The following is a 72,089-nucleotide window of genomic DNA, read 5'->3' as shown; positions in this document are numbered from 1 at the left end:
AGTGTTCAATGAGCTCTGCCAACTACAAAATTGTTCCTGATAATCAACAAAGGCATCTTTACTGCTTTTACCATTTTTCACATATTCATCTGGACGTATGCTGCACAGCTAGCCAGTCAAAATTGCATCCTCGTGGGTGTTCACATATGTGAAAGAACTTATATGCTGTACATATATTTTGTATATGTGTCCCCAAGGCTTGTTTTTGGCTTATAACCCCTTAAAAGGGTTGGCCCATCTGGGACCTTGTTGGCATATCAGTCGAATATGCCATCACTGGCAGATATGTGCTTCTATGTCTAGCACGGATCCCCTGAAGTAAACGTAATCATACAGTGCATGCCCAGTTTCAAAAACAGCGAGCGCACTCAGGTATTTTTGGGAGTTCCACAGCGGTGAATAGAGAGCACACCGCACAAGAACGGCCACTGCTCCATTCACTGCTATGCAATTTATGGAAATGGCTGAGCCAGTGCTTGAGTATTTTCAAAACTCCCATGAAATGTGGCCACATATGCATGGTGCACTCTCCTTTCACTTCATGACCCTTTTCTGGAGATAGGATCTGAGACCTGCACCTATCTGACATTGATGGCAAATGTCACGACCATGGTCATGGTCGTGACTCCTGTAACCGCAGGCAGTTGCCTGCGGTCTTGGTTGCCGCTGGCAACATTTTTATGTGGCAGCTTGCTGTTTGTGTATGCGGTTGCACCTGGCTCCCCACCATTTCTTCGCCATTGCCTGTTTTGGTGTCCCCTTATTTTTATTCCCTCACTGTGGTTCGTTTGGTGTGTGGTTGCACACCTTCGGAAGAGGGTGCAGCATGCAGCGCCATCTGCTTTTGGCCTGCCTGCGCGTTCTCCGGAGGGAGAGCGTTTTGGGGATCACCGCTAACGGCGCGGTTGGTGGCTTATTCCCCGCCACCTTACCTTCCGTGTCAGTGTTGGTGATCCCTCGTCCCTCTCCATGTTCCTATCTCTAGTTGTCTGCTGGCAGCATTCCGTTAGTGGTCCAGCTGCGTGCTGGTTAGGCGTGTCTGCTGGCAGCAACTGGAGTGGGGACGTTAATAGAGAGTGGACGCAGTGTCAGTGCGCTCTCCCCGGGCTGTTTCTTTGCTGGTCTCCGGTCCCTGTGTGTCGCTCCAGAGCCTGGCAGTCGGCTCCTGGTTCCTGTGTGTTGCTCAAGGGGCCGGCAGCAGTCCTGGGGAGACGCGCATAATATGACGCTGATTCCCCTTCTCCTATCCGCTTGATGGGTCCCTCACTAGTTATCCCTTTTTTTGGTGGGGGGGCTTTGAGGGGTGGGAGTGTCACGACCATGGTCATGGTCGTGACTCCTGTAACCGCATGCAGTTGCCTGCGGTCTTGGTTGCCGCTGGCAACATTTTTCTGTGGCAGCTTGTTCTTTGTGTATGCGGTTGCACCTGGCTACCTGTCTTTGTAGGTGTGCCTTTTATGTGTTTGGTGTGCATGAGGTTTAGGTGTGTGCACTGTGACACTTCCCTTCACTGGTGGCTGCCCGTGGCAACGTGTTCTATATTGTACATGTGGTGGCAGTGTCTCGGCCTTTTGGCTGACTCCCAGGACATGGTTGCCACGCATGTCGTTGCCGGCGGTAACAGCTCCAGGTGTTGGAAGGGTTAATTCCCTTTCCTGTGTGTGTGTCTGTGTGGGTGTGGCCACTTTGGGCTATAAAGCCTCTTTGGAGACCTGAAGCTGGGGGGTTCTTCAGCCATGCTTTTCTGGAGACATCCTCCTGGTAATGCACCATCTGCCAGCGGGGGCCACCCTTGTGGTCATAAGTTATGTCACACATGATGTAATGTAGGTGTGTTTTTGGTATGCTCGTTTATTTCAGCTTATGATCCTGTGTTCCTGTGTGTTGTGTGGTGTGTGCTTGTCTGTGTGTGTTCTCTGGACAGCAGCGCGTCTGCATGGGTTCCAGGCTTTGTGTCTGTGGCAGGTAGGTGCTAAACTTGTTGCATTTACCAGCCATTGCGATTAGTTGTTTGTTTCCCCTTTATTGTAGCCTGGCCTGTGAGATTCCTGTTCCTCCGTGCCTAGGAGGAACAGGTCGTCTTACCCTGCTCCTAGTTGAGGGCAACCCTGAGGGCTAGTAGGGACTTCAAGGTTCCGGAGTATGAGCCCTCCTACCATCAGGGTCGGCTCATACAGCTAGGAGTCAGGGTAAGAGTTAGAGATATGATAGGAGGTGACTTGCTCCCTGATCTCTGTCCTGGCCTTGTAGCGACTCCATCTTCTGGCATCGCATGGCTGAGGGTTTTCCCCATCCTCAGCCGTGCAGCAAACCTCTTTAACATAGCAAGAGTTTTCATGCCACTAGCAAACAAAAATGTAAAAATTGTGCTTGAAGATCTACAGTAATTGTCCTTTCCATCAGTTCCATTTGTTATGCACATCAGTACTTTGCTAATTATTCCTGCCCACTGTTGTTGATTATCATTATAATTAGAGATGAGCGAATAAAAAAAAAAATCGATTATGCCGGTTTGCCAAATTTTTCAGAAAAATTAGCTTCCATCCGAATTTATTTGTGGCGAATTGCATAAAAAATGGCTATTTCCAGGCTGCAAAGAGCCTTTATAGGGGTGTAGAACACTGTGCCTTGCAGTAACACGCATAGGGAGTCTGCTGTGGTAGTGAAACAATAATGTTGAGTCAGTATGACAAGCACATGACAGGTGTCGCTATTAGAATCACGGCATACTTTACTTATTTGGGCAGTCACGGGGCCAAAATTGACCAAATAACTCATGCATCAACTCAGCCTTACAGGTTGATGTTTTCCGTCAAGAAGAAGCACACTCCTTTTACACTGTCATCAGCTGATTCCACATAGATGTCTACAGAACCTGTTATATTAAACGTTTATAAGTAAAGCCCCCCGGACATAGTGGAGTGGGTGTCAGCAGTAAGTTTGTGTTTACGTCACTGATTATTAAGCCCTTCCTCTGATCCGTCACAACAATAACCCCTCAAAAAACGGATCCAGTCTGTTGAGCATTTGCCTTCACTCGGTCAGCATTTTGTCAGTAATCTATCAGTATTGCTAATGGCAAAAAAACAGGAGTGGATCTAAAACAGAGATGACACGTGAACCGAATATTTGCATGTCTTCTGTGTTTTCTACCCACTCCTGCTTTTGGCTACCAATTCATAAGGCAATTCTGATGGGACAGTACAGGCCTTACAGCTGCTACACAGACAGGATCCATTGTGAATCTCATTTTCCTTCCTTCTGACAGATCAGAAGTAATGTAAAATAATGATGATGTCAGCCAGGCCGAAAGCCAAAATAGTGGAGCAGTCATGAAATGGGGAAGGGTGGGAACAGCATGAGAAGTCCACAGAGTGGACCTATGACATAGTTGTGAGGTGGAAGAAGCATGAGGATACCACAGAGTGGCCCAAAGACAGGATCTGGAGGTGGAAGCAGTATGAGGAGGCCACCGAGTGTCACAATGACAGAGTCTGTAGGCGGCGGCAGCAACAGCTGCTTTAGGAGAAGGCCACCAAGTGGCACAATGACAGAGTCTGGAGGTGGCGGCAGTATGAGGAGGCCACCGAGTGGCACACTGACCGAGTCTGGAGTTGGCAGCAGTATTAAAAAAGGCCTCTGAGTGGCACAATGACCGAGTCTGGAGGTGGCAGCAGCATGAGTAGGCCACAGAGTCAGACAACGACAGAGTCTGGAGGTAGCAACATCAGGAGTAGGCCACAGGATGGCACAATGACCGAGTCTGGAGGTGGCACAATGACAGAGTCTGGAGGTGGCAGCAGTATGAGTAGGCCACAGAGTGGCAAAATGACAAAGTCTGGGAGTGGCAGCAGCAGCATCAGAAGGAGATCACAGAGCAGCACAATTACAGAGTGTGGAGGTGGCAGCAGCATGAGGAAGCCATAGAATGGCACAATAACAGAGTGTCGATCGACCAAGATACTTCTGGGGGAACCTGCCTGGCATGAACAGGCCTCTAGTAGCTACAGACAATGACAAGACAAAGTGTCAAGATAGCTTTGAGCCCGGAAGAGTCGCAAAGTTCATAAAGATACGTCACTAAAGATTTTACCGCATATAACCGCAGCGCTGACCACTGAATTTGTTTTGTTTTTCAACCGACATACTTCAATAAAGATTTTACCACATATTACTAGAGCGCTGAACGCTGATTAAAATTAGTTTTTCCACCGAAATACATCACAAGAGATTTTACTGCATATTACTACAGCGCTGAACGCTGAAAAAGATTTGTTTTTCCACCAAAATACGTCACTAAAGATTTTACCACATAGAACTGCAGCGCTGAACACTGAATAAAATTTGTTTTTCCACTGAAATAAGTCACAAAAGATTTTACCGCATATAATTGAGCACGGAGATGGAGAGGGTCTTCAGATTCCCCTGCACTATACGGACGTCTCAGAAATGAACTGCTGCTCCGGACAGCAGCTCCTGGGAAGGTGATGGAGCATCCTGTTCATCCGGCATCTATTCGCTCCACTGAAGAATGATTTTGAAAGTGTGTAGAAGCCACATGGGGCCCCCACGCTGCAGATTTATCATGGAGACATCATGGAGATTTTGCCGCATATAACTACAGCGATGAACCCTGAAATAGATTTGTATTTCAACCTCAATACGTCAATAAAGATTTAACTGCATATATCCACAGCGCTGACCACTGAATTAATTTAGTTTTTTGACCGACATACTTCAATAAAGATTTTACCACATATTACTGCAGCACTGAACGCTGATTAAAATTTGTTTTTCCACCGAAATACATCACAAAAGATTTTACTGCATATTACTACAGTGCTGAACGTTGAATAAGATTTGTTTTTCCACCAAAATATGTCACAAAAGATATAACCACATATAACTGCAGCGCTGAACGCTGAATACAATTTGTTATTCCACCGAAATACGTCCCAAAAGGTTTTACCACATATAACTGCGACCAAAATACCTCAATTAAGATTTTACCACATATAACGGAGCACGGAAATGGAGAGGGTGTTCGGATTCCCTCCGCACTATACGGAAGTCTCAGAAATGAACTGCTGCTCCCGATAGCAGCTCCTGGGAAGGTCATGGAGTGTCCCGGTCATCCGGCATCTATTTGTTCCACTGAAAGATGATTTTGAAAGTGTGTAGAAGCCACATGGGGCCCCCACTCTGAAGACTTATCATGGAGACATCATGGAGATTTTACCGCATAAAACTGCAAATAATTTTTTTTTTTAGACCGAAATACTTTACTTTTTTTTTACCACATATAACTGCCGTACTGACTGACTGATACTGCTGCTACTTTTGTGAACCCCTTGACCACTACTTCCCGGGTAGGTAGGCTGCTGTGAAGCAGGTGCTCTACCCCAGGTACGTTTGGCTCATGACCTCCCACTGCTGCCACCCTGCTGACTCCCAGCCATGCTTTCAACACATATAACCACTGAGGTGAACTGAGAATGTATTTTTCTTTTTGTACTGAAATAGGCCACTAAACACTTTTAACACATATTACCGCCGTCGACGTGAACTGAGAATGTATTTTTCTGTTTGTACTGAAATAGGCCAGCCACAAAACGCTTTCAAGACATAAAACCGCTAGTGTTGAGCACGAATATTAGAAAAACGAATTTTAGCACGAATATCGCCACTTCAAGAATTTTCGAATATTTAGAATATAGTGCTATATATTCGTTATATCGTATATTCATCATTTTTTCCATCTGAACACATGATTCCTCCCTGCGTCTTGCTTGTGGGCCAATGAGTCATTGGCCCACAAGCAATTTAAGCAGGGAAGAATCATGACTTCCGATGGAAAAAAAATATGAATATTCTAAAAAATGAATATATATAGCACTATATTCAATATAGTGTTATATATTAGTTTTTTAAAATATTCGTCATATTTTTCCATCTGAAATGAACAGTGTTCACTTCTGATGGAAAAAAATTAAGAATATTCTAAAAAACGAATATATAGCACTATATTCTAAAGTACTATATATTCGTTTTTGACCCATGCCTGTATTGAGCGTGCAATATTCGCATATTATGCGATCATTGACTTGCCGATTTTTGCAGAAAAAAAAAAAAGTAGAATATCAGAACTGAGAATGTATTTTTCTTTTTGTACTGAAATAGGCCACTAAACGCTTTCAAGACATATTACCGCTGCCGACGTTAACTGAGAATGTATTTTTATTTTTTTACTGAAATACAAAATAACACATATAGCCGCTGCACTGACTGACTGCTACCGCTGCTACTTCCGAGATCCCCTGCACCACTACTTTCCGGGTAGGTAGGCTGCTGCGAAGCAGGTGCTCTACCCCGGGCACGTTTTGCTCCCGACCTTCCACTGCTGCCACCCATGACTCCCAGCCATGCTTTCAACACATATAATCGCGGACGTGAACTGAGAATATATTTTTCTTTTTGTACTGAAATAGGACAGTAAATGATTTCAGCAGAAATAAATGCACCAGTGAAGTGCGTATATATTTTTCTTTCTGTACTGAAATTGGCGACTAAACCCTTTTGCCACAAATAAGTGCACCAGTGAAGTGTGTATATATTTTTCTTTTTTTACTGTAATACGCCCCTAAACGCTTTCAACAGAAATAACTGCAGAAGTGAACTGAGAATATATTTTTCTTGTTGGACTGACATACGACCCTATATGCTTTGACCAGAAAAACTTAAAGAGTGAAGTGAGTAGATATTTTTCTTGTAGCACTGAAATACGCCCCTATACACTTTTACCAGAAATAACTGCAACAGTGCAGAGCGTATATATTTTCTGTTTTTACTGTGATACGCCCCTATATGCTTTCAACAGAAATAACTGTAGACGTGAACTGAGAATATATTTTTCTTGTTGGACTGAAAAAGGCCACTATATGCTTTCACCAGAATTAACTGCAGAAATGCAGTAAGAATATATTTTTCTTGTTGTACTGGAATACGCTCATATACGCTGCTTTGACCAGAAAAAAAATTAAAGAGTGCAGTGCGTATATATGTTTTTTTTTATGAAATACACCCCTATACGCTTTCACCAGAAATAACTGCAGAAATGAAATGCGTATATATTGTTCTTGTAGTACTGATATAAGATACTAAAGATACTAAGATATAAGCCACTAAAGGCTTTTCAACATAACACTTGCAGCCCAATAATAAATAGCTGGAATGACAGAGCTGTCTAATGGCTATTTGGATCTCCAAATATTTGTTCCCTGCACTTGTAAATGTCTTTCCTATCAATGCCCCTAGCGCCTTCTGACATCTCTCCCTGCACTAAAATGCTGTGAAATGATTCCTCCCTATCCTTTCCCTGCACTTACTGAATAAAAAACTTCCACAATGAGGTTTTGGCAATTGCTGTCCCTAGCACCTTCACACGTCTGTCTCTACATTCTGAACGCTGGAAAATGGCAGAATCTAAAATGGCTGCCGTATTTATAGGGCTGTGACATCACAGGGCTGGCTGGCTGCTGATTGGCTGCATGCAGGCATGTTAATCTGGGTGATCCTGCCTTTCCAGAGTTCATTGCCCCATGTCCTCAGTCCTAACACATGTAGCCGACATTTTAGGAAAAATGTGTTTCGTTACCACGAAGCGCAAGGAAATTCGCATTCATTGCAAATAAAATTTTTCAGCTTCGATTCACTCATCTCTAAATATGATCATTTAGAAAACGTTCTTGTCCTAAGGGAGTAATTAATAATAATAATAATTAGTGTTGAGAGAACTGAATGTTTGATCTGAATATCAGGATTCATTCGATTCACCACAAAGTCGAATTCCCTAGTGTTTTGTGGCAGCGAATCTATTTTACCTGAAATAGTGTGACAAAAATAAATAAATCATACAGGCCAACGTGATGATATCATCACGGGCTGCTTGAGATTTTGTGCCAGATCTTTAATCAAATGGAAGAGTTAAGTATGATTTTTTTTTATTTATTTAACACTGTTATTACTATCAGATGCCATGATCAGCTATGAACACAGCATCTGAGGGGTACAAAGATGGCGAGCCGTGCAATCGCTGCTTCCTCTCATTGCACTCACAACTTACAAAGAAATGTGCTTTGTGACAAAGTCGAAGCAGCCAAATCGAATTTTTGAATACTTTGCTAATCTCTAATAACAATGATAGTAATAATTATAAAAATAATATTATATTTAACAACATAATTAAAAGATGTATGTATGTTTGCATAATTTTTCTACTATGCCATAAGAGAATTGATAGAATGGTGTAAAACTATGAGTAAAACCAATGCAGAAATATTAAACACTGAGTACAATAAACCACAAAAATCCCCAATCAAGCCAGGAGTTAATAGGCAAATTAAACATTGAGATGAGATCAGATATATCCACTGGTTCTAGCCAATTTGTTTTGCCTGCCTATTAATATTGCAGTCAATCAGCTGTAGATACGTACACATTTACTTTTTAATTGATGGAATAATGGTGCTCCCTATAAAAGTTGTTACAGTCCAGTGGTCCCAGTTTGATTTATTTAACTTAATAGTTTGAACACTGCAGACTAATCCCTCAGAGGCTTTCAGACTCTTAGAGAGCTGATAGGTATGATGTGCTTTTAACAAGTGATCCTGTGTACAGATGTCAAGTGTAAGTTCCATATAAACGCAACTCAGAATTTTGAGAGTTATCTTGGGATTAAAATATAAAGTCCTTCAAAAGAACATGAAAAGTCAAAGAAAACATTTCCTTAGGCAGACGTATGAAATCACTTTTCATTTCACAGTACAAAGCAAATTAAATGGATTTATTGGAAAATCAACTCCATGTAGAGTAAACAAAGCAGAAATGATTACCAGGAAAAGATTTATAAAACAGTTTTCAAAACAATTATTCATGTTTAATTATAGGGCCCTGCTAAATATTTCAAATCAGAAAAATAAGGGTTTTACACTCAGCATAAGAGGCACATGATTATGTACCTGTGGGTACGAGCATCAGACACTAAGTGATGGAGGTGGATTACAGTACATGCACTGTAAAATGGTGCTGTAGCCTTGAAGGGGTTTGCAGCCTTTAAACATTACAGTTGAGTCACATTATTATGACCCCTTCCTACTTTCGATGTTGGCAGCACATTGTTAGCAGTTCATGAAGGAAGTCACGTGTCATGAGCTGGGTTGGGGGGGAGTATATGAGGTGTGTGATAGGCTGTCTGTACACAAATATGCCTTGTTGCTGTCAGGGGAGAATTATCAGAGTTGCATAAAGCAATGATTACTGAAATTGTGCAATTTGTAAAGTTGCTGAATGGACAACCAGGAGGCTACCAGATGTGTGTCTAAAACAACACTTCAGTGACCCTACAGCAGTGGAAAAAAAGGCTGCAATTTTTATGGCAGTATCATAATTGAACCTCCGCTGATTGTCAAAAATCTGCCTTCTACTATGATTCACATTTTCTGCTTAATTGAACGGATGGACGTGGATGTGTCAGGTGAGGAACATCAGAGAACAAACATCCTTCAACCATTGCTGGAAGAACTCAGGCTGGTTGTAACAGCGGTTGCAGATTGCCGCTGTTCGTCTACTCACCACCACGGTCCCAGGCTCTGTGCTCAGGTGAGCACTGCCCTCCCTTGCTGCATCACCTCCTGTGAGTGTTTTGCACATGTGACCTGTGCGACCAATTCCAGCAACCCTGCACCTATTTCCCAGGTGCCTGGGCGTTAAAGATCCTTATGTTCAGCAAAGGTAGCTGTTATCTGTGTTTGTTTTCATGTATACATGACCCGTGCTTCTGTTTCTGGACTCCGCTACCTTTTTGATCCTTACCTGCTTTGCCTTGACTATCCTGTTGCTGACCCCGATTGCCTGACCTGTATCTGTGCCGACTGCCCTGACCCATTGCTTGTTTGGCTTTGCCTTCGGTCCTGCACTGTTGCTTCTGGTTATGACTTGGCCTGCAGTCTACCACTGTACCTCTGGTACCTTGCATTGGTACCCCCTGGTCCTCCTGGACTAGCTGCCTTGTGTGCCAATTCTCCTCAAGCGGTAGTGACCTAATGTTCCCCATGGGAAAGTCTATCCCCACTATCAGGGGTACTACGAAGAATGAGAGGTTCACTTTGACAACCTTAGAGAAGGTTGGTAACAGTGCACAATGGGTTTACACCCGCTGGTTTGTGATACTGGTAATAGCAGCTTTATGGTCTAGTAAATGTTTTTGTGGCATTCCCTGGGCCCACTCATCCATGTGGAAGCTACTCTCAACTGATACATGTACACCTATGCATGTTGATTGTCTTCCCTGGGGCGCATGGGATCTTCCAGCTTCCAGCAAAGCAATGCAACATGTCACACAGCTAGAAATGTCTAACATTGGGTAGAAGAGTATGACAAAGACTTCCAAGTTCTACCCTGGCCCCTAATTCCCCAGACATGAACCTAATTGAGCATCTATGGGACCACCTCGATCATTGTGTTCACGATATGAATCCTTCCCAATACACCCTCCACCAGTCAGCATGGCTCTAGATACCTGTGACAATCTACCAGTACCTTATTGAGTCATTCCCAATAAGTAAGCTTCTGTATATGGATTTTTATTTTTTTTATTTCAAGAAATAAACCATGGATTGTATTGGACTATTTCTGGTGATTTGTCTTGCTACAGTTCTGAATGTCACAGAAGTTCCTATGTTAATACGACTTAGGTGCAAAAAGAGTTTACTAAACTATGGTAAAAGATATACTGTATTAACAAAGATATACAAAGATAAAGTAAAGTAACAGTCATTGAAAGTCGTCAAACAAATGAGCCAGCTCCTATCGACCAGTGCCCAACATGGCACTCAGCGGACGCCCATATGATAGAAAAAGAGGTGATGGTACCAAGACACATCTTACCCTGATGATGTCTTCAATGGAGCTGGGTTCTTTGTTCCATAGCTAAGTTTTATGACCCCTCCTAGCCCCACCTAAATGTCTGTACACAGGTACAGTTACTTCATACTGCAGGAATGCAGCCAGGTATCAGACATCTCTAAACATTTACATTACAGGGAATTAAAGGGGAAGAGCCAATTAAAAGCTTGCTATACAAGCTTTAAATCAAAAAGGTACAGTGCTTACAAAAATATAAAAAGAAAACAAAATAATATGACACACACTGAGGGTGAGAGGAGCAATTGCTTCACATTCAGAGTTAACGGACCTCAAACCACACTGATTTATTGTACCTTCATCCTTTGTTCCAGGTGTCAGAATTTCCTATTAACTTATTAGTTAACAGCGTGGATTATTACTTCACAGTAGGTAATTGGGGTAAGAAGATCCTGGAGTATTAAATTAATAATTGTCCTGTAACTCTTCCACTGTAGTAGATGGGGGAATTTACTTTGCACGTGCAAAAGTATTTTTGCTATTCAATGAAGGCAAAAGGAAACCAGACTTGGGTGTCACATCTCACATTTTGCAGTTCCACCATTCTGGTAACAAGGTCCAGCACATGCACAAAGTTTTGTTGATTTTCTTCAGAATTGAATCCTTTTATGGCCAGTGATGTACAGTCACGTCATTTTGTCATCACACCGTTTTTAACCTGTCCACCCATTCCCTTAATTTCTGTCTGGATGTCTGAGAAGTGTATGGTGAATGCATAGTATCCAGACAGAATCTTGACCCATTCTATAGGTCTTTATACATGAGGTTAGTTTTTCATGCATCTTTATGTTCAGGAAAAATTGCAGCATGTTCTATATTGTGTGTTTTTCATGCAGCTCTGGTTCCATAGAAATTAACGCGGCTTGCATGAAAAACAGAATACATTCGTATGCAATGCGTTTTTTACTGATCGTTGCTAGATGTAGATTGTTATTCAGTTTTTTTTCACGCATGCAATCTGGATGCAATCAGGATGGAAAAATTGCACACACTGAACGCAGACAAAACTATTTGAACTTGTGTGCAAAAACATCCGTTTTTTTTCCTGAACAGATCCAGACACAATCTGTATTGCTTGTGTGAAATAGGCCTTAGGGCTCATGCACATGACTGAATGTATTTTGCAGTCCGAAAAACATGGATCCGCAAAAAATACAGATGACGTCTGTGTGCATTCTATATTTTACAGAACGGAACAGCTGGCCCCTAATAGTACAGTCCTATGCTTGCCCATTATGTCGACAATAATAGGACATGTAAAAAAAAATTGTGGAACGGACATGCAGACAGACTTTTTGCATTCAAAATATTAGGAGGTTAAAATGGAGTTTTAGTACATTATATAACCTTGTTTATTATAATAAAAGAATAGGACAGTGTGGTTGTTATAAAACACTGGACTGTAGTCTCGATATATTTGTTATACTTGTTCCCTATTTCAGGGAAACCCTCCTGTGTATCCCTGTGTAGATGGTCCACGTGGATATCAGTGCTCTACCCCCTGTATGGGGTAAGATCGTATTGCTATGCTGAGCACTGTCTCCACTTAGAACATCACCCCAGTGATAATAACAGAGGATGATTGTAATGTAATAACAATAAAACTAACAATAGTATGCAATATAACACAAATAAAAATAAAAATGACAATAACATTTTTATATTTGCATAATAAAAATCTGCAGCGCAAAACAGATGTCTGTCATCTCAGTATTCAATTCACTACTTATTTCTATGCCTTTTTCACACTATGGATTTTTTATTTTATTTTATTATATTATATTGATCCTATAACATTATTTAGGACATATTAGAGTTACCAAGTGTACAGTTATCTTTACACTTATCAAATATACGGTCACCTTTTAATTAATTATTCATATCAGGGGTATAGCATTTTTATGTATGAAATTCCTCCACAGTTTACACCATATAAAATAAGGAAATTAGGGACAGGATTAGTCCCATAGTAACATTAATTTATTATCTTGTACTACTTTTTACTACTTTTTACTATGTTTTACTATTTTAGGGTGCAATATATGAAGTAAAGGGATTGATATTTATATATTAATCTATTTGTTTAGCCATTTATTTATTATACATCTTGAATTATATGACCATGATAGCGGATGATCATCCTTGAATCACAGACAGCACAGTAAAGATCCCTGCATACGTGGAATGCCACGTGGGACGCCGACCGGAGCGCATACTATTGATACAACTGTGAGACATCTACAAGCTGGCACTATCCTACCAAGTCCATCGGAGGGTAACGTAGCCCTTGTGGCAAACATATAGATTAAGAGATCTATTGGTTCATGTGGCATTGTCTGCTGACTAATTACTATATCTAAAACGGCATTCCTCATAATTTGACTGCGGTAATACACAGGAAGACCGCAAGAGAGGTCTGGACATTATATCTATTAACCCCGTTAATGCAGCAAACTAAGAGGTATTTGTCTGTGAACAATTAAGGACCACCGATCGTTATCCTTACTGAAGGGGGCTAATGTACTGAATTCTAGGAGGATTTTAATTCTATTGATTTTAATTCTATTGTTTTTTGGAGAACTATTATATCACATTTCAGCAGGACCCGGCATCTATCCGATTATTTGGAGTAATCCTGAATAGACATCTGTTTTGTGCTGCTGCTTTTTATTCTGCAAAAATACAATTTTTATTGTCATTTTTATTTGAATTTGTGTTATATTGCATGCCACTGTTAGTTTTATTGTTATTACATTACATTCATCCTCTGTTATTATCACTGGGGTGATGTTCTAGGTGGAGCATAGCATTACGATCTTACCCCGTACAGGGGGTAGAGCACTGATATCCACTTGGATCATCTACACAGGGATACACAGGAGAGTTTCCCTGAAATAGAGAACAAGTATAACAATTATATTGAGACTCCAGTCCAGTGTTTTATAACGACCACATTGTCCTATTGTTTCATAATAATAAACAAGGTTACATAATGTACTAAAACTCTATTTGACCTTCTGATATTTTGAGTGCCCTCCAATCTTCATTTTTATCTGTTTCATACACTTTTACGGGCTTGGGGTGTTGCCCTTGGAGTGAGCACCATCCTCACAGTAGCACATGCAGGTGAGCCACTGACTCTTATTGTTTTTTTTTGCAGACCCATTGAAATGAATAGTTCCACATACAGTGTGCAAAAAAAAACAGAACGGTAGGAAAATATGTTCATGTGCATGAGCCCTTACATTGGCTACTCTCCTCTACCACCTTCTCTATTTCCACTATTTCCTTCCTATTTATAATTGTTTTCAGCAACACTGTCCCTAGCGTATGAGCACTTGCCACGTCTCTCCCTATACTCAGCTCACAGGACAATGGCGGAGACCGCACGGGATGAGGGTTTTATAGTGCTGTGACATCACAGGGAATGATGCGGATTTGCATGGCATTATGGGGGATTTTGTGTTCCCAGGCTTCTTACTTTCACTTTGTAATACATGCAGCCACCATTTTAGAAAATACAGATTTGTTACAATGAAGCGCAAGGAAATTTGTATTAGTTGCGAATTAGTTTTCCTAAACTTCGGACAGAATTTTGCTTCTAATGCTTTGTTTTGCTAAACACTAGTGGTATGCTTTCCATTGTTTTACTATTTAAAGCATAATTGTGTATTTTTCTTGGCACAAGTGACATGATCTTACTTTTAATCCACATTGAACTTCATTTGCCATTTTTCTGCCTGTTTTCAGTTCCTCCAAATCTCTTTGCAATATTGCAATATTATTATATTGTCTTTTTCTCTGTTGATAACATTTCAGAGGTTAGTATCATCTGCAAACATTGAAATTATACTCTGTAACCCCTCAACAAGAAGAGGACCTAACAATGATCTTGGCGACACCCCACTGGTGACAATTACCCAATTTGATACCGTATCATTAATAACTACCTCAGTTTCCTATCAGTAAGACAGTTGTAATCCATGTACCAAACTAGCAAAGGTTAATCCAGCATTGATAGTAGAGGATAAAATCTACTTTACTGAAAATTGATTTAAAACTAGAATAACATCAATCCAAAATTCCTGCTAAAGTGTTTCTGGCACATCATGCATCCTTAAAGGCTATGTATACCTTTGGAGGCAATTTTTGTTTATGACTGCATTTTTGGCTATAAATCATATTTTCAATTGGCCTTTATTAAAAAATATTGAGCCATTCTGTCAGAAAGGGTTGACTGTTTTTCTAACTGTGTGACTGGTACTTTCACTTTGTGATGGTCATCAAATTACCCTTATCTATAAATTACTAAGAGGTCATAAACACAGTATTCAAGCCACATTCTTATCAGTAACATAGTTTGTAATGCTGAAAAAAGACATCTGTCCATCCAGTTCAGCCTGTTATCCTGGAAGTTGATCTAGAGGAAGGCAAAAAACAAATGTGAGGTAGAAGCTAATTTTTCACATTTTAGGGGGATAAATTCCTTTCCGACTCCAATCAGACAATCAGAATAACTCCCTGGATCAACTACCCTTTTCCAGAAATCTAGTAACTATAACTTGTAATATTATTACACTCCAGAAATACATCCAGACCCCACTTGAACTCTTTTAGTGGGTTCACCATCACCATCAGCTATGGAAGAGAGTTACATAGTCTCACTGCTCTTACCGTAAAGAATCCTCCTCTATGTTTGTGTACAAACCTTCTTTCCTCCAGACGTAGAGGATGTCCCCTTGTCATGTTCACTTTCCTTGTTATAAAAAGATTATGGGAGAGATCTCTGTACTGACCCTGATATATTTATATATATTTATTAGATCTTCCCTTAGTCGTCTTTTTTCTAAACTAAATAACCCTAATTATGATAATATTTCTGGGTACTGTAGTCCACCCATTCCAGTTATTACTTCATTTGCCCTTCTCTGAACCCTCTCTAGCTCAGCTATGTCTTTCTTGTGCATAGGTGCCGAGAACTGTACACAGTACTCCATGTGTGGTCTGACTAGTGATTTGTAAAGTGGCAGGACTATGTTCTTATCACATGCCCTTTTTGTAACTAATATATAGCTAATTACTATACAGGTTATATAATGTGGTTCAAAATATACATATAGTATGTCCATCAAGTACAGCCAAGGAATGGAGGAGAATGGCGATGAAGAGTATGGCTAAAGATTTTTTTTTTTCTGTTATTGATCCAAAGGAAGATGAAAACTTGTAAAGCATGAACCAATCTGGCCAAAAATGAAAATGTCCCTTCTGATAGAGTGCTTATTTGACTTTATCAATATTCAAAACAAGAATAATAGTATATACATTCCATAAATATTGATGTTATTTTGTTCTACAAAAATATCGAAACTTTTTTTTAAAGTCATCACCAGTTGATACTGGAACCAGGTACTGAGGTCGATTATAACTAGCTCTTGGGTTTCTAGATCAATAATATACAGTAAAGCAGGACTTCTAAGGTATGCTTTTTCATGGAAGGGCCTATAAAGCAAGGTATTGTGCATACTATACGTAATGTATGATATTGGTGGCAGGGAAGTCAAAAGCCTAGTTTAACTCCAAAATCAGAGCCATCAAGGTTTCCTTGCAGGCTTGCAGCTGGACGTGAGATTAACATTTTGAAGCATCAAACTGGCTGAAGGTTACAAGTTCACTAATATAGATTTGAAGTCACATCAAGTCAGATTTGATGTCTCGAAGACAGATTGCTGGTCACAATTTCAAAATGAATATAAAAAACAGAGGGTCATATTTAGCATACAATTTTTTAGAAGAACTTACAGTTCTCTTATGAAAAATACAGTTTGGGTTTTCATTCTCTAAGCACCTATCAATCCTCCATTTCCACAAACATTTCTTACTACATCTTGGTGCCCCACTACCACCGCTAGGGAGTCCAATCCATTTGTACGTTGTCTCCTATTGACCTCAACAGGAGAAATATACATGGTATATTAATTGATACCTCTTCCAGCAGTCTGCCTAGATTTTGGGACTATAGTAAGTGTTTGGGGTATGTATGACTGATGCTCAGTGGTAAAGAAACAAAGCACCGACCCATGATTAAGTATAATGACAAAAATCTCAAAATAATATATCATGATGCTTCCTTTAACATAAAAATATAACAGGAGGTACAGTTTAATGTCACCCCATGGACTTTCATGTCCCAGATACCTACACGTACCATAGTTTATTCACAGATAACCCGAACTGATGAGCATTTTCTGCAAGATGTGAATGTCCCATTTAGTTGATAGCTATAAATAAAAATGTGTTTTTGTCTTATTTATGTAGCAATAAATATTCCATGTTCTGTGGTGCGCTGTAGTTGCCTGGTCTATTCTTTTAGAATCAAATTATTTTTTATTTTCCATACACCCATGCAAAATGAATAAGCTATATTATAACTAGTATCTGCAATGGAGTGTAAAATGAATCTTAGATTGTGTTTATTGTGGAAAGATTGCTTTGGCTAAAGACATTTAGCTTGTAAAACTGCAGTAAGATGTCTTTATGTTGTGTTTATGTTGTAGCCATTATTAATAGTTCTCTCCGGAATTCGGCTGTACAATCGAAAGCAATAAAATTCTGATGCATATACTGAGCCGCAGGCTTTGAGCTGATGTAGATATTTGCCTTTTAACATATGTTGGTTCAGTTATTAGCAATATGCTTCAGAATGTTTTCTCCATGTTTGTTGTAGCATGGTGCCCACCTATTTGTACCCAAATCACACCATTTTTTTCCTGACCTCTAAGACTAGAAGACTGGTCCTGTATGAATAGTTGGAAAATAATCTATCAATTGATAACTTCAAAGTAGAGATGAATGAACTTCTTAAAATTCGTTTCATGTCTGATTTGTCGGCTTGTTTCTCTCTTATCTCTCTCTTTTTATTTTTTCATTTAAATAGCCATATGTGGGCTTGTTTTTTGCAGGACAAGTTGTACTTTTTAATGTAAAGTTGAAAAAAAAACAAAATGGAGTGGAATTGGAAAAAAAATGCAATTCCACCAGTTTTATGACCAGTTACCTTCATTCTCCAGGTCAATACAATTATGGTAATAAATAAATAGATAATAGTGGGGCACTCTCTATAGTATTGGGATTTTTTTTGCTAATTAATAAAATTCTGATGATAAGGGTACAATCAAGGGTACAGATAGGCAGTGAAAACCAAATACTAATGCCAAAATTGATTGGCAGCAATAATAAATAAATATGTATATATTGTATCACAATAATGTTGTAAAAGGATTCACCAATTCATCAAGAGATCTCAGTCCCTGGAAGGGTAACAATCAACCAGGCCTCTAATGGTATAGAGCAGTGATGGCTAACCTTGGCACTCCAGCTGTGGTGAAACTATGACTCCCAGCATGCTCAATTTATTTCTATAGAGTTCTGAGTGCAGCCAAGCAAGCGGGGCATCTTGGGAGTTGTAGTTTTACCACAGCTGGAGTGCCAAGGTTAGCCATCACTGGTATAGAGTGTTTGCAATACAAAAGTCTTCCAAGAGCCAAATCAATGTGTCAGGTAGTTGTTTGTGTCAAGCGCAAACGAGCGGTGGCAACAAGCAGAGCGGCGTCCCGCTCACTTAACAGGAACAGCGGCGTCCTGCTGTATTATCCAAAGGATGCGATCGCTAAGTAGAACAAACTGTCACAATCTTACCGGGAGGATTTCAGTGGACTTCGTTGCCCTCGACACGGTAAGCCTCCTATGGAAATCAGGGTTCCAGTCTTAATGGCTATTACATGTATTCAAATCCCGTGCCAACCTTTAAAGTACACGTGACCCCGCGATGAGTAAGGGTTTCCTCCGTGTAGCGAAAGTTGTCTGCGTGGCTCGATAACTTCAGTAATAGGTTCCACGCCTCCTCAGCAGGTTGATGTGCGTCTGTCTCCACTCCAGAACAAGGGGTAACACCAAACGCGTTTCGGGGTTTAGAGAGATGACCCCTTATCTATTTATTTATTCCTTCACTTGTCAGATTGGGTGTTGTCTGTCAGTGGGAGCACCTCTAAGCGATTCCCCATCACCCGTGTGCGACATATTTCTGTTTATTTTGACAATTATGGTAATACCACATTTACATAGTTTTTTTTGTACCCCAGGCTAGTTTTGACATTCCTGCCCAGGCCTAGTTTTGAAAATCTGATGTGGTAATAACTTTGGAATGGTTTTACTTATCTTAAAGATTCTGAGATTGTTTTCTGGTGACACATTGTACTTCATGATTGCGCTAAATTTGGATCAACAATTTTTTCTTTTATTTATAATTTTTTTTTACATTTACAGAAAATCTCTGAAACTTTTTTTTTTTAAGCACCAATTGAGGCCTAGTTCACACGTCAGTTATTTGATCAGTTATTGTGAGCCAAATCACAGAACAGGTGCAAATATTTCCATTATACCTCATCTCTGTGTAGCCTGCACTCCTGGTTTTGGCAAAAAAATAAAATATATATATAACATAGAGGGCTTATGTTATAGAAACCACCCATAAATTACCCCATTTTAAAAACTCCACCTCTCAATTTATTCAAAACTGACGTTAAAAACTTTATTAACCCTTGTGGTGTTCCACATGAATTTAAGGCAAATGAAGGTGAAACCCCCTTTTTTTGCAGATTGTTATGCCTAAGTCTGGATTTGGGGGGTACTATCTCTCCTTGGGGAGAGAGCACCTTAATTGGCGTGAGGAGACATAGGCCATACATGCTCCTCTTGAATTCTGGGAAGAAAGGGGTGCAAATGAGCTCTTAACAAACTGCTTCTAATGACACCATATGTAAGGCAGAGCTTGTTAAGAGCTCATTTGCATCCCTTTGGTCATAGAATTCCAGAGGAGCATGTATGACCTATAGGGCCCCTTTCACACGGGCGAGATTTCCGCGCGGGTGCAATGCGTGAGGTAAATGAATTGAATCCAGACCCATTCATTTCTATGGGGCTGTGCACATGAGAGGTGATTTTCACGCGTCACTTGTGCGTTGCGTGAAAATCGCAGCATGCTCTATTTTGTGCGTTTTTCAAGTCAATGTAGGCCCCATAGAAGTGAATGGGGCTGTATTAAAATCGCAAGCATCTGCAAGCAAATGCGGATGCAGTGCGATTGTTTACGCACGGTTGCTAGGAGACGATCGGGATGGGGACCTGATCATTATTATTTTCCCTTATAACATGGTTTTAAGGGAAAAAAATAGCATTCTTAATGCAGAATACAGGGCTGGAGGGGTAAAAAAATAATAATAATAATAATAATAATAATTTAACTCTAAGGTGAGTTAAATTATTATTATTATTATTATTATTATTATTATTATTATTATTATTTTTAACCCCTCCAGCCCTGTATTCTGCATTAAGAATGCTATTTTTTTCCCTTATAACCATGTTATAAGGGAAAATAATAATGATCAGGTCCCCATCCCGATCGTCTCCTAGCAACCGTGCGTAAACAATCGCACTGCATCCGCATTTGCTTGCAGATGCTTGCGATTTTCACACAGCCCCATTCACTTCTATGGGGCCTACGTTGACTTGAAAAACGCACAAAATAGAGCATGCTCACACAACACCTAACACAACCCCGAACTTCTGTGAAGAAGTCCGGGTTTAGGTACCAAACATGCCGATTTTTCTCACGCACGTGCAAAACGCATTACAATGTTTTGCACTCGCGTGGGAAAATTGCACATTTTCCCGCAAAGCACCCACATCTTATCTGGGCAAAAAACATGACGCCCGGAGGCCTAAGTCTCCTCATGACGATTAAGGCGCTCTCTCCACAAGGAGAAATAGTACTCAGCAGATCTAGACCTCAAAAGAACACATGAAATCATTCACCACTTTACACTGCTCATACAGAGGCTCCAGCATATGGGAGGTCATTCTGTTGCTGCAAGTCCAGGAGTGAGTTATTTGCCAAATAAGAATGGCTGAAAAGCGAGAACAGTCTCCTAGACATGGCCTGCACCTTCTGTAAGCAATGGTACTTTTCCAAAAGGTGTTGCACCCCTAAATGTATCACTTGTTATGCAGGTAGCATGGATTATTTCCCCCAAATGCTGCACAACCATAATGTTCCTGCCATTGTCACCGACCACCTTGCCCAGTTGGAGTTGGCAGGGAGGCAGCCAGCAGGATGTTTGGTGTTTGATCCACTTTAGCAATTTATCGGCTTTGTGGCTTCCCTCCCCAAGGGCTGATCATCTATAACACAGAATGGCAGAACTTCACTTTACACATATGATAGGCAGGAGAGGTGTCACAACCAGACAGCTGAGAAGCTCTGACAGAGGCCTTTCAGAACCTCCTCCTTGAATTTCTGTGTTGTGGTATTCAGCTCCTCCTCTCGTCAGCCTCTCTCAGCTGTCATGTCTTAATTGCTTCCCTTTAAATGCCTCCCCAGAATGCTTTTCTGGGCGGCTTATATTACTTCCTGGAGTGTGTGTGCACGCTGATCTGTCCTCCTGTTTGCTTCAAAGCTAAGTGTACTTTTATATGTTAATATCTGTTTGCTGGATCCCAAATGACCCTGACTCCCTCCGTGTCTTGTGTAGGGAGCCGGTGGTCGTGTCCCCTCACTATAGTAGGGTGCTCAGGGCTTTATAGTCAAGGTTCGTGGATATGCAAACCTCCACCATTAGGATCTTTGCATAGGCTGAGCAGCCAGGGAAAGTGCCAGGTCTTCTGCAGGGGTCTCCCTTGGTTCCTTAGTTTTTGGATCCAGCGAGTCGTTTATACATGTTGCTTTGCCTTGTTACCTGTACACATTCCGTGACATTATAAGCCGCCCAGAAAAGCATTCTGGGGAGGCATTTAAAGGGAAGCAATTAAGACATGACAGCTGAGAGAGGCTGACGAGAGGAGGAGCTGAATACCACAACACAGAAATTCAAGGAGGAGGTTCTGAAAGGCCTCTGTCAGAGCTTCTCAGCTGTCTGGTTGTGACAGTAGGTGGTGGACCGTTTTAGCAAAATGGTGCATTTCATCCCTTTTCCTGGTTTGCCCAATGCTAAGACGCTGGCGCAGGCATTTGTTGATCACATTGTCAAGTTGCACGGTATTCCTTCAGACATAGTCTCTGATAGGGGCACGCAGTTTGTTTCCAGATTCTGGAAGGCTTTCTGTTCTCGCTTGGGGGTTCGGTTGTCATTCTCTTCTGCTTTCCACCCGCAGTCGAATGGCCAGACAGAGCGCGTCAATCAGAATCTGGAGACATATCTGCGTTGTTTTGTGGCGGAGAATCAAGAGGATTGGTGTTCTTTTTTGTCCCTTGCTGAGTTTGCTTTAAATAACCGTCGTCAGGAGTCCTCTGATAAGTCACCATTTTTTGGTGCATATGGGTTTCATCCACAGTTTGGGACTTTCTCGGGAGAGGGGTCTTCTGGTTTACCTGATGAGGACAGATTCTCCTCGTCTTTGTCATCTATTTGGCAAAAGATTCAAGATAATCTAAAGAGCATGAGTGAGAGATATAAGCGTGTGGCTGATAAGAGACGTGTGCTTGGTCCGGACCTGAATGTTGGTGATCTGGTGTGGTTGTCTACCAAGAATATCAAATTGAAGGTTCCCTCCTGGAAGTTGGGTCCTAGGTTTATTGGGCCTTACAAAATCCTGTCTGTCATCAATCCTGTTGCATACCGTCTTGATCTTCCTCAGACTTGGAAGATCCATAATGTTTTTCATAAGTCCTTATTGAAACCTTATGTTCAACCCATTGTACCCTCGCCTTTGCCTCCTCCTCCGATTATGGTTGATGGGAATCTTGAATTTCAGGTCTCTAGGATTGTGGATTCTCGTCTTGTCCGCGGTTCTCTTCAGTACCTTGTTCAGTGGGAGGGGTATGGTCCTGAGGAGAGGATGTGGGTCCCAGTGACGGACATTAAGGCCTCTCGTCTCATCAGGGCATTCCATAGGTCCCATCCTGAGAAGGTGGGTTCTGAGTGTCCGGAGTCCACTCATAGAGGGAGGGGTACTGTCACAACCAGACAGCTGAGAAGCTCTGACAGAGGCCTTTCAGAACCTCCTCCTTGAATTTCTGTGTTGTGGTATTCAGCTCCTCCTCTCGTCAGCCTCTCTCAGCTGTCATGTCTTAATTGCTTCCCTTTAAATGCCTCCCCAGAATGCTTTTCTGGGCGGCTTATATTACTTCCTGGAGTGTGTGTGCACGCTGATCTGTCCTCCTGTTTGCTTCAAAGCTAAGTGTACTTTTATATGTTAATATCTGTTTGCTGGATCCCAGATGACCCTGACTCCCTCCGTGTCTTGTGTAGGGAGCCGGTGGTCGTGTCCCCTCACTATAGTAGGGTGCTCAGGGCTTTATAGTCAAGGTTCGTGGATATGCAAACCTCCACCATTAGGATCTTTGCATAGGCTGAGCAGCCAGGGAAAGTGCCAGGTCTTCTGCAGGGGTCTCCCTTGGTTCCTTAGTTTTTGGATCCAGCGAGTCGTTTATACATGTTGCTTTGCCTTGTTACCTGTACACATTCCGTGACAAGAGGTAGTGGAAACAAATCTCTACCCTTCATCTGTTGGGGACAGGAAAATGTCCATTGAGAATGACATGGAGAAGGCAGATAAGAGCCTGGTGTGGGAACCAGACCGACACAAATGTGGAGGTGTGAATAGGACCTGATCTCATTGCTGCATTTCTTCTGCAGCAAAAAATATTGACCCAGTGGGCCATGAAAGATGTACTATTCCTGCCCATAAAAGTTGTTCCAGGAGTCCACGGTGGAGTGCACCTTTCCAGACAGCAACAATTGCAAAGAGTGACCCACGCTCTCCGCCACGTGAGAGTACAAGGCAGAGATGGCTTTTTAGAAAAATAATGGGGCTAGGTACAGATGTACCCCCAGAGTTAACAGTCCCTCTTAGTGAGTTATCACATCTAATTAAAACGTTATGACGGTGACTGTTAACTCTGCTGCATCTCTGCAAGTCTATGCAAATGAAAATGCAGCAGAGTTAGGCCTCTTTCACACGGGCGTGAGTTTTTTTGCCCGGATAAGAGCCGGGTGCGTTGCGGGAAAATGCGCGATTTTTTCTGCGCAGGTGCAAAACATTGTCATGCGTTGCACTCGCGTGAGAAAAATCGCGCATGTTTGGTACCCAAACCCGAACTTCTTCATAGAAGTTCGGGCTTGGGATTGATGTTCTGAAGACTGTATTATTTTCCCTTATAACATGGTTATAAGGGAAAATAATAGCATTCTGAATACAGAATGCATAGTAAACCAGCGCTAGAGGGGTTAAAAAAAATAAAAAAATAATTTAACTCACCTTAGTCCACTTGCTCGCGAAGCCCGGCATCTCCTTGTGTCTCCGCTGCTGATGAACAGGACCTGGGGTGAGCTGCTCCATTAAATACAGGTTAAGGACCTTCGATGACGTCACTCCGGTCATCACATGGTACGTCACATGATCTTTTACCATGGTGATTCACCATGGTAAAAGATCATGTGATGACCGGAGTGACGTCATCGAAGGTCCTTAAGCTCTATTTAATGGAGTAGCTCACCCCAGGTCCTGTTCATCAGCAGCGGAGACACAAGGAGATGCCGGGCTTCGCGAGCAAGTGGACTAAGGTGAGTTAAATTATTTTTCTATTTTTTTTAACCCCTCTAGCGCTGGTTTACTATGCATTCTGTATTCAGAATGCTATTATTTTCCCTTATAACCATGTTATAAGGGAAAATAATAATGATCGGGTCTCCATCCCGATGGTCTCCTAGCAACCATGCATGCAAATCGCACGGCATCCGTACTTGCTTGCGGATGCCATCCGATTTTCACACACCCCATTCACTTCTATGGGGCTTGCGTCACGTCAAAATCGGAAAATATAGAGCATGCTGCGATTTCAACTGAACGCACAAGTGATGCGTTAAAAACATCGCTCATGTGCACAGCCCCATAGAAATGAATGGGTCAGGATTTAGTGCGGGTGCCATACGTTCGCCGCACGGATCGCACCCGCACGGAAAACTCGCCCGTGTGAAAGGGGCCTTAACACACACACACTTGGCTAGTTATCACATCTAGTTAACACCTCATCCGTTTGAGTGCGAAGAGTCTGCCACCAGCATCTTGATTAAAGATCTCTTGCAAAATCTAATGCGCAGTGACGTATGAAGTCACCATTCCGGCTGACATGATGACATCGTCATGCGCAGTGCAAGATTTCTCTCTGGATTTTTAATTAAGATGGTGGCGGTGGGCTCTTTGCGATCAAATGGATGAGGGAAGTATGATTTTATTTTATTATAGACCTTAATATTAATGTCAGATGCTGCAATCAGCTATGAACACGGCATCTGAGGGGTACAATAATGGGGAGTGGCACAATCGCCGTTCTCTGTTATTGCCCCCATTACTTACAAAGATATGAAGCAAATTATTTTGTAAAATTCAGCAAAGCAGCCAAATTGAATATGATTATGCAGTGAGCGGGGCCCGTGTAGTAGAATACAGTCACTGCACGGGCCCTGCTGTCATTATAAATTATAATGCAGATGCGACCCCCACCCCCATTATAAAAGCAGATGCGACCCCCACACTTATGGAGGGGATCTGTGGATGACACATAGCATAAGATGCTATATATGTGTCATCCACAGATCCCCCCCCATAACTGTCATACACAGATCCTCATCCTCATAACAGTGCCATCCAGAGAGGATCCCCCATAAGTGTCACCCACAGATCCCCCATAACAGTGCGTCACCCACAGATCCCCCAAAACATTTTTTTCTTATTTTCCTCCTCAAAGACCTAGGTGCGTCTTATACGGCGAAAAATACGGTAATTAGTAGAAGTATTTGCCGTCACTAATCCAAAAATGAATCACTGAAAAGGGGTAGAGGGCTTAAAAAGAAAACAACAAAACTTTATTAAATATATCAACATTAAAATGGAATTATCCCCATAATCTATTTTAATGTTGATATATTATTAACGTTTTGTTGTTTTCTTTTTAAGCTGTCTACCCTTTTTCAGTGATTCATTTACATATGTAGAAGACAAAGGTATTATGACAAAGATGTCTGACACACATTTGTCATCTCACTTTGCCACCATAGTTATGCCAGACTTTGACTGTTACCATACCATGCCACTTATTCTTCATAGGATTATATAAAAGTAGTTCTGTCTGCAGTAACATAAAAGTCATTAGGGCAATTGACAGGTAGAAGAAGGGAAATACAACGTGTTAAATATTTTTTTCAAGATCATTTACTAATATGACAGCAATGACATTAAATGCTCGACAAAGGAAATGTTCTACTGGAATAGTATAAAATCGGAATTGTGCTGCTGTCATGAAAGCTGGAAGAATAATATGACAGTAGACCATTTTAAGTTCTACCAGACTAAAAGAAAATTGATAAATATGCCCTTTTAATGTTTCTATAACTCGCACAGACACTTTATGGTTTTTTGTTACAATTCTATTTTGCATGCAACAATCAGAATTTATATTAATATTAAAATATACTTTCATATGTTTTATTAGCACTATGCATTTATTATTATGTAGTGAATAGGAAGACGTCGCCACAATCACAAGAGGTTCCTTAAAAATTCTTCACTTTATCGGCATCAATTTAAAAGTACAGTGTGGTGAATACAATCAGGGGGAAGGCAACAGCTGTTGCGTTCTAACCTTGCTTCATCTGGCAACTTGTGTACCACCCCCATGGCATACATGTATAATTAAAAAGGGAAAGGAACTCCCCTAATTGCCATTTAAAAGCACAGCAGCACAGAGTCCAAACACAGCTTGCACATACGTATATAAAACCGTGTAGATACAATTTTCATGGCAGCATATTATCCATGTGTGGCACAAACAAAACATTTCTTACAGGAATTATGTACATGTATACCTGAAGGACTAACTGCTTTTCCTCAGTATCCAGTGAGCTTCCCCCTTCCAGTGAGCGTTACGTATATATCAATGTGACAAGGGGTTTGATTAACCATTTCTAAACCAGCAAGGGAAATCAAATTGATATCCCTACCATGAGCATCACACAAATATTTGCTAAGCCTAGAAAAACTCTCATCCATTATTGGATAATGAGTGAGCTCAAGTATTCTCTGAAAAATTGGCTGGATTATTTTACCTGTCACAGTGCGGTTCACTGTGACGTTTTTCATGTAGGCTGGCTGCATGCACCCTTGCGTACTGGCTGCAGGCTGAATTCCTGTGCAGTTTGGTTGCTTGGGGCTGCATGCTGGTTGAGGGGTCAGTGAACTCACCTGTGGATGTTGCTATCCCCGTATCAGTCTGTCACGGGTTGCTAGTGCTCTGGCGTACTGGCTGTGGGTGTCTCCGTGTATGCTGGTTGCCAGGAGCAACGGCCTGTGCTGTAGTCTGTCTGTTTTGGTCTGTCCTGGACTCTGGTTCTGTTGAGGTTACTCCCCTGTGAGCTGTGGGCTTGGGGTCAGTTTGTCCTGTTCTGTTCTAGGTGTAGCTCCTTGCTGCTGACCCAAGGGTCATATCATCTGCCTGTTTGTATCTGTATATACCCTGTATTATGTTATGTTTTGTTCCTTGTCTGTTCCCTGTTCGCCTAGCAGTGCGTAATGTGTCTGAGAGCCTGACAGTGCTTAACTGTCTCCGTTGTATCCTGTCCCAGGTCTGTTCTATAGTCCCTTTGACTTCTGTCCCTGTTCTGTTCATGTCAGTTTCTGTCAATGTCTGTATCTGCTTGTTTCTTGTCTCCCTTCGGAAGAGGGTTCCTGGCTACCCCAGAGGGGGAATAGCCATCTGTGTGCAGCTCTGCCTGGGGCCGCCTAGCATCTATTGCTTGCAGCGCAGGTAACTGCTTCTGCCTTTGCTATGTCTTGCCTGTCTGTGGATCTGCATCTGTATCTGAATCTGTATCTGTTTCGGTATCGTTGTCTGACTCTGCTAGTACCATTATTGGTATCTTCTGGTCTGCTGGACCAGCTGTCACTGACTCGGTTACGCTCTGGAGTAGCCCCTGGAAACTACCGTGGCTCAAGTCTATCCTCACCACTAGGGTTGAGCGAACCCGAACTTTAGGATTTTTGGATCCCGGACCCGAACCCGAACATTTCAGTAAAAGTTTGGGTTCAGGTTCGGTGTTTGGCGCTTTCTCTGCGCTTTTTGAAAGGCTGAGCAGCCAATCAACAAGCGTTTAACTGTCTGACCTTAGAAGCCATCACAGCCATGCCTACTAATGGCATGGCTGTGATTGGCCAGTGCAGCATGTGACCCAGGCTCTATATAAGCTTGAGTCACATAGCGCTGCACGTCACTCTGCTGTTACAAGTGTATGGAGAGGATGCAGCTGGACTGGTGATTTCAGGGAGAGAATAGGAGAGAATCTAATTCAGCGATCTACATACAATTAGTTGTGTGGGTGCAGGGCACAATCTTTTTACCCTGCCCTGAGCCCATTGACCAAAAAAAAATAAAAAATTGTATTTGTCTGTTAGTTAGGTGGGTGGCGGCCATTTTATGCAAGCTCAGTCCACCAGCACTGCATCTGAGCTTTTGTGACATTCTAATCCAAGCTTGAAAAACTGCACTAATAATCTGGTTGTAAAAAAAACACCCTTTTTGGCAATATACAACATCTGGTGCATTTGCAGGATTAGTCAGTGTTCAATTTTAGCTAGAAATACAGGCATAATTTTCTGGGTTTTTTAAAACACCCTTTTTGTGCAAAATACACTATTTTACATCCCTAGTTGCATCTGGACGTGTGAAATACAAACGTTATATACAGCTTTCATATTCTGTTAGTAAAAAACCCACTTTTTTGGCTTAGTCAGTGTGCAATTTAAGCTAGAAATACAGCCATAATTTTCATTTTTTTTTTAAAACACACTATTTTTTGGCAAAAAAACACTATTTTACAGCAAGTGTGAAATTCAAGTTTAATATACTGTATATAGCTTTCATATTCTGATAGTAAAAAAAAAAAAAAAATGTTGGGCAATATACAACATCTGGATTAGTCAGTGTGGAATTTAAGCTAGAAATACAGCCATAATTTTCTGGGTTTTTAAAAACACACTTTTTGGCCAAAATACACAATTTTACAGCACTTGCAGCATCAGCACGTGTGAAATCCAAGGGTTATATACTGCTGTCAAATTCAGTTATTAAACAAACACGCGTTAAGGCAAATAAAGTTTATTTGGCAGCCTTTGCTGCATATGTCATTGTGAAATACACCCTTTATATATTTGGGTTATATTCAGAAATTTGAAATACCGCCATTTGGTGCACAAATATTTAATTGAGGCCTAGTGTGGGTCAGGGCGTGTGAGATACAACCTTTAAATACAGGGGTTCTATTCAAGTATTTGAAATACAGCCATTTTGTGCTCAAAACTTTAATTGCGGCCTAGTGTGGGTCAGGGCATGTGAGATACACCCTTTATATACAGGGGTTATATTTTTCTATTCATAAAACACCCTTTTTTGGGAAAGATACACAATTGCTGCACCCTTGCAGTATCAAGACATTTGAAATTCCAGGGTTATATACTGCTGTCATATTCAGTTATTTAACAAACACCCCTTTGGGCAAAAAAAAATATTATTTGGCAGATTTTGATGCAGATGTCATTGTGAGATACACCCTTTATATATTTGGGTTATATTCAGATATTTGAAAATACCGCGATTTGGTGCACAAATCTTTAATTGAGGCCTAGTGTGGGTCAGGGCGTGTGAGATACACCCTTTAAATACAGGGGTTCTATTCAGGTATTTGAAGTACAGCCATTTTGTGCACAAACCTTTAATTGCGGCCTAGTGTGGGTCAGGGCGTGTGAGGGCAAAATACACAGTTGTTGCGCCCTTACATCATCAAGACATTTGAAATTCCAGGGTTATATACTGCTGTCATATTCAGTTATTAAACAAACACCCGTTTGGGCAAAAAAAATTTAGTTGGCAGCCTTTGCTGCAGATGTCATTGTGAGATACACCCTTTAAATACAGGGGTTCTATTCAGATATTTGAAATACCGCCATTTTGTGCAGAAATCTTTACTTGCGGCCTAGTGTGGGTCAGGCCGTGTGAGATACACCCTGTATATACAGGGCTTATATTTTTCTATTAATAAAGCACCATATTTGGGGCAAAATACACAATTGTTGCGCCCTTACATCATCAAGACGTTTGAAATTCCCTTTAAATACAGGGGTTTTATTCAGATATTTGAAATACAGCCATTTTGAGCAAACAAATTTAATTGAGGCCTAGTCTGGTTCAGGGCATGTGAGAAACACCCTGTACCTACTGTCGTTCTATTCTACTATTAATTAAACACACGTTAAATGCAAGGAGAGCGCCAAATAAGGGACGCGGCCTAGGTCGTGGTGCTGCTGGTGGAGCTCCTGTTGCATGGAGAGAACGTCGATCTGTGCTAGCTACACGCACAAGTGAAACCCCTTCCTCAGGTGCGAGTAGGCAACAGAACCTGCAGCGGCATTTGGTCGGGCATAATGCGGCTCTACAAATGGTGAGGCCTGAACAAGTACAGGCGATAATAGATTGGGTTGATGACAGTGGCTCCAGTTCCTTTACATTGTCACCCACCCAGTCTTATGCTGGAAGACCACAGTTGGCATCTGCTGCCGATGTCCATCAGTCTTTCACCTCATCCCCTTGCAAATCAGCCAAGCAGTCTGAGCCCCAAGTCATGTAGCAGTCTCTTCTGCTTTTTGATGACTCTGCTAACAGAGTTTCCCAGGGCCATCCACCTAGCCCTGCCCCAGAAGTGGAAGAGATTGAGTTCACCAATGCCCAACCACTTATCTTTCAAGATGAGTACATGGGAGGACCATCGCAGCTTGTCTCGGATGATGACGAAACACAGGTGCCAACTGCTGGGGCTTTCGAAAGTGTGCAGACCGAAAAGGAGGGCAGGGGTTAAGACTGGGTGGAAGATGATGTGGAGGACGATGAGGTCCTCGACCCCACATGGAATAAAGGTCATGCGAGTGACCTATGTAGTTTGGAAGAAGAGGCGGTGGTCGCACAGAGCCACTAGCACAGCAGAAGAGGGAGCAGGGTGCAAAAGCGGGGCGGCCGTCCCCTAGACAGTACGCCTGCTACTGCCCACCGCAGCAAGGAACCAAGCACACCAAAGCCAGTTCCAAGGAGTTCCAAGGCCTGGCAGTTCTTTAGACAATGTGCTGACGACAAGACATGAGTGGTTTGCACACTGTGCAATAAGAGCCTGAAGTGAGGCATAAACATTCTCAACCTGAGCACAACATGCATGACCAGGCATTTAAGTGCAAAGCATGAGCTGCAGTGGAGTAGACACCTCAAAAACCAAGAAAGGTCTCTGGCTCCTCCTGCTTCCTCTTCTGCTGCAGTCTTGGCCTCTTTATCCACCTCTAAAGTGACAGTGCCACCTACCTAAATTACTGGCCTTTGAAATGCTATCATTCTGTCTGGTGGAGACGGATAGTTTTAAAGGCCTTATGGCGCTGGCTGTCCCTTAGTACGTCGGGCATTGCCGCCACTACTTTTCCAGGCGAGCCATCCCTTCCCTGCACAACCAAGTAGGGGACAAAATCAGGTGTGCACTGCGCAATGCCATCTGTGGCAAGGTGCACCTTACTACCGACACGTGGACCAATAAGCACGGTCAGGGACATTATATCTCCATAACAGCACACTGGGTAAATGCAGTGACGGCTGGGCTGAGGCGTATAGCAGTTTGGCACATGTCCTTCCACCACTGAGGATTGCAGGGCGCTTCAGTTTGCCTCCTGTTGCTTCCTCCTCCTACTCTGCTTCCTCATCCTCTACCAGCTCCTCATCCGGTCAGCGTAACACCTTCACCACCAACTTCAGCACAGCCAGAGGTAAACGACAGCAGGCAGTTTTAAAACGTATCTGTTTGGGAGACAAACCTCACACCGCACAGGAGCTGTGGACGGGCCTTGAACAACAGACTGATGAGTGGTTGGTGCTAGTGAGCCTCAAGCCCGGCCTGGTGGTGTGCGATAATGGGCGAAATCTCGTAGCAGCTCTAGTACTAGCCAGTTGGATGCACATCCCTTGTCTGGCGCATGTGCTGAATTTGGTGGTGCAGAGGTTACTTAAAAATTGCCCTGATATGTCAGAGCTGCTGCATAAAGTGCGGGCTGTCTGTGTGCGCTTTCAGAATTCTCACCCTGCTGCTGCTCGCCTGTCAGCGCTGCAGCGTAACTTCGGCCTTCCCGCTCACCGCCTCATATGCGATGTGCCCACAAGGTGGAACTCCACCTTGCACATGCTGGCCAGACTGCGCGAGCAGCAGCAGACGATAGTGGATTTTCAGCTGCAGCAAACACGGGCGAGTCGCTCGGCAGAACAGCACTACTTCACCACCAATGACTGGGCCTCCATGCGAGACCTGTATTTCTTGTTGCTTTGTTTCGAGTACTCCACCAACATGGCCAGTGCCGATAACGCCGTTTTCAGCGTAACTATCCCACTTCTATGCCTCTTTGAAAAAACGCTGCTGGCGATGATGAAAGAGCATGTGGCACAGGAGGAGGAGGAAGAGGGATCATTTCGTAGGGTTTCCGGACAGCCATTACCAAGTGGCTCCAAGGGTGGGTTCCTGCACCCACAAACCCAAGGTACATAATTGTCCAGCCAGGGCACAGTTCTGGAGGATGACGAGGTGGAGGATGAGGAGGAGGAGATGGAGGAGGAGGAACCATGTTCACAGCAGGGTGGCACCCAGACCAACTCATGGCCATCACTGATGCGTGGCTGGGGGATACAGAGGACACAGACGATACACCTCCCACAGAGGACAGCTTTTCGTTGCCTCTGGGCAGCCTGGCACACATGAGCGATTACATGCTGCAGTGTCTCTGCAACGACCGCCGAGTTGCCCACATTCTAACTTGTGCTGATTACTGGGTGGCCACGCTACTGGATCCCTATAACAAGGACAACGCACCGTCCTTAATTCTATCACTGGAGCGTGATCGTAAGATGCGCGAGTATAAGCGCACGCTGGTATACGCGCTGCTGGTGGCATTCCCACCTGACGGCGGTGGCACAATGGAAGCACAAGGCAAAGGCAGAGGATGAGGAAGAGGTTGCCAACGCAGCTGGGGCACCGCCAGCACCTCAGAAGGCAGGGTTAACATGGCTGAAATGTGGAAAATCTTTGTCAGCACGCCACAATAACCAGCACCACCAGCTGATATGGAACGTCTTGGCAGGAGGCAGCATTTCACCAACATGGTGGAGCAGTATGTGTGCACACGCCTACACGTACTGAATGACGGGTCTACCCCCTTCAACTTCTGGGTCTCCAAATTGGGCACATGGCCTGAGCTTGCCCTTTACGCCTTGAAGGTCCTGGCCTGGTGTATTATCTGAGTGTATTTAACTCGGCAGGGGGCGTTATCACAGACAAGTGCAGCCGCCTGTCCACAGCCAATGTGGACAAGCTCACGTTCATTAAAATGAACCAGGCATAGATCCTTCAGGACTTGTCTGTACCTTGTGCAGAATAGACATGTATACCGGCACTAACCAGCCATTGTTATACTGGAGTGCAATTGCTCATTCTTGTATTTTGGATATTTCACACTCTTTTGGGGTGTACCCTAATTTTAAAAAATAAAATTAAAACCAAAAACCTGTGTTGGCTACCTTGTCCTCCTGCACCACCGCTTCCACCTACACCGCTACGTCTACCGCCTCCTCAAACTCCTACTCCATATGGAACTCCACCTTATAAATCAATTTATTTTATTTTATTTGTTCATATTGTATTTTATTTCATTTCACTACTTTGTCAGTTACATTTTCTGGTGAAATTCACCAATTTTTGGATGTGAAGTACCACTGCTATACCTTGTAGACAGGTTAAAAAATAAATAAAATTGTCAGTTACATTTTCGGGTGAAATTCACCAATTTTTGGGTGCGAAGTACCACTGCTATACCTAGTTGACAGCTTAATAAATTACAATAATTTATTTTTAACATTTTCGGGTGACAATAAACATTTTTTTCTGTCATAGACCCCTGCTCTACCAAGAAGACATGTTAATAAATTTCACAAATTTTTCTGTTACATTCTTGGGTTGACATTATACAATTTTAGATGTGAATAAACCCCTGCTCTGCATAGGTGACAGGGAATAAAATTTCAGAAATTCTTCTTTAATTGATGCGCGTCACCTCCTTTGATTCACTGCTTAAACTTTAAGTTGTACCACATTTGCGCTTCAATAATTTGTCCCACAATTCCGCTTTACTCTTTTGGCCAACATTTGCGCTTCAATACTTTGTCCCACATTTCCGCCTCAATAACTTTTCCCATAATTCCGCTTTACTCTTCTGGCCCACATTTGGGCTCCTATAATTTGTCCCACATTTTCGATTTAACAGCTTTTCCCACATTTCCGTTCAATCCCAATTTTTTTTAAAATAAATTTATCTCCCTTAAATTTGGTCTCTTTTTCTCACGCTCCCTCTCCGGCGTGGAACCCTGATTTCCCGCCACCCGTGATCACCATGGTAGGCGCAGAAAAGAACATCGAAAGTTGATATTAAATTGGATCGTGAACATCGCGGGGACATGCAACATGGTGGGGCAGTAAGTTTGCACACGCCTACACGAACTGACTGACAGGGGTCAGCCCCTGCAACTTCTGGGTCTCCAAATTGGGCACATGGCCTGAGCTTGCCCTTTATCCCTTGGAGGTGCTGGCCTGCCCTGCAGCCAGTGTATTGTCTGAACGTGTCTTTAGCACGACTGCATGGGGTTATCACAGGTTATATTTCCCAATGTTTTGGGGTGTACACTAATTTTAAAAAATAAATTTAAAACCAAAAAGCAGTGAAGGCTACCTCCTCCACTGCCACTTCCACCTACACCGCCACATCCACCGCCTCCTTAACCTTCTACTCCATATGGACCTCATCCTCCTAGATCAAAATGATTATTTTTTATTTTTACGTATTTTATGTTATTTACAGTCATTTCCCTATCCACATTTGTTTGCAGAGCGCTTGCCATGCTCTTAACCACATTTTGATGACATTTGCAGCCCTCTAGCCTTTTTCATTTTTACAGCCATTTTAGTGCTCAAAAGTTCGGGTCCCCATTTACTTCAATGGGGTCCGGGTTCGGGGTCAAGTTCGGGTCCCGAACTCGAACCTTTTTCTGAAGTTCAGCCGAACCTGTCGAACCCGAACATCCAGGTGTCTGCTCAACTCTGCTCACCACCAGAGGCGCTAGTGAAGACCTGGTGTTGCTTAGTTACACCCCTTCAGAGTATTGCCAGTCAGTTTCACAGACAGTGGGTCACAATTGCTGGTTCGTTACATTTCTTATGTAGTTATCATCCTGTATTTAACAGATCACATAAGCTACATAGTCTGATCTATAAGTAATGAATTCACATACACAGTAGGGTGCAATGCCTAATTTAGGGTACTTTTACACTAGCAGCAGGACGGATCCGACAGGCTGTTACCCTGTCGGATCTGTCCTGCCGCTATTTCGCCGTGCCGTAAGACATGCAGTACTTTTAGTCCGGCGGCCTCTCACCGCGCACTGCCGTGCTGCAGCGGAGCTCAGCCCCCTGTCCCCATTATAGTCAATGGGGATGGAGCGGCGGTCCGACGGCACGCCGAAATAGAGGCAGGACAGATCTGACAGGGTGAACAGCCTGTCAGATCTGTCCTGCCACTAGTGTGAAAGTAGCCTTAAGAACCTTTCCTTTTACCATTGAGGACAAAAAAAACCCGCAAAAATAAAAAAACAATTGACACTTCTATCTTACCTTGATCGTACTGGACCATGTAATACTGTGTATTTACTGTCCTAAAATGTCCAATGGATGAAATGGTTCTCAGCCAGGACTAGATCTGACTCCAGAATGCACCAATTGCTGAATATGTTTAACCTGACTTATTTGACATACTCTGCTTGTCCTTACCATGACCTGTAGTTTTGTCTGATTACTTAGTGCTCCAAAAAAGTGTCTCTTGACCAGGGACGGACTGGGAATTTAAGGTGGCCCTGGCAAAAATATTAAAAATGGCCCCGTTTTGTAGTCGGGTCCAAATTGATGGAAGGCAGGGCCAACATAAGTAGGTGGGGCCATCATTACCATATTGCGGCACATTATACTACCCCAACAGAGCCAAATACCACAGTAATACTACCCACAACACCAAAAAATACATCCAGAAAAACTTTCACTGGCCGGCTGTGAGGAGGGCTTAGGCAGCCCCCTAGGCATCGGCCCACTGGGAAATATCCCTGTAACGCATATTGTCAATCCACCCCTGCTCTTGACTTCCATGGGTCAGCAACCACTTGAATAGATACTGCTCCAAGCAGTAGTGGCCAGGAGGGTCCTTTACAGTGCAGTCCAGAATCCTATAGAAGGGTTAAAGGGTGAAGATCAAGAGGGCAACCATAAGAACCTTAAGAGTACTTATCACACTCTAGTGTGGGAGGGAAACCCCCACACTGAACATAGGAGGAAAAGGGGAAAGGAAATGAGGCCGGAAAACAATGTAAGAAAGATGGACACCTCCTAGTGAAAACTCTAATCAAAGCCCTGACTGACTACCAGTATGAACAGACCCCAGAGGTAGGTGAGTTCATACACAGGAATACTTAAAGTCCTATCTAACCCTAAAGGACCCTGGTACTGATGACAGGAATGAGACATCCTGTTCCTCCAAAAGGAAGGATGAACGGGAGTCTACCTAAGGCCTAGGTTGCTAGTCTCAAAGAGCTTCTGCCACTCACTGTCGCGGGGACGTCCATGAGAGTAGTCCTAAGCTAAATCTGTTCAAATAACACAGCAGATGCAGATCGACATTATGTTTCTCATCTCCCCCTCTGCAGAACCCCTAGCTACTCTTCTGAGTGTAGCCATTATGTTGCAGAAAACTGTGTTAGTTCTTCTGGAATTTGGGTGTTGGGGTCAGTACAGCACATAGAAGCTCAGTGCCATAACATTTCTTCATGTGCTTGATGTTTTTAAAGGTCATGTGATGTCAGATGACCTTTTAATAAATAACAGTATTTCCAAGTCAACAGAACTGTTCACTGCATATCTAACTCTGCCAGTTCATCTGGCAAGCAATGTTTTTACAACAAGTATATCCTTTTGGGGAATTTACTGCAGGATGACATGATTCTTTCTGAAGGATGTGTTAACTGAATGTGTAAAAAATGTTATTAACATTAATCAAAATAATTCAATGTGTAGGTTAATGGTTAGATTTTCAATGTGTTACAATAACATTGTGGTAGACTGTGTTTATAGTCTAATGTGGTTAGTGCAGACAAAATGCAGATGCCAAACAGTTCCTTGGTAAGCTCAGGGCTTAGTATTTGGCCTAACTCTACAGGTCTAAAGCCAGGAACCCACAAAATATATAAGCCTAAAAGAAAAGGGACACTTTTGAAGACAGTGAAGGACATAGTTGATTGCAAGAGAAATCAGATGGGCCATCTACTGTGTATTCAGCAAGAAAAAAATCATCTATAAACTAACCTAATAAAACCCACCTTTAATCAACATAAAATACCACTTAAACACCAATACATTAGTTTTTAATAATGATTCACATATGTTTTGGCTATGGGAGAAAACCCACATAAGCACCATGAGAACATATGAACTCATTGCATATGGATTCCTTAGTGCGATTCAAACTCAGGACTACAAGGCAATGGTGCTAACTAGGGATGAGCGAACCCGAACTGTATAGTTCGGGTTCGTACCGAATTTTGGGGTGTCCGTGACACGGACCCGAACCCGGACATTTTCGTAAAAGTTCGGGTTCGGTGTTCGTCGCTCTTGGCGCTTTTTGAAAGGCTGCAAAGCAGCCAATCAACAAGCGTCATACTACTTGCCCCAAGAGGCCGTCACAGCCATGCCTACTATTGGCATGGCTGTGATTGGCCAGAGCACCATGTGACCCAGCCTCTATTTAAGCTGGAGTCACATAGCACCGCCCGTCACTCTGCTCTGATTAGCGTAGGGAGAGGTTGCAGCTGCGACAGTAGGGCGAGATTAGGCTGATTAACTCCTCCAAAAGACTCCATCCAGTAATCGATCTGCAGCTGTGGATGATTGAACTGCTGCTATTGAATTGCTCACTGTTTTTAGGCTGCCCAGACTGTTTTTCAGTCACTTTTTTCTGGGGTGATCGGCAGCCATTTTGTGTCTTGTGGTATGCCAGCACAAGCTGCCACCAAGTGCATTTAACCCTCAATGGTGTGGTTGTTTTTTGGCTAAAGCCTATATCAGGGTCAAGCTGTCACACCAAGTGCATTTAACCAGCAATAGTCTGTTTATTTTTTGGCCATATACTACATCAGGGGCAAGCTGCGCCTGTCACCAAGTGCATTTAACCCTCAATGGTGTGGTTGTTTTTTGGCTAAATCCTACATCAGGGTGAAGCTGTCACACCAAGTGCATTTAACCAGCAATAGTCTGTTTATTTTTGGCCATATACTACATCAGGGGCAAGCTGTCACCAAGTGCATTTAACCCTCAATGGTGTGGTTGTTTTTTGGCTAAATCCTACATCAGGGTGAAGCTGTCACACCAAGTGCATTTAACCAGCAATAGTCTGTTTATTTTTTGGCCATATACTACATCAGGGGCATGCTGCGCCTGTCACCAAGTGCATTTAACCCTCAGTAGTGTGGTTGGTCAAGCTGTCACACCAAGTGCATTTAACCAGCAATAGTCTGTTTATTTTTTGGCCATATACTACATCAGAGGCAAGCTGCGCCTGTCACCAAGTGCATTTAACCCTCAGTAGTGTGGTTGGTCAAGCTGTCACACCAAGTGCATTTAACCAGCAATAGTCTGTTTATTTTTTGGCCATATACTACATCAGGGGGAAGCTGCGCCTGTCACCAAGTGCATTTAACCCTCAGTAGTGTGGTTGGTCAAGCTGTCACACCAAGTGCATTTAACCATCAAGAGTGTGGTTATTTTTTGGCCATATCCCAGTATAATTCGGTCAGTAAATGTATACCTGTCACCCAGCGCCTAATTACTAGGCCTCAAGTGTATATCCAGCTAAATCTGTCGTTACTGGTGTGGCTGGTCAAGTTATTTAGTGTCCGTCAAAGCAGAGTTTTTGTTCTGGGTTGAAATACAATTCCCAATTTAGCAATTTCCTAATTTAGTGGTTTCTGCTGTATCAGAGCTATTTTAAATCTATCCCTAAAAGGGTATATAATATTCAAGGTGCACATAGGGTCATTCTGAATAACTTCACACACACGCTACTGTGCATTTCCAAGTCTAATTCTGTCAGTAAATCTATACCTGTCACCCAGCGCCTAAATACTAGGCCTCAAATTTATATCCAGCTAAATCTGTCGTTACTGGTGTGGCTGGTCAAGTTATTTAGTGTCCGTCAAAGCACATTTTTTGTTCTGGGTTGAAATACAATTCCCAATTTAGCAATTTCCTAATTTAGTGGTTTCTGCTGTATCAGAGCTTTTTTAAATCTATCCCTAAAAGGGTATATAATATTCAAGGTGCACATAGGGTCATTCTGAATAACTTCACACACACGCTACTGTGCATTTCCAAGTCTAATTCTGTCAGTAAATCTATACCTGTCACCCAGCGCCTAAATACTAGGCCTCAAATTTATATTCAGCTAAATCTGTCGTTACTGCTGTACTGTTGTGGCTGGGCAAGTTATTTAGTGTCCGTCAAAGCACATTTTTTGTTCTGGGTTGAAATACAATTCCCAATTTAACAATTTCCTAATTTAGTGGTTTCTGCTGTATCAGAGCTATTTGAAATCTATCCCTAAAAGGGTATATAATATTCAAGGTGCACATAGGGTCATTCTGAATAACTTCACACACCCGCTACTGTGCATTTCCAAGTCTAATTCTGTCAGTAAACCTATACCTGTCACCCAGCGCCTAAATACTTGGCCTCAAATTTATATCCAGCTAAATCTGTCGTTACTGCTGTACTGTTGTGGCTGGGCAAGTTATTTAGTGTCCGTCAAAGCACATTTTTTGTTCTGGGTTGAAATACAATTCCCAATTTAGCAATTTACTAATTTAGTGGTTTCTGCTGTATCAGAGCTATTTTAAATCTATTCCTAAAAGGTATATAATATTCAAGGTGCACATAGGGTCATTCTGAATAACTTCACACACACGCTACTGTGCATTTCCAAGTCTAATTCTGTCAGTAAACCTATACCTGTCACCCAGCGCCTAAATACTAGGCCTCAAATTTATATCCAGCTAAATCTGTCGTTACTGCTGTACTGTTGTGGCTGGGCAAGTTATTTAGTGTCAGTCAAAGCACATTTTTTGTTCTGGGTTGAAATACAATTCCCAATTTAGCAATTTCCTAATTTAGTGGTTTCTGCTGTATCAGAGCTATTTGAAATCTATCCCTAAAAGGGTATATAATATTCAAGGTGCACATAGGGTCATTCTGAATAACTTCACACACACGCTACTGTGCATTTCCAAGTCTAATTCTGTCAGTAAACCTATACCTGTCACCCAGCGCCTAAACACTAGGCCTCAAATTTATATCCAGCTAAATCTGTCGTTACTGCTGTACTGTTGTGGCTGGGCAAGTTTTTTAGTGTCCGTCAAAGCACATTTTTTGTTCTGAGTTGAAATACAATTCCCAATTTAGCAATTTCCTAATTTAGTGGTTTCTGCTGTATCAGGCCTACTTTAAATTTATCCCTAAAAGGGTATATCAGATTCAAGGTGCACATAGGGTCATTCTGAATAACTTCACACACACGCTACTGTGCATTTCCAAGTCTAATTCCGTCAGTAAATCTATACCTGTCACCCAGCGCCTAAATACTAGGCCTCAAATTCATAGTCAGCTAAATCTGTGGTTACTGCTGTGCCTGTATTAGTGTAATACGGTACCTAAATAGATAGCCAGATAGTGTTAGGTGTCTGTAAAAAAAGACCTGCATTTGAATTCAATACATTGGGCCAAATAAAATTTTTGTTGTTGTGGTGAACGATAACAATGAGGAAAACATCTAGTAAGGGACGCGGACGTGGACATGGTCGTGGTGGTGTTAGTGGACCCTCTGGTGCTGGGAGAGGACGTGGCCGTTCTGCCACATCCACACGTCCTAGTGTACCAACTACCTCAGGTCCCAGTAGCCGCCAGAATTTACAGCGATATATGGTGGGGCCCAATGCCGTTCTAAGGATGGTAAGGCCTGAGCAGGTACAGGCATTAGTCAATTGGGTGGCCGACAGTGGATCCAGCACGTTCACATTATCTCCCACCCAGTCTTCTGCAGAAAGCGCACAGATGGCGCCTGAAAACCAACCCCATCAGTCTGTCACGTCACCCCCATGCATATCAGGGAAACTGTCTGAGCCTCAAGTTATGCAGCAGTCTCTTATGCTGTTTGAAGACTCTGATGGCAGGGTTTCCCAAGGGCATCCACCTAGCCCTTCCCCAGCGGTGGAAGACATAGAATGCACTGACGCACAACCACTTATGTTTCCTGATGATGAGGACATGGGAATACCACCTCAGCAAGTCTCTGATGATGACGAAACACAGGTGCCAACTGCTGCGTCTTTCTGCAGTGTGCAGACTGAACAGGAGGTCAGGGATCAAGACTGGGTGGAAGACGATGCAGGGGACGATGAGGTCCTAGACCCCACATGGAATGAAGGTCGTGCCACTGACTTTCACAGTTCGGAGGAAGAGGCAGTGGTGAGACCGAGCCAACAGCGTAGCAAAAGAGGGAGCAGTGGGCAAAAGCAGAACACCCGCCGCCAAGAGACTCCGCCTGCTACTGACCGCCGCCATCTGGGACCGAGCACCCCAAAGGCAGCTTCAAGGAGTTCCCTGGCATGGCACTTCTTCAAACAATGTGCTGACGACAAGACCCGAGTGGTTTGCACGCTGTGCCATCAGAGCCTGAAGCGAGGCATTAACGTTCTGAACCTTAGCACAACCTACATGACCAGGCACCGGCATGCAAAGCATGAACTGCAGTGGAGTAAACACCTTAAAAACAAGGAAGTCACTCAGGCTCCCCCTGCTACCTCTTCTGCTGCTGCCGCCTCGGCCTCTTCTGCTGCTGCTGCCTCGGCCTCTTCCTCCGCCTCTGGAGGAACGTTGGCACCTGCCGCCCAGCAAACAGGGGATGTACCACCAACACCACCACCACCTCCGTCACCAAGCCCTGGCCCTGAATGCCAGCATTTCTAAACTACTGGCCTATGAAATGCTGTCATTTAGGCTGGTGGACACAGACAGCTTCAAACAGCTCATGTCGCTTGCTGTCCCACAGTATGTTGTTCCCAGCCGCCACTACTTCTCCAAGAGAGCCATGCCTTCCCTGCACAACCAAGTATCCGATAAAATCAAGTGTGCACTGCGCAACGCCATCTGTAGCAAGGTCCACCTAACCACAGATACGTGGACCAGTAAGCACGGCCAGGGACGCTATATCTCCCTAACTGCACACTGGGTAAATGTAGTGGCAGCTGGGCCCCAGGCGGAGAGCTGTTTGGCGCACGTCCTGCCGCCGCCAAGGATCGCAGGGCAACATTCTTTGCCTCCTGTTGCCACCTCCTCCTTCTTGGCTTCCTCCTCCTCTTCTTCCACCTGCTCATCCAGTCAGCCACACACCTTCACCACCAACTTCAGCACAGCCCGGGGTTAACGTCAGCAGGCCATTCTGAAACTCATATGTTTGGGGGACAGGCCCCACACCGCACAGGAGTTGTGGCGTGGTATAGAACAACAGACCGACGAGTGGTTGCTGCCGGTGAGCCTCAAGCCCGGCCTGGTGGTGTGCGATAATGGGTGAAATCTCATTGCAGCTCTGGGACTAGCCGGTTTGACGCACATCCCTTGCCTGGCGCATGTGCTGAATTTGGTGGTGCAGAAGTTCATTCACAACTACCCCGACATGTCAGAGCTGCTGCATAAAGTGCGGTCCATCTGTTCGCACTTCCGGCGTTCACATCCTGCTGCTGCTCGCCTGTCTGCGCTACAGCGTAACTTCGGCCTTCCCGCTCACCGCCTCATATGCGACGTGCCCACCAGGTGGAACTCCACCTTGCACATGCTGGACAGACTGTGCGAGCAGCAGCAGGCCATAGTGGAGTTTCAGCTGCAGCACGCACGGGTCAGTCGCACTGCGGAACAGCACCACTTCACCACCAATGACTGGGCCTCCATGCGAGACCTGTGTGCCCTGTTGAGCTGTTTCGAGTACTCCACCAACATGGCCAGTGGCGATGACGCCGTTATCAGCGTTACAATACCACTTCTATGTCTCCTTGAGAAAACACTTAGGGCGATGATGGAAGAGGAGGTGGCCCAGGAGGAGGAGGAGGAGGAAGAGGGGTCATTTTTAGCACTTCAAAGTCTCTTCGAAGTGACTCAGAGCGAGGTTTTTTGCAACAGCAGAGGCCAGGTACAAATGTGGCCAGCCAGGGCCCACTACTGGAGGACGAGGAGGACGAGGATGAGGAGGAGGTGGAGGAGGATGAGGATGAAGCATGGTCACAGCGGGGTGGCACCCAACGCAGCTCGGGCCCATCACTGGTGCGTGGCTGGGGGGAAAGGCAGGACGATGACGATACGCCTCCCACAGAGGACAGCTTGTCCTTACCCCTGGGCAGCCTGGCACACATGAGCGACTACATGCTGCAGTGCCTGCGCAACGACAGCAGAGTTGCCCACATTTTAACCTGTGCGGACTACTGGGTTGCCACCCTGCTGGATCCACGCTACAAAGACAATGTGCCCACCTTACTTCCTGCACTGGAGCGTGATAGGAAGATGCGCGAGTACAAGCGCTCGTTGGTAGACGCGCTACTGAGAGCATTCCCAAATGTCACAGGGGAACAAGTGGAAGCCCAAGGCCAAGGCAGAGGAGGAGCAAGAGGTCGCCAAGGCAGCTGTGTCACGGCCAGCTCCTCTGAGGGCAGGGTTAGCATGGCAGAGATGTGGAAAACTTTTGTCAACACGCCACAGCTAACTGCACCACCACCTGATACGCAACGTGTTAGCAGGAGGCAACATTTCACTAACATGGTGGAACAGTACGTGTGCACACCCCTCCACGTACTGACTGATGGTTCGGCCCCATTCAACTTCTGGGTCTCTAAATTGTCCACGTGGCCAGAGCTAGCCTTTTATGCCTTGGAGGTGCTGGCCTGCCCGGCGGCCAGCGTTTTGTCTGAACGTGTATTCAGCACGGCAGGGGGCGTCATTACAGACAAACGCAGCCACCTGTCTACAGCCAATGTGGACAAGCTGACGTTCATAAAAATGAACCAGGCATGGATCCCACAGGACCTGTCCATCCCTTGTGCAGATTAGACATTAACTACCTCCCCTTAACCATATATTATTGTACTCCAGGGCACTTCCACATTCAATCCTATTTTTATTTTCATTTTACCATTATATTGCGAGGCTACCCAAAGTTGAATGAACCTCTCCTCTGCCTGGGTGCCGGGGCCTAAATATATGCCAATGGACTGTTCCAATGTTGGGTGACGTGAAGCCTGATTCTCTGCTATGACATGCAGACTGATTCTCTGCTGACATGAAGCCAGATTCTCTGTTACGGGACCTCTCTCCTCTGCCTGGGTGCTGGGCCTAAATATCTGACAATGGACTGTTGCAGTGGTGGCTGACGTGAAGCCTGATTCTCTGCTATGACATGCAGACTGATTCTCTGCTGACATGAAGACAGATTCTCTGTTACGGGAACTCTCTCCTCTGCCTAGGTGCTGGGCCTAAATTTATGCCAATGGACTGTTGCAGTGATGGCTGACGTGAAGCCTGATTCTCTGCTATGACATGCAGAATGATTCTCTGCTGACATGAAGATAGATCCTCTGTTACGGGACCTCTCTCCTCTGCCTGGGTGCTGGGCCTAAATATTTGACAATGGACTGTTGCAGTGGTGGCTGACGTGAAGCCTGATTCTCTGCTATGACATGCAGACTAATTCTCTGCTGACATGAAGCCAGATTCTCTGTTACAGGACCTCTCTCCTCTGCCTGTGTGCTGGGTCTAAATATATGCCAATGGACTGTTGCAGTGGTGGCTGACGTGAAGCCTGATTCTTTGCTATGACATGCAGACTGATTCTCTGCTGACATGAAGCCAGATCCTCTGTTACGGGACCTCTCTCCTCTGCCTGGGTGCTGGGCCTAAATATATGACAATGGACTGTTGCACTGGTGGCTGACGTGAAGCCTGATTCTCTGCTATGACATGCAGACTGATTCTCTTCTGACATGAAGCCAGATCCTCTGTTACGGGACCTCTCTCTTCTGCCTGTGTGCTGGGCCTAAATATATGCCAATGGACTGTTGCACTGGTGGCTGACGTGAAGCCTGATTCTCTGCTATGACATGCAGACTGATTCTCTGCTGACATGAAGACAGATTCTCTGTTACGGGACCTCTCTCCTCTGCCTGGGTGCTGGGCCTAAATATCTGACAATGGACTGTTGCAGTGGTGGCTGACGTGAAGCCTGATTCTCTGCTATGGGACCTCTCTCCAATTGATATTGGTTAATTTTTATTTATTTTATTTTTATTTTAATTCATTACCCTATCCACATTTGTTTGCAGGGGATTTACCTACATGTTGCTGCCTTTTGCAGCCCTTTCCTCCAGCCTTTTTAGTGCCGAAAATTTCGGGTCCCCATTGACTTCAATGGGGTTCGGGACGAAGTTCGGATCGGGTTCGGATCCCGAACCCGAACATTTCTGGGAAGTTCGGCCGAACTTCTCGAACCCGAACATCCAGATGTCCGCTCAACTCTAAATTTGATACAAGTTAGCGAGAACAATTTAGAGTCAGTTTGGGTTACCTTGCAGCTTGATAATCATAAGGTAACTTGTGTAGGTGTGATATATAGACCACCTAGCCAAGTCAAAGAATTAGATGATCTACTAGTTGAGGAAATAGCTAAAATGACATTGAAGGGGGAAGTTATCATTATGGGAGACTTCAATCTTCCTGATGTAAACTGGAAAACGAAAATAGCTAGTTCTGCCAGGAGTACAGATATTCTAAATTCCCTACTGGGATTATCTCTACAGTAAGTAGTGGAGGAGCCAACCCGGAAGGAGGCCATTTTAGATTTAGTATTCACAAATGGGAATTTGGTATATGATATTACTGTATGGGAAAGCTTGGGATCTAGTGATCACCAATCAGTGTGGTTTACTATAAGTACAGTGACTGAGTCACACCACACAAAAACAAAAGTTTTAGATTTTAGAAAAACAGACTTTTCTAAAATTAGATTAGTGGTATACGAGTCCCTATCAGATTGGAACAGTTTCATTGGAGTCCAGGAGAAAAGGGACTACTTTAAAGAGGCACTATTGAAGGCAACAGAAAATTGCATTAGGCTTGTCCATGTATCCATGTACCAGTTTAGTAGCTCTTCTCTGAACTCTCTCCAAAGTATCAATATCCTTCTGGAGATATGGTCTCCAGTACTGAGCACAATACTCCAAATGAGGTCTCACTAGTGCTCTTTAGAGCGGCATGAGCACCTCCCTCTTTCTACTAGTAATGCCTCTCCCTATACACCCAAGCATTCTGCTAGCATTTCCTGCTGCTCTATGACATTGTCTGCCTACCTTTAAGTCTTCTGAAATAATGACCCCAAAATCCCTTTCCAGAGATACTGAGGTTAGGACTGTATCACTGATTTTATATTCTGCTCTTGGGTTTTTACGCCCCAGGTGCATTATTTTGCACTTATCCACATTAAATTTTAGTTGCCAGATTTTTGACCATTCCTCTAGTTTTCCTAAATCCTTTTCCATTTGGTGTATCCCTCCAGGAACATCAACCCTGTTACAAATCTTTGTGTCATCAACAAAAAGACACACCTTACCATCGAGGCCTTCTGCAATTTCGCTGATAAAGATATTAAACAATATGGGTCCCAGAACAGATCCCTGAGGTACCCCACTGGTAACAAGACCTTGGTCTGAATATACTCCATTGACTACAACCCTCTGTTGCCTGTCCCTCAGCCACTGCCTAATCCATTCAACAATATGGGAGTCCAAGCCCAAAGACTGCAATTTATTGATAAGCCTTCTGTGTGGGACAGTATCAAAAGCCTTACTGAAGTCTAGATAAGCGATGTCTACTGCACCTCCTCTATCTATTATTTTAGTCACCCAATCAAAAAAATCTATAAGAATAGTTTGACATGATCTCCCTGAAGTAAACCCATGCTGTTTTTCATCTTTCAATCCATGGGATTTTAGATGATCCACAATCCTCTCCTAAAGGCCTCATGCACACGACCGTTGAGTGCATCCGTGGCCGTTGTGCCGTTTTCCGTTTTTTTTCACGGACCCATTGATTTTCAATGGGTCCATGGAAAAATCGGAAAATGCAAAGTTTGGCAGCCGCATCCGTGATCCGTGTTTCCTGGCCGTGAAAAAAATATGACCTGTCCTATTTTTTTCACGGCCAGGAAACACGGATCACGGATGCGGCTGCCAAACTTTGCATTTTCCGATTTTTCCATGGACCCATTGAAAATCAATGGGTCCGTGAAAAAAAACGGAAAACGGCACAACGGCCACGGATGCACTCAACGGTCGTGTGCATGAGGCCTTTAGGAGAGGATTGTGGATCATCTAAAATCCCATGGATTGAAAGATGAAAAACAGCATGGGTTTACTTCAGGGAGATCATGTCAAACTATTCTTATAGATTTTTTTGATTGGGTGACTAAAATAATAGATAGAGGAGGTGCAGTAGACATCGCTTATCTAGACTTCAGTAAGGCTTTTGATACTGTCCCACACAGAAGGCTTATCAATAAATTGCAGTCTTTGGGCTTGGACTCCCATATTGTTGAATGGATTAGGCAGTGGCTGAGGGACAGGCAACAGAGGGTTGTAGTCAATGGAGTATATTCAGACCAAGGTCTTGTTACCAGTGGGGTACCTCAGGGATCTGTTCTGGGACCCATATTGTTTAATATCTTTATCAGCGAAATTGCAGAAGGCCTCGATGGTAAGGTGTGTCTTTTTGTTGATGACACAAAGATTTGTAACAGGGTTGATGTTCCTGGAGGGATACACCAAATGGAAAAGGATTTAGGAAAACTAGAGGAATGGTCAAAAATCTGGCAACTAAAATTTAATGTGGATAAGTGCAAAATAATGCACCTGGGGCGTAAAAACCCAAGAGCAGAATATAAAATCAGTGATACAGTCCTAACCTCAGTATCTCTGGAAAGGGATTTTGGGGTCATTATTTCAGAAGACTTAAAGGTAGGCAGACAATGTCATAGAGCAGCAGGAAATGCTAGCAGAATGCTTGGGTGTATAGGGAGAGGCATTACTAGTAGAAAGAGGGAGGTGCTCATGCCGCTCTAAAGAGCACTAGTGAGACCTCATTTGGAGTATTGTGCTCAGTACTGGAGACCATATCTCCAGAAGGATATTGATACTTTGGAGAGAGTTCAGAGAAGAGCTACTAAACTGGTACATGGATTTCAGGATAAACCTTACCAGGAAAGATTAAAGGACCTTAACATGTATAGCTTGGAAGAAAGACGAGACAGAAGATATATGATAGAAACTTTTAAATACATAAAGGGAATCAACAAGGTAAAAGAGGAGAGAATATTTAAAAGAAGAAAAACTGCTGCAAGAGGACATAGTTTTAAATTAGCGGGGCAAAGGTTTAAAAGTAATATCAGGAAGTATTACTTTACTGAGAGAGTAGTGGATGCATGGAATAGCCTTCCTGCAGAAGTGGTAGCTGCAAATACAGTGAGGGAGTTTAAGCATGCATGGGATAGGCCTAAGGCCATCCTTCATATAAGATAGGGCCAGGGGCTATTCATAGTATTTAGTATATTGGGCAGACTAGATGGGCCAAATGGTTCTTATCTGCCGACACATTCTATGTTTCTATGTTTCCCCTGTCTCTCGCACAGAGCCTGGTTGGTGGGTTATCTGTGAGTCTGAGTGCATGCCCGCCGTGACAATATCCCTCCTTCCTGAGTTCCTTACATATTTGTACTATATATCATAACTGATGGGTCATTTTCTGTTAAACTCTTGCTTTCGCTAAATACATAAAATACAATTAAAAAACAATAAAAATATGGTACAAATGTACAAAATCCAAAGTGAGTCGATCATTTTAGAACATGGGATATATACTTGTCTTCAACTGAAGTTGACTCAATATATATATGTGTACTGATGTGAGAAGTCCAAAGTATGATAGATGCACTGATGTGAGATGTCCCAGGTATGATAGATGCAGATATATGTGGTGAGTTATATATTATGGTTATTGTGTTAGGTACATGTGGTAATAGTGGGCGGAACAGTCTTCAGTAATATATATATATATATATATATATATATATCATTAGGAAAAAATGGGTGCTATGTCCAGGGGTATAGCTCCTTACCCAATGTAATAGTCAAAGAAAGGGACAGCACTCCCAGTAGAAAATAAGCGGTGGTTCATTTACCCATGTGGTACAGTAAGGCAATGTTTCGGCTCATACACAGAGCCTTTCTCAAGCAATGAGTAAAAATAATGAATGGGGTGCAAATGAAGTTAAAGGAGGAGGACCTCCTCTTACCACTTCATTCCAGTCTCAGTCTAGAGTTAATCCTGCAGTTTTTCTACATGCAGTTGGGAGTTGAAAGATCTGTGATGATGCTCTGTACAGTTACTTTACTAGATATACAGTGATGATGATGATTTCATCACAGGTCCTGGCAGGTGCTCTTATCTAAGGCTACTTTCACATCTGCGTTTTTGCTGGATCCGGCAAGGTTCATCAAAAACGCTTCCGTCATGATAATTCAACCGGCTGCACCCGTTATGAACCGATCCGGTTGTATAATCCCTAAAATAGCCATGACGGATAGGTCACTAAAACCATTGTAAGACAATGAGTGACAGATCCGTTTTCTTTTGTGTCCAAGAAAATGGATCCAGCACCATTGACTTACATTGTGTGTGATGCCGGATCCAGCTTGCTCCGCATCGCATGCTGGACAGAAAAACGCTACTTGCAGCGTTTTACTGTCCGGTATGGGAATGCAACCAAATGGCACAGAATTAATTCTGGTGCACTCCATTCTGTTCAGTTCAGTTTTGTCCCCATTGACAATGAATAAGGACAAAACAGAAGCGGTTTCCTCCGGTATTGAGATCCTATGACGGATTTTAATACTGGAAATGAGAAAGACGGATGTGAAAGTTGCCTAACCTGGGAACTGCACCATGATTTGTGCAGTCCCTTTGCTAGATGTACAGGACCTGTGATGCTGAAGATGGTGTCATCATAGATCATGGCAGATGCTCCTAACTAACCTGGGAAGTACACCATTCTTTGTGCAGTTCCTTTACTAAATGTACAGGACTAGAGTTGAGCGGACACCTGGATGTTCGGGTTCGAGAAGTTCGGCCGAACTTCCCGAAAATGTTCGGGTTCGGGATCCGAACCCGATCCGAACTTCGTCCCGAACCCGAACCCCATTGAAGTCAATGGGGACCCGAACTTGTCGGCACTAAAAAGGCTGTAAAACAGCCCAGGAAAGGGCTAGAGGGCTGCAAAAGGCAGCAACATGTAGGCAAATCCCCTGCAAACAAATGTGGATAGAGAAATGAATTAAAATAAAAATTAAATAAATAAAAATTAACCAAAATCAATTGGACAGAGGTCCCATAGCAGAGAATCTGGCTTCACGTCACCCACCACTGGAACAGTCCATTCTCAGATATTTAGGCCCCGGCACCCAGGCAGAGGAGAGAGGTCCCGTAACAGACAATCAGTCTTCATGTCATAGCAGAGAATCAGTCTTCATGTCATAGCAGAGAATCAGGCTTCACGTCACCCACCACTGTAAGAGTCCATTTTCATAAATTTAGGCCCAGCACCCAGGCAGAGGAGAGAGGTCCCGTAACAGACAATCTGGCTTCATGTCAGCAGAGAATCAGTCTTCATATCATAGCAGAGAATCAGGCTTCACGTCACCCACCACTGTAAGAGTCCATTTTCATAAATTTAGGCCCAGCACCCAGGCAGAGGAGAGAGGTCCCGTAACAGAGGATCTGACTTCATGTCAGCAGAGAATTAGTCTGCATGTCATAGCAGAATATCAGGCTTCACGTCAGCCACCACTGCAACAGTCCATTGTCAGATATTTAGGCCCAGCACCCAGGCAGAGGAGAGAGGTCCCGTAACAGACAATCTGGCTTCATGTCAGCAGAGAATCAGTCTTCATATCATAGCAGAGAATCAGGCTTCACGTCACCCACCACTGTAAGAGTCCATTTTCATAAATTTAGGCCCAGCACCCAGGCAGAGGAGAGAGGTCCCGTAACAGACAATCTGGCTTCATGTCAGCAGAGAATCAGTCTTCATATCATAGCAGAGAATCAGGCTTCACGTCACCCACCACTGTAAGAGTCCATTTTCATAAATTTAGGCCCAGCACCCAGGCAGAGGAGAGAGGTCCCGTAACAGACAATCTGGGTTCATGTCAGCAGAGAATCAGTCTTCATATCATAGCAGAGAATCAGGCTTCACGTCACCCACCACTGTAAGAGTCCATTTTCATAAATTTAGGCCCAGCACCCAAGCAGAGGAGAGAGGTCCCGTAACAGACAATCTGGCTTCATGTCAGCAGAGAATCAGTCTTCATATCATAGCAGAGAATCAGGCTTCACGTCACCCACCACTGTAAGAGTCCATTTTCATAAATTTAGGCCCAGCCCCCAGGCAGAGGAGAGAGGTCCCGTAACAGACAATCTGGCTTCATGTCAGCAGAGAATCAGTCTTCATATCATAGCAGAGAATCAGGCTTCACGTCACCCACCACTGTAAGAGTCCATTTTCATAAATTTAGGCCCAGCACCCAGGCAGAGGAGAGAGGTCCCGTAACAGACAATCTGGCTTCATGTCAGCAGAGAATTAGTCTGCATGTCATAGCAGAGAATGAGGCTTCACGTCAGCCACCACTGCAACAGTCCATTGGCATATATTTAGGCCCAGCACACAGGCAGAGGAGAGAGGTCCCGTAACAGAGGATCTGGCTTCATGATAGCAGAGAATCAGTCTGCATGTCATAGCAGAAAATCAGGCTTCACGTCACCCAGCACTGTAAGAGTCAATTTTCATAAATTTAGGCCCAGCACCCAGGCAGAGGAGAGAGGTCCCGTAACAGACAATCTGGCTTCATGTCAGCAGAGAATTAGTCTGCATGTCATAGCAGAGAATGAGGCTTCACGTCAGCCACCACTGCAACAGTCCATTGGCATATATTTAGGCCCAGCACACAGGCAGAGGAGAGAGGTCCCGTAACAGAGGATCTGGCTTCATGTCAGCAGAGAATCAGTCTGCATGTCATAGCAGAAAATCAGGCTTCACGTCAGCCACCACTGCAACAGTCCATTGTCATAAATTTAGGCACAGCACCCAGGCAGAGGAGAGAGGTCCCGTAACAGACAATCTGGCTTCATGTCAGCAGAGAATCAGTCTGCATGTCATATCAGAAAATCAGGCTTCACGTCAGCCACCACTGCAACAGTCCATTGGCATATATTTAGGCCCAGCACACAGGCAGAAGAGAGAGGTCCCGTAACAGAGGATCTGGCTTCATGTCAGCAGAGAATCAGTCTGCATGTCATAGCAGAAAATCAGGCTTCACGTCAGCCACCACTGCAACAGTCCATTGTCAGATATTTAGGCCCAGCACCCAGGCAGAGGAGAGAGGTCCATAACAGACAATCTGGCTTCATGTCAGCAGAGAATTAGTCTGCATGTCATAGCAGAGAATGAGGCTTCACGTCAGCCTCCACTGCAACAGTCCATTGGCATATATTTAGGCCCAGCACACAGGCAGAGGAGAGAGGTCCCGTAACAGACAATCTGGCTTCATGTCAGCAGAGAATTAGTCTGCATGTCATAGCAGAGAATGAGGCTTCACGTCAGCCACCACTGCAACAGTCCATTGGCATATATTTAGGCCCAGCACACAGGAAGAGGAGAGAGGTCCCGTAACAGAGGATCTGGCTTCATGTCAGCAGAGAATCAGTCTGCATGTCATAGCAGAAAATCAGGCTTCACGTCAGCCACCACTGCAACAGTCCATTGTCATAAATTTAGGCCCAGCACCCAGGCAGAGGAGAGAGGTCCCGTAACAGACAATCTGGCTTCATGTCAGCAGAGAATCAGTCTGCATGTCATATCAGAAAATCAGGCTTCACGTCAGCCACCACTGCAACAGTCCATTGGCATATATTTAGGCCCAGCACACAGGCAGAAGAGAGAGGTCCCGTAACAGAGGATCTGGCTTCATGTCAGCAGAGAATCAGTCTGCATGTCATAGCAGAAAATCAGGCTTCACGTCAGCCACCACTGCAACAGTCCATTGTCAGATATTTAGGCCCAGCACCCAGGCAGAGGAGAGAGGTCCCGTAACAGACAATCTGGCTTCATGTCAGCAGAGAATTAGTCTGCATGTCATAGCAGAGAATGAGGCTTAACGTCAGCCACCACTGCAACAGTCCATTGGCATATATTTAGGCCCAGCACACAGGCAGAGGAGAGAGGTCCCGTAACAGAGGATCTGGCTTCATGTCAGCAGAGAATCAGTCTGCATGTCATAGCAGAAAATCAGGCTTCACGTCACCCAGCACTGTAAGAGTCAATTTTCATAAATTTAGGCCCAGCACCCAGGCAGAGGAGAGAGGTCCCGTAACAGACAATCTGGCTTCATGTCAGCAGAGAATTAGTCTGCATGTCATAGCAGAGAATGAGGCTTCACGTCAGCCACCACTGCAACAGTCCATTGGCATATATTTAGGCCCAGCACACAGGCAGAGGAGAGAGGTCCCGTAACAGAGGATCTGGCTTCATGTCAGCAGAGAATCAGTCTGCATGTCATAGCAGAAAATCAGGCTTCACGTCAGCCACCACTGCAACAGTCCATTGTCATAAATTTAGGCCCAGCACCCAGGCAGAGGAGAGAGGTCCCGTAACAGACAATCTGGCTTCATGTCAGCAGAGAATCAGTCTGCATGTCATATCAGAAAATCAGGCTTCACGTCAGCCACCACTGCAACAGTCTATTGGCATATATTTAGGCCCAGCACACAGGCAGAAGAGAGAGGTCCCCGTAACAGAGGATCTGGCTTCATGTCAGCAGAGAATCAGTCTGCATGTCATAGCAGAAAATCAGGCTTCACGTCAGCCACCACTGCAACAGTCCATTGTCAGATATTTAGGCCCAGCACCCAGGCAGAGGAGAGAGGTCCCGTAACAGACAATCTGGCTTCATGTCAGCAGAGAATTAGTCTGCATGTCATAGCAGAGAATGAGGCTTCACGTCAGCCACCACTGCAACAGTCCATTGGCATATATTTAGGCCCAGCACACAGGCAGAGGAGAGAGGTCCCGTAACAGAGGATCTGGCTTCATGTCAGCAGAGAATCAGTCTGCATGTCATAGCAGAAAATCAGGCTTCACGTCACCCAGCACTGTAAGAGTCAATTTTCATAAATTTAGGCCCAGCACCCAGGCAGAGGAGAGAGGTCCCGTAACAGACAATCTGGCTTCATGTCAGCAGAGAATCAGTCTGCATGTCATAGCAGAAAATCAGGCTTCACGTCAGCCACCACTGCAACAGTCCATTGGCATATATTTAGGCCCAGCACACAGGCAGAGGAGAGAGGTCCCGTAACAGAGGATCTGGCTTCATGTCAGCAGAGAATCAGTCTGCATGTCATAGCAGAAAATCAGGCTTCACGTCAGCCACCACTGCAACAGTCCATTGTCAGATATTTAGGCCCAGCACCCAGGCAGAGGAGAGAGGTCCCGTAACAGACAATCTGGCTTCATGTCAGCAGAGAATTAGTCTGCATGTCATAGCAGAGAATGAGGCTTAACGTCAGCCACCACTGCAACAGTCCATTGGCATATATTTAGGCCCAGCACACAGGCAGAGGAGAGAGGTCCCGTAACAGAGGATCTGGCTTCATGTCAGCAGAGAATCAGTCTGCATGTCATAGCAGAAAATCAGGCTTCACGTCACCCAGCACTGTAAGAGTCAATTTTCATAAATTTAGGCCCAGCACCCAGGCAGAGGAGAGAGGTCCCGTAACAGACAATCTGGCTTCATGTCAGCAGAGAATTAGTCTGCATGTCATAGCAGAGAATGAGGCTTCACGTCAGCCACCACTGCAACAGTCCATTGGCATATATTTAGGCCCAGCACACAGGCAGAGGAGAGAGGTCCCGTAACAGAGGATCTGGCTTCATGTCAGCAGAGAATCAGTCTGCATGTCATAGCAGAAAATCAGGCTTCACGTCAGCCACCACTGCAACAGTCCATTGTCATAAATTTAGGCCCAGCACCCAGGCAGAGGAGAGAGGTCCCGTAACAGACAATCTGGCTTCATGTCAGCAGAGAATCAGTCTTCATGTCATATCAGAAAATCAGGCTTCACGTCAGCCACCACTGCAACAGTCTATTGGCATATATTTAGGCCCAGCACACAGGCAGAAGAGAGAGGTCCCCGTAACAGAGGATCTGGCTTCATGTCAGCAGAGAATCAGTCTGCATGTCATAGCAGAAAATCAGGCTTCACGTCAGCCACCACTGCAACAGTCCATTGTCAGATATTTAGGCCCAGCACCCAGGCAGAGGAGAGAGGTCCCGTAACAGACAATCTGGCTTCATGTCAGCAGAGAATTAGTCTGCATGTCATAGCAGAGAATGAGGCTTCACGTCAGCCACCACTGCAACAGTCCATTGGCATATATTTAGGCCCAGCACACAGGCAGAGGAGAGAGGTCCCGTAACAGAGGATCTGGCTTCATGTCAGCAGAGAATCAGTCTGCATGTCATAGCAGAAAATCAGGCTTCACGTCACCCAGCACTGTAAGAGTCAATTTTCATAAATTTAGGCCCAGCACCCAGGCAGAGGAGAGAGGTCCCGTAACAGACAATCTGGCTTCATGTCAGCAGAGAATCAGTCTGCATGTCATAGCAGAAAATCAGGCTTCACGTCAGCCACCACTGCAACAGTCCTTTGGCATATATTTAGGCCCAGCACACAGGCAGAGGAGAGAGGTCCCGTAACAGAGGATCTGGCTTCATGTCAGCAGAGAATCAGTCTGCATGTCATAGCAGAAAATCAGGCTTCACGTCAGCCACCACTGCAACAGTCCATTGTCAGATATTTAGGCCCAGCACCCAGGCAGAGGAGAGAGGTCCCGTAACAGACAATCTGGCTTCATGTCAGCAGAGAATCAGTCTTCATGTCATAGCAGAGAATCAGTCTTCATGTCATAGCAGAGAATCAGGCTTCACGTCACCCACCACTGTAAGAGTCCATTTTCATAAATTTAGGCCCAGCACCCAGGCAGAGGAGAGAGGTCCCGTAACAGAGGATCTGGCTTCATATCAGCAGAGAATTAGTCTGCATGTCATAGCAGAGAATCAGGCTTCACGTCACCCAACATTGGAACAGTCCATTGGCATATATTTAGGCCCCGGCACCCAGACAGAGGAGAGGTTCATTCAACTTTGGGTAGCCTCGCAATATAATGGTAAAATGAAAATAAAAATAGGATTGAATGAGGAAGTGCCCTGGAGTCCAATAATATATGGTTAAGGGGAGGTAGTTAATGTCTTATCTGGACAAGGGACGGACAGGGCCTGTGGGATCCATGCCTGGTTCATTTTTATGAACGTCAGCTTGTCCACATTGGCTGTAGACAGGCGGCTGCGTTTGTCTGTAATGATGCCCACTGCCGTGCTGAATACACGTTCAGACAAAACGCTGGCCGCCGGGCAGGCCAGCACCTCCAAGGCATAAAAGGCTAGCTCTGGCCACGTGGACAATTTAGAGACCCAGAAGTTGAATGGGGCCGAACCATCAGTCAGTACGTGGAGGGGTGTGCACACGTACTGTTCCACCATGTTAGTGAAATGTTGCCTCCTGCTAACACGTTGCGTATCAGGTGGTGGTGCAGTTAGCTGTGGCGTGTTGACAAAAGTTTTCCACATCTCTGCCATGCTAACCCTGCCCTCAGAGGAGCTGGCCGTGACACAGCTGCCTTGGCGACCTCTTGCTCCTCCTCTGCCTTGGCCTTGGGCTTCCACTTGTTCCCCTGTGACATTTGGGAATGCTCTCAGTAGCGCGTCTACCAACGTGCTCTTGTACTCACGCATCTTCCTATCACGCTCCAGTGCAGGAAGTAAGGTGGGCACATTGTCTTTGTAGCGTGGATCCAGCAGGGTGGCAACCCAGTAGTCCGCACAGGTTAAAATGTGGGCAACTCTGCTGTCGTTGCGCAGGCACTGCAGCATGTAGTCGCTCATGTGTGCCAGGCTGCCCAGGGGTAAGGACAAGCTGTCCTCTGTGGGAGGCGTATCGTCATCGTCCTGCCTTTCCCCCCAGCCACGCACCAGTGATGGACCCGAGCTGCGTTGGGTGCCACCCCGCTGTGACCATGCTTCATCCTCATCCTCCTCCACCTCCTCCTCATCCTCGTCCTCCTCGTCCTCCAGTAGTGGGCCCTGGCTGGCCACATTTGTACCTGGCCTCTGCTGTTGCCAAAAACCTCCCTCTGAGTCACTTCGAAGAGACTGGCCTGAAAGTGCTAAAAATGACCCCTCTTCCTCCTCCTCCTCCTGGGCCACCTCCTCTTCCATCATCGCCCTAAGTGTTTTCTCAAGGAGACATAGAAGTGGTATTGTAACGCTGATAACGGCGTCATCGCCACTGGCCATGTTGGTGGAGTACTCGAAACAGCGCAACAGGACACACAGGTCTCGCATGGAGGCCCAGTCATTGGTGGTGAAGTGGTGCTGTTCTGTAGTGCGACTGACCCGTGCGTGCTGCAGCTGAAACTCCACTATGGCCTGCTGCTGCTCGCACAGTCTGTCCAGCATGTGCAAGGTGGAGTTCCACCTGGTGGGCACGTCGCATATGAGGCGGTGAGCGGGAAGGCCGAAGTTACGCTGTAGCGCAGACAGGCGAGCAGCAGCAGGATGTGAACGCCGGAAGCGCGAACAGACGGCAAGCACTTTATGCACCAGCTCTGACATGTCGGGGTAGTTGTGAATGAACTTCTGCACCACCAAATTCAGCACATGCGCCAAGCAAGGGATGTGCGTCAAATTGGCTAGTCCCAGAGCTGCAACGAGATTTCGCCCATTATCACACACCACCAGGCCGGGCTTGAGGCTCACCGGCAGCAACCACTCGTCGGTCTGTTGTTCTATACCCCGCCACAACTCCTGTGCGGTGTGGGGCCTGTCCCCCAAACATATGAGTTTCAGAATGGCCTGCTGACGTTTTCCTCGGGCTGTGCTGAAGTTGGTGGTGAAGGTGTGTGGCTGACTGGATGAGCAGGTGGAAGAAGAGGAGGAGGAAGCCGAGAAGGAGGAGGTGGCAACAGGAGGCAAAGAATGTTGCCCTGCGATCCTTGGCGGCGGAAGGACGTGCGCTAAACAGCTCTCCGCCTGGGGCCCAGCTGCCACTACATTTACCCAGTGTGCAGTTAGGGAGATATAGCGTCCCTGGCCGTGCTTACTGGTCCACATATCTGTGGTTAGGTGGACCTTGCTACAGATGGCGTTGCGCAGTGCACACTTGATTTTATCGGATACTTGCTTGTGCAGGGAAGGCACGGCTCTCTTGGAGAAGTAGTGGCGGCTGGGAACAACATATTGTGGGACAGCAAGCGACATGAGCTGTTTGAAGCTGTCTGTGTCCACCAGCCTAAATGACAGCATTTCATAGGCCAGTAGTTTAGAAATGCTGGCATTCAGGGCCAGGGATCGAGGGTGGCTAGGTGGGAATTTACGCTTTCTCTCAAATGTTTGTGAGATGGAGAGCTGAACGCTGCCGTGTGACATGGTTGAGACGCTTGGTGACGGAGGTGGTGGTGGTGTTGGTGGTACATCCCCTGTTTGCTGGGCGGCAGGTGCCAACGTTCCTCCAGAGGCGAAGGAAGAGGCCGAGGCGGCAGCAGCAGAAGAGGCCGAGGCGGCAGAAGCAGAAGAGGTAGCAGGGGGAGCCTGAGTGACTTCCTTGGTTTTAAGGTGTTTACTCCACTGCAGTTCATGCTTTGCATGCAGGTGCCTGGTCATGCAGGTTGTGCTAAGGTTCAGAACGTTAATGCCTCGCTTCAGGCTCTGATGGCACAGCGTGCAAACCACTCGGGTCTTGTCGTCAGCACATTGTTTGAAGAAGTGCCATGCCAGGGAACTCCTTGAAGCTGCCTTTGGGGTGCTCGGTCCCAGATGGCGGCGGTCAGTAGCAGGCGGAGTCTCTTGGCGGCGGGTGTTCTGCTTTTGCCCACTGCTCCCTCTTTTGCTACGCTGTTGGCTCGGTCTCACCACTGCCTCTTCCTCCGAACTGTGAAAGTCAGTGGCACGACCTTCATTCCATGTGGGGTCTAGGACCTCATCGTCCCCTGCATCGTCTTCCACCCAGTCTTGATCCCTGACCTCCTGTTCAGTCTGCACACTGCAGAAAGCCGCAGCAGTTGGCACCTGTGTTTTGTCATCATCAGAGACATGCTGAGGTGGTATTCCCATGTTCTCATCATCAGGAAACATAAGTGGTTGTGTGTCAGTGCAGTCTATGTCTTCCACCGCTGGGGAAGGGCTAGGTGGATGCCCTTGGAAAACCCTGCCAGCAGAGTCTTCAAACAGCATAAGAGACTGCTGCATAACTTGAGGCTCAGACAGTTTCCCTGATATGCATGGGGGTAATGTGACAGACTGATGGGGTTGGTTTTCAGGCGCCATCTGTGCGCTTTCTGCAGAAGACTGGGTGGGAGATAATGTGAACGTGCTGGATCCACTGTCGGCCACCCAATTGACTAATGCCTGTACCTGCTCAGGCCTTACCATCCTTAGAACGGCATTGGGCCCCACCATATATCGCTGTAAATTCTGGCGGCTACTGGGACCTGAGGTAGTTGGTACATTAGGACGTGTGGATGTGGCAGAACGGCCACGTCCTCTCCCAGCACCAGAGGGTCCACTAACACCACCACGACCATCTCCACGTTCGCGTCCCTTACTAGATGTTTTCCTCATTGTTATGGTTCACCACAACAACAAAAATATTATTTGGCCCAATGTATTGTATTCAAATTCAGCTGAATATAAATTTGAGGCCTAGTATTTAGGCGCTGGGTGACCGGTATGGATTTACTGACAGAATTAGACTTGGAAATGCACAGTAGCGTGTGTGTGAAGTTATTCTGAATGACCCTATGTGCACCTTGAATATTATATACCCTTTTAGGGATAGATTTAAAATAGCTCTGATATAGCAGAAACCACTAAATTATGAAATTGCTAAATTGGGAATTGTATTTCAACCCAGAACAAAAAATGTGCTTTGACGGACACTAAATAACTTGCCCAGCCACAACAGTACAGCGGTAATGACAGATTTAGCGGGATATAAATTTGAGGCCTAGTATTTAGGCGCTGGGTGACCGGTATGGATTTACTAACAGAATTAGACTTGGAAATGCACAGTAGCGTGTGTGTGAAGTTATTCTGAATGACCCTATGTGCACCTTGAATATTATATACCCTTTTAGGGATAGATTTAAAATAGCTCTGATATAGCAGAAACCACTAAATTATGAAATTGCTAAATTGGGAATTGTATTTCAACCCTGAACAAAAAATGTGCTTTGACGGACACTAAATAACTTGCCCAGCCACAACAGTACAGCGGTAACGACAGATTTAGCGGGATATAAATTTGAGGCCTAGTATTTAGGCGCTGGGTGACCGGTATGGATTTACTGACAGAATTAGACTGGGATATGGCCAAAAAATAACCACACTATTGCTGGTTAAATGCACTTGGTGTGACAGGTTGACTAACCACACTACTGAGGGTTAAATGCACTTGGTGACGGGCGCAGCTTGCCCCTGATGTAGTATATGGCCAAAAAATGAACAGACTATTGCTGGTTAAATGCACTTGGTGTGACAGCTTGACCAACCACACTACTGAGGGTTAAATGCACTTGGTGACGGGCGCAGCTTGCCCCTGATGTAGTATATGGCCAAAAAATGAACAGACTATTGCTGGTTAAATGCACTTGGTGTGACAGCTTCACCCTGATGTAGGCTTTAGCCAAAAAACAACCACACCATTGAGGGTTAAATGCAGTTGGTGACAGTCGCAGCTTGCCACTGATGTAGTATATGGCCAAAAAATGAACAGACTATTGCTGGTTAAATGCACTTGGTGTCATAGCTTGACCAACCACACTACTGAGGGTTAAATGCACTTGGTGACGGGCGCAGCTTGCCCCTGATGTAGTATATGGCCAAAAAATGAACAGACTATTGCTGGTTAAATGCACTTGGTGTGACAGCTTCACCCTGATGTAGGCTTTAGCCAAAAAACAACCACACCATTGAGGGTTAAATGCACTTGGTGACAGGCGCAGCTTGCCCCTGATGTAGTATATGGCCAAAAAATGAACAGACTATTGCTGGTTAAATGCACTTGGTGTCACAGCTTGACCAACCACACTACTGAGGGTTAAATGCACTTGGTGACGGGCGCAGCTTGCCCCTGATGTAGTATATGGCCAAAAAATGAACAGACTATTGCTGGTTAAATGCACTTGGTGTGACAGCTTGACCAACCACACTACTGAGGGTTAAATGCACTTGGTGACGGGTGCAGCTTGCCCCTGATGTAGTATATGACCAAAAAATGAACAGACTATTGCTGGTTAAATGCACTTGGTGTGACAGCTTCACCCTGATGTACAGTCGTGGCCAAAAGTTTTGAGAATGACACAAATATTAGTTTCCACAAAGTTTGCTGCTAAACTGCTTTTAGATCTTTGTTTCAGTTGTTTCTGTGATGTAGTGAAATATAATTACACGCACTTCATACGTTTCAAAGGCTTTTATCGACAATTACATGACATTTATGCAAAGAGTCAGTATTTGCAGTGTTGGCCCTTCTTTTTCAGGACCTCTGCAATTCGACTGGGCATGCTCTCAATCAACTTCTGGGCCAATTCCTGACTGATAGCAACCTATTCTTTCATAATCACTCCTTGGAGTTTGTCAGAATTAGTGGGTTTTTGTTTGTCCACCCTCCTCTTGAGGATTGACCACAAGTTCTCAATGGGATTAAGATCTGGGGAGTTTCCAGGCCATGGACCCAAAATGTCAACGTTTTGGTCCCCGAGCCACTTAGTTATCACTTTTGCCTTATGGCACGGTGCTCCATCGTGCTGGAAAATGCATTGTTCTTCACCAAACTGTTGTTGGATTGTTGGAAGAAGTTGCTGTTGGAGGGTGTTTTGGTACCATTCTTTATTCATGGCTGTGTTTTTGGCCAAAATTGTGAGTGAGCCCACTCCCTTGGATGAGAAGCAACCCCACACATGAATGGTCTCAGGATGCTTTACTGTTGGTATGACACAGGACTGATGGTAGTGCTCACCATTTCTTCTCCGGACAAGCCTTTTTCCTGATTCCCCAAACAATCGGAAAGAGGCTTCATCGGAGAATATGACTTTGCCCCAGTCCTCAGCAGTCCATTCACCATATTTTCTGCAGAAGATCAATCTGTCCCTGATGTTTTTTTTGGAGAGAAGTGGCTTCTTTGCTGCCCTTCTTGACACCAGGCCATCTTCCAAAAGTCTTCGCCTCACTGTGCGTGCAGATGCGCTCACACCTGCCTGCTGCCATTCCTGAGCAAGCTCTGCACTGGTGGCACTCCGATCCCGCAGCTGAATCCTCTTTAGGAGACGATCCTGGCGCTTGCTGGACTTTCTTGGACGCCCTGAAGCCTTTTTTAACAAGAATTGAACCTCTTTCCTTGAAGTTCTTGATGATCCTATAAATTGTTGATTGAGGTGCAATCTTAGTAGCCACAATATCCTTGCCTGTGAAGCCATTTTTATGCAACGCAACGATGGCTGCACGCGTTTCTTTGCAGGTCACCATGGTTAACAATGGAAGAACAATGATTTCAAGCATCACCCTCCTTTTAACAGGTCAAGTCTGCCATTTTAACCCAATCAGCCTGACATAATGATCTCCAGCCTTGTGCTCGTCAACATTCTCACTTGAGTTAACAAGACGATTACTGAAATGATCTCAGCAGGTCCTTTAATGACAGCAATGAAATGCAGTGGAAAGTTTTTTTTTGAGATTAAGTTAATTTTCATGGCAAAGAAGGACTATGCAATTCATCTGATCACTCTTCATAACATTCTGGAGTATATGCAAATTGCTATTATAAAAACTTAAGCAGCAACTTTTCCAATTTCCAATATTTATGTAATTCTCAAAACTTTTGGCCACGACTCTAGGCTTTAGCCAAAAAACAACCACACCATTGAGGGTTAAATGCACTTGGTGACAGGCGCAGCTAGCCCCTGATGTAGTATATGGCCAAAAAATGAACAGACTATTGCTGGTTAAATGCACTTGGTGTGACAGCTTGACCAACCACACTACTGAGGGTTAAATGCACTTGGTGACGGGCGCAGCTTGCCCCTGATGTAGTATATGGCCAAAAAATGAACAGACTATTGCTGGTTAAATGCACTTGGTGTGACAGCTTCACCCTGATGTAGGCTTTAGCCAAAAAACAACCACACCATTGAGGGTTAAATGCACTTGGTGACAGGCGCAGCTTGCCCCTGATGTAGTATATGGCCAAAAAATAAACAGACTATTGCTGGTTAAATGCACTTGGTGTGACAGCTTCACCCTGATGTAGGCTTTAGCCAAAAAACAACCACACCATTGAGGGTTAAATGCACTTGGTCGCAGATTGTGCTGGCGCACCACAAGACACAAAATGGCCGCCGATCACCCCAGAAAAAAGTGACTGACAAACGGTCTGGGCAGCCTAAAAACAGTGAGCAATTGAATTTCAGCAGCTCAATGATCCACAGCTGCAGATCGATCAATTAATCAAGTCCTTTGGAGGAGTTAATCTGCCTAATCTCGCCCTACTGTCGCAGCCGCAACCTCTCCCTACGCTAATCAGAGCAGATTGACGGGCGGCGCTATGTGACTCCAGCTTAAATAGAGGCTGAGTCATATGGTGCTCTGGCCAATCACAGCCATGCCAATAGTAGGCATGGCTGTGACGGCCTCTTGGGGCAAGTAGTATGACGCTTGTTGATTGGCTGCTTTGCAGCCTTTCAAAAAGCGCCAACAAAGCGTCACAAAAGCGCCAAGAAAGCGACGAACACCGAACCCGAACCCGGACTTTTACGAAAATGTCCGGGTTCGGGTCCGTGTCACGGACACCCCAAAATTCGGTACGAACCCGAACTATACAGTTCGAGTTCGCTCATCCCTATACAGGACCTGTGATTACATCATCACAGGTACTTTACCTTTCTCCACTGATGATAGTATATATTGCAGCTGGACAGTTATGAGTGTAATTATTGTGTGGGGCCTTTGGTTCACTGTGGGCCCCTTTTTCTCACAGGCCCCATAGCAGCGGTGGGGTCTGCCTTTATTGGAGGTACGCCACTGCATATGCCTATACAGTATTCTACAAGTTTTTACAATGTATTTTGAGTCATGTTTGTTCCTTTTAAACATCGGTGACACAGAGATCAATTTCATCTAGCTGTTCAGGAGATTCACAGGCTCTCCCACGCACAGTTCTTACAAATAGGTAATTAGCAATGGCATGACAGCAAATGTTAGGACATAAAATAAATAAGCTGCTCAGTAGTCTTCTGTGCTCTGCATCTACAAACACATTAACATAAAATACAGTATTTTACTGGTATCAAAATATCTAAGTAGCTTTTAAAGACAACGTGACAGAAAAATATTCTCATACTGTCACACATTTTTGCATATATTTATTTTATTGTGCTATTTAAGCCCCATTCACTTCAGTGTCTGAATGTGATATGATGTAGTACATTAGCACTACCAAAATATTATATGGGAAAAATCACACATAAATGCAATTAATAAATAATCTTTATTCAAGAAAAAAAGTAATTAAAAACATTACATAAAAATGGATTTGGTATTGCTCTATATATATTATGTGTAACAACATTCTCTATAAAATATCACACAATCTACCCCCTGCAAGATGAACACCGTAAAAAAGAAAATAAAAAACCTATGCTGGAACAGTCGTTTTGTAGTCACTTTGCCCACCTAAAAAACATTGGGGGAGATTGGTTATTCCGTAAAAGTGGCAACAAAAAGTCACAAACTTTGGCAAATGCTGCTGTTGTGCAACATTTTGTTACTTTTTGGGGGTTTTACTTATAACTTCACGAAGTTGCTCGAGGTGAGGGGACAGAGTATGCAATCAGTCACATGTAGTATAATGTGTGCCAGGAGACTGACCTAGATTATAACGGAGGTATTCCTCAGCTCCCTTGTTGGTCTAGATCTGCGCTTTATCGCATGGGCCTGCAAAGATGTTTTAAAAATGTTAAGAGGCATGAAGCACTTAATAATTGTGGTACATTCAGAGCAACTTGGGTCAACATTTTCTTGGAAGAAATGAAATTTTCATTTTCACAGCAAATTGTTGTAGGGTCAAAGCTCTTACTTCAACCCTTAATACATTCTTTGATTGGTGTATTCTTTGCAGGGGTTTCTACTGTAGGGGTACCTCAGGGTTTCTTCAAATGTGACATTTCACCCAAAACCCATTCCAGCAAAATCTGCCCTCCAAAAACCATATGGCGCTCCTTCCCTTCTGAGCCTTGCACTTTCCCCATACAGTAGTTTACAACTACATATTGGATGTTTTCTGTAAATTGCAGAATGTGGGTAATACATATTGAGGTTTGTTTTTCTGTTAGCCCCAAGAAAAATAGATTAAAATGGAAAATCTGCAAAAAACGGAAATATTTAAATTTTACCTCTATTTTGCATTCATTACTGTGGAACACCTAAATGGTTAATACAGTTTCTAAAATTAGTTTAGAATAATTTTAAGGGGTGTAGTTTCTAAAATGTGGTAATTTATGGGTGGCTTCTATTATGTAAGTGTCTCAGAGTGACTTCAGAACTAAATTGGTCCTTAAAAAGTTTTTGGAATTACGATACTGATGGCCTATTCTCAGGGTAGGTCATTAATATCAGATTGGTAGGGGTCTAATGGCCAGGGGCGTATCTATAATGGGTGCAGAGGTAGCAGTCAGTATTATAGAAATTGCATGCAGTTCACATTATACCTCTGGCTGGAGGTAAGGCATTCGGTCAAGAATTTGGCATGGGAGGGTGCCATTTAAATTTTTGCCTCAGGCAGCATAAAGGCAATGAGCTTCCTGTCTCCTGGCCACAAAACACTGAGGGAAGGGGCCCAAGCTGAACTCTTTCACCAAGGCCCATGAGCTACGCCCCTGCCGATGGCCAAATGCTAACACTAACATAATTATTTGGCAGACATGCATGCACCTTTATAGATACTTTTTAAGGGCAGAAGTGCCTGAAGTATCATATGCAGCATAAACAATAAATCTGATCAGGTGCAACATCTACTGTATATGCAGTCTATATGTCCTCTCTGAGTTTATGCGTCTTTTCTGGGTTCATCAGTTTTCTCCCTTGCTCAAGGTTAGTTGGCTTCCTAAAAAAAATGGCCCCAGTACTGTATGCACATGACCGTTCTGTGCACCCGTGGCCATTGTTCCGTTTTCCGTGATTTTCTGCGGACCCATTGACTTTCAATGGGTCCGTTGAAAACTCGGAAAATGCACCGTTTGTCGTCCGCCTCTGTGATCCGTGTATCCTAGTCCATCAAAAAAATAAGACCTGTCCTATTTTTTGGACGGACAACGGTTCACGGACCCATTCAAGTCAATGGGTCCGTGAAAGAACACGGATGCACACAGAATTGGCATCCGTGTCTGTGATCCGTGGCCGTAGGTTACTTTCATACAGATGGATCCGAAGATCCGTCTGCATAAAAGCTTTTTCAGAGCTGAGTTTTCACTTTGTGAAAACTCAGATCCGACAGTATATTCTAACACAGAGGCGTTCCCATGGTGATGGGGACGCTTCTAGTTAGAATATACTTAGAGTTGAGCGAACACCTGGATGTTCGAGTTCGAGAAGTTCGGCCGAACATCCCGGAAATGTTCGGGTTCGGGATCCGAACCCGATCCGAACTTCGTCCCGAACCCGAACCCCATTGAAGTCAATGGGGACCCGAACTTTTCGGCACTAAAACGGCTGTAAAACAGCCCAGGAAAGGGCTAGAGGGCTGCAAAAGGCAGCAACATGTAGGTAAATCCCCTGCAAACAAATGTGGATAGGGAAATTAATTAAAATAAAAATTAAATAAATAAAAATTAACCAAAATCAATTGGAGAGAGGTTCCATAGCAGAGAATCTGGCTTCCCGTCACCCACCACTGGAACAGTCCATTCTCAGATATTTAGGCCCCGGCACCCAGGCAGAGGAGAGAGGTCCCGTAACAGAGAATCTGTCTTCATGTCAGCAGAGAATTAGTCTGCATGTCATAGCAGAGAATGAGGCTTCACGTCAGCCACCACTGCAACAGTCCATTGGCATATATTTAGGCCTAGCACACAGGCAGAGGAGAGAGGTCCCGTAACAGAGAATCTGGCTTCATGTCAGCAGAGAATCAGTCTGCATGTCATAGCAGAGAATGAGGCTTCACGTCAGCCACCACTGCAACAGTCCATTGGCATATATTTAGGCCCAGCACACACACAGGCAGAGGAGAGAGGTCCCGTAACAGAGAATCTGTCTTCATGTCAGCAGAGAATTAGTCTGCATGTCATAGCAGAGAATGAGGCTTCACGTCACCCACCACTGCAACAGTCCATTGGCATATATTTAGGCCTAGCACACAGGCAGAGCAGAGAGGTCCCGTAACAGACAATCTGGCTTCATGACAGCAGAGAATCAGTCTGCATGTCATAGCAGAGAATGAGGCTTCACGTCACCCACCACTGCAACAGTCCATTGGCATATATTTAGGCCTAGCACACAGGCAGAGGAGAGAGGTCCCGTAACAGACAATCTGGCTTCATGTCAGCAGAGAATTAGTCTGCATGTCATAGCAGAGAATCAGGCTTCATGTCAGCCACCACTGCAACAGTCCATTGGCATATATTTAGGCCTAGCACACAGGCAGAGGAGAGGTTCATTCAACTTTGGGTAGCATCGCAATATAATGGTAAAATGAAAATAAAAATAGGATTGAATGAGGAAGTGCCCTGGAGTCCAATAATATATGGTTATGGGGAGGTAGTTAATGTCTAATCTGGACAAGGGACGGACAGGTCCTGTGGGATCCATGCCTGGTTCATTTTTATGAACGTCAGCTTGTCCACATTGGCTGTAGACAGGCGGCTGCGTTTGTCTGTAATGACGCCCCCTGCCGTGCTGAATACACGTTCAGACAAAACGCTGGCTGCCGGGCAGGCCAGCACCTCCAAGGCATAAAAGGCTAGCTCTGGCCACGTGGACAATTTAGAGACCCAGAAGTTGAATGGGGCCGAACCATCAGTCAGTACGTGGAGGGGTGTGCACACGTACTGTTCCACCATGTTAGTGAAATGTTGCCTCCTGCTAACACGTTGCGTATCAGGTGGTGGTGCAGTTAGCTGTGGCGTGTTGACAAAAGTTTTCCACATCTCTGCCATGCTAACCCTGCCCTCAGAGGAGCTGGCCGTGACACAGCTGCCTTGGCGACCTCTTGCTCCTCCTCTGCCTTGGCCTTGGGCTTCCACTTGTTCCCCTGTGACATTTGGGAATGCTCTCAGTAGCGCGTCTACCAACGTGCGCTTGTACTCGCGCATCTTCCTATCACGCTCCAGTGCAGGAAGTAAGGTGGGCACATTGTCTTTGTAGCGTGGATCCAGCAGGGTGGCAACCCAGTAGTCCGCACAGGTTAAAATGTGGGCAACTCTGCTGTCGTTGCGCAGGCACTGCAGCATGTAGTCGCTCATGTGTGCCAGGCTGCCCAGGGGTAAGGACAAGCTGTCCTCTGTGGGAGGCGTATCGTCATCGTCCTGCCTTTCCCCCCAGCCACGCACCAGTGATGGACCCGAGCTGCGTTGGGTGCCACCCCGCTGTGACCATGCTTCATCCTCATCCTCCTCCACCTCCTCCTCATCCTCGTCCTCCTCGTCCTCCAGTAGTGGGCCCTGGCTGGCCACATTTGTACCTGGCCTCTGCTGTTGCAAAAAACCTCCCTCTGAGTCACTTCGAAGAGACTGGCCTGAAAGTGCTAAAAATGACCCCTCTTCCTCATCCTCCTCCTCCTCCTCCTGGGCCACCTCCTGTTCCATCATCGCCCTAAGTGTTTTCTCAAGGAGACATAGAAGTGGTATTGTAACGCTGATAACGGTGTCATCGCCACTGGCCATGTTGGTGGAGTACTCGAAACAGCGCAACAGGGCACACAGGTCTCGCATGGAGGCCCAGTCATTGGTGGTGAAGTGGTGCTGTTCTGTAGTGCGACTGACCCGTGCGTGCTGCAGCTGAAACTCCACTATGGCCTGCTGCTGCTCGCACAGTCTGTCCAGCATGTGCAAGGTGGAGTTCCACCTGGTGGGCACGTCGCATATGAGGCGGTGAGCGGGAAGGCCGAAGTTACGCTGTAGCGCAGACAGGCGAGCAGCGGCAGGATGTGAACGCCGGAAGCGCGAACAGACGGCCCGCACTTTATGCAGCAGCTCTGACATGTCGGGGTAGTTGTGAATGAACTTCTGCACCACCAAATTCAGCACATGCGCCAAGCAAGGGATGTGCGTCAAATTGGCTAGTCCCAGAGCTGCAACGAGATTTCGCCCATTATCACACACCACCAGGCCGGGCTTGAGGCTCACCGGCAGCAACCACTCGTCGGTCTGTTGTTCAATACCCCGCCACAACTCCTGTGCGGTGTGGGGCCTGTCCCCCAAACATATGAGTTTCAGAATGGCCTGCTGACGTTTACCCCGGGCTGTGCTGAAGTTGGTGGTGAAGGTGTGTGGCTGACTGGATGAGCAGGTGGAAGAAGAGGAGGAGGAAGCCGAGAAGGAGGAGGTGGCAACAGGAGGCAAAGAATGTTGCCCTGCGATCCTTGGCGGCGGCAGGACGTGCGCCAAACAGCTCTCCGCCTGGGGCCCAGCTGCCACTACATTTACCCAGTGTGCAGTTAGGGAGATATAGCGTCCCTGGCCGTGCTTACTGGTCCACGTATCTGTGGTTAGGTGGACCTTGCTACAGATGGCGTTGCGCAGTGCACACTTGATTTTATCGGATACTTGGTTGTGCAGGGAAGGCACGGCTCTCTTGGAGAAGTAGTGCCGGCTGGGAACAACATACTGTGGGACAGCAAGCGACATGAGCTGTTTGAAGCTGTCTGTGTCCACCAGCCTAAATGACAGCATTTCATAGGCCAGTAGTTTAGAAATGCTGGCATTCAGGGCCAGGGATCGAGGGTGGCTAGGTGGGAATTTACGCTTTCTATCAAATGTTTGTGAGATGGAGAGCTGAACGCTGGCGTGTGACATGGTTGAGACGCTTGGTGACGGAGGTGGTGGTGGTGGTGTTGGTGGTACATCCCCTGTTTGCTGGGCGGCAGGTGCCAACGTTCCTCCAGAGGCGGAGGAAGAGGCCGAGGCGGCAGCAGCAGAATAGGCCGAGGCGGCAGCAGCAGAAGAGGTAGCAGGGGGAGCCTGAGTGACTTCCTTGGTTTTAAGGTGTTTACTCCACTGCAGTTCATGCTTTGCATGCAGGTGCCTGGTCATGCAGGTTGTGCTCAGGTTCAGAACGTTAATGCCTCGCTTCAGGCTCTGATGGCACAGCGTGCAAACCACTCGGGTCTTGTCGTCAGCACATTGTTTGAAGAAGTGCCATGCCAGGGAACTCCTTGAAGCTGCCTTTGGGGTGCTCGGTCCCAGATGGCGGCGGTCAGTAGCAGGCGGAGTCTCTTGGCGGCGGGTGTTCTGCTTTTGCCCACTGCTCCCTCTTTTGCTACGCTGTTGGCTCGGTCTCACCACTGCCTCTTCCTCCGAACTGTGAAAGTCAGTGGCACGACCTTCATTCCATGTGGGGTCTAGGACCTCATCGTCCCCTGCATCGTCTTCCACCCAGTCTTGATCCCTGACCTCCTGTTCAGTCTGCACACTGCAGAAAGACGCAGCAGTTGGCACCTGTGTTTCGTCATCATCAGAGACATGCTGAGGTGGTATTCCCATGTCCTCATCATCAGGAAACATAAGTGGTTGTGCGTCAGTGCATTCTATGTCTTTCACCGCTGGGGAAGGGCTAGGTGGATGCCCTTGGGAAACCCTGCCAGCGGAGTCTTCAAACAGCATAAGAGACTGCTGCATAACTTGAGGCTGAGACAGTTTCCCTGGTATGCATGGGGGTGATGTGACAGACTGATGGGGTTGGTTTTCAGGCGCCATCTGTGCGCTTTCTGCAGAAGACTGGGTGGGAGATAATGTGAACGTGCTGGATCCACTGTCGGCCACCCAATTGACTAATGCCTGTACCTGCTCAGGCCTTACCATCCTTAGAACGGCATTGGGCCCCACCATATATCGCTGTAAATTCTGGCGGCTACTGGGACCTGAGGTAGTTGGTACACTAGGACGTGTGGATGTGGCAGAACGGCCACGTCCTCTCCCAGCACCAGAGGGTCCACTAACACCACCACGACCATGTCCACGTCCGCGTCCCTTACTAGATGTTTTTCTCATTGTTATGGTTCACCACAACAACAAATATATTATTTGGCCCAATGTATTGTATTCAAATTCAGCGGGATATAAATTTGAGGCCTAGTATTTAGGCGCTGGGTGACCGGTATGGATTTAGTGACAGAATTAGACTTGGAAATGCACAGAAGCGTGTGTGTGAAGTTATTCTGAATGACCCAATGTGCACCTTGAATATTATATACCCTTTTTGGGATAGATTTCAAATAGCTCTGATATAGCAGGAACCACTAAATTATGAAATTGCTAAATTGGGAATTGTACTTCAA

Source organism: Bufo gargarizans, chromosome 5, assembly GCF_014858855.1.
Source record: "Bufo gargarizans isolate SCDJY-AF-19 chromosome 5, ASM1485885v1, whole genome shotgun sequence".
Taxonomy (NCBI): domain Eukaryota; kingdom Metazoa; phylum Chordata; class Amphibia; order Anura; family Bufonidae; genus Bufo; species Bufo gargarizans.
The sequence above is the reverse complement of the archived record's forward strand: the minus strand, read 5'-3'. Positions refer to the sequence as shown.